This window comes from Chenopodium quinoa, unplaced genomic scaffold (genome assembly GCF_001683475.1).
Source record: "Chenopodium quinoa cultivar QQ74 unplaced genomic scaffold, ASM168347v1, whole genome shotgun sequence".
NCBI lineage: Eukaryota > Viridiplantae > Streptophyta > Magnoliopsida > Caryophyllales > Amaranthaceae > Chenopodium > Chenopodium quinoa.
The window spans coordinates 5,734,127-5,806,215 of NW_018744502.1; the positions used below are offsets into that span (position 1 = coordinate 5,734,127).

Below are 72,089 nucleotides of genomic sequence, written 5' to 3' on the forward strand. Positions count from 1 at the left end.
TGACAGGACGTATGGGCAAATGGAGCATTTCACTGAGTATACTCGACATCAAGTATCAGCCCCGGAGAGCAATCAAGTCACAACCTCTGGCTGATTTTGTGGCTGACTTCAGTCCTGATCTGCAGGCCGTAGCTGACAAAGAAGTGGAAGAAATAAACAGCGTCGGCAAAGAAAGCAAATGGATTCTGTTCGTCGACGGATCGTCCAATCAATGAGGAGTTGGCCTGGGAATGGTGCTAAAGTCGCCATAAGGGGACATGATAGTGCGATTCATATCCTGTGATTTCAAAGCAACAAATAACAAAGTAGAATATGAAGCACTAATTGCAGGAATGATCGTCGCCAAAGACTTAGGGGCAACAACCCTAGATGTATACAGTGACTCCCTCCTCATCGTCAGCCAGATGACAGGAGACATTACAGCAAAAGACTCCAAAATGACAACCTACCTCAAAGTAGCCAAGGAAAAAGCCAAACACTTTAACCCTTTCGCAATCCAACATATTCCAAGAAACCAAAACTCCCAAGCTGACTCACTTGCAAACTTAGCCTCCGCACTAAAAAAGACTACCTTTACGTCGATTCCCTCAGTCCACCTACAAAAACCTTCCGTACTCCATAAAAGCAATCCTCCCCGTCGACGACGACTGGACCAAGCCACTTATACATTACCTCACCAACAACACCCTTCCCGACGACAAAATAGAAGCCTGAAAACTGAGACACAAAGACTCCATATACCATGTCATTAATGGAGTCTTGTTCCATAAATCAGCGTCGGGATTATCGCAAAGATGTATCCAAAGTCATGAGCAATAATCTATCCTCAGCCACTTGCACGACGGCATATACAGCAGTCACGTCGGGGGCAGAGGACTAGCCACACTGGCGAAAAGACAAGGGTACTTCTGGCCAACACTCCATGAAGACGCCATCCAGTACATCGCTAAGTGTGATAGCTGTCAACGATTCGCCAGCACAGTCCACAAACCTTCGAAATCTAAGCATCAAATCTTGTCTCCATGGCCTTTCATGAGATGGGGGATGGACATCGTCGGAAAGCTACCTGCTGCGCTAGGACAAAGAGTTTACATGCTAGCACTAACAAATAATTTCTCTAAAGGGATTTAGGCAATTGCCTTGAAGCAGATGAGGGACAAAGAAGTCATTTCGTTCTTATGGACTAACATAATTTGAAGGTTTGGCTTTCCGTCGGTGATAGTTTGTGACAACGGGTCGTAGTTTATTAGCGACAAGACTCGTTCATTTTGTAGGAAATTCCGGATAGAACTAAGAACATCAACACCAAGATATCCTCAAGCTAATGGACAGGCAAAATCCAACAACAAAGCTGTCATGAACGCGATCAAAAATAGGCTTAAAGCAGCGAAAGGCAGATGGGCCGACGAGCTCCCAGCCGTCCTATGGGCCAACCGGACGACGCCAAGGTTTGTAACAGGACAGACGCCTTTCTCCTTTGTCTATGGATACGAAGCCGTCCTCCTAGTAGAAGTCGACTTTCCGACATCCCGATTCGGTCTGATGACGGAAAACAAAAACCAAGAGGAAATGGAGAACAACCTAGACGCGGTCGAAGAGCTGCGAGAAACGGCCCTAATTAGGATGGCAGTGCAGCAACAAATAGTCGCAAGAAGCTTCAACAAAAATTTCAAGGCAAAGACGTTCCAGCTAGGTGACTGGGTACTAAGAAAAACATTCCAAAACACTAAAGATCCGGCCGACGGCAAGCTAGCCCCCCTATGGGAAGGCTCGTATGAGATCACCCAAGTCATCGGCAACGACGCTTATCGACTGTGCGACCAGCAAGGTAAACCCGTTCTAAGAAGTTGGAAAACAACCATCTCAGAAATTACTACTTCTAAAGTGTCAAAAGAGTATTCATCGACGATAAGGTAACATCCCCGATCTTACATTTGATTTATTTACATTTGATTACTTATTTTTACTACGAATTTTGACTTAAGCATCGGAGGGTCGTTGGCACAACGGTACTCTAACCATGTTGGTTTTGTAGAACATCGATCGACGAAACATACATCGACGAAATAGAGAACTCAGGTCATGACCAGAAATCACAGAAAATGACATAATGGCAATCGACGTTGGCTACACTGACATCCTTCAAAAGGATGAAGAAAGTCTTCGTTCAAACGAAAACACAGAAACAAAACGAAGCTTGGGCAAATCCGACCTAAGCGTCTGACGCAAAACACCCGACACCTAAATTATGAACTTAGTCTTCAGTGTTCAGCGTCGACGCTGGGACGCAAGGAGCATTGGCAAACAACGAAGGCCTAAACTCGAGTATATATAGCCTTCGACGAATACATTGTACGTTGACAAATCAATAAAATATGTTTTTTTACCAAGTTTAACATTTTTTGTCTATTACATTGTCTAATTTATTTCAAACAGCCTAATAAATACTTTACTAAATGGCTCTTTCCTGTATTTTAATATTTGCTTAACTCCTTTCGTCCAACTAAAAATCCTCTTTGTTTTTTGTCTAACTTATAAAGTTTTTTTTGCCTTACACTAAAAGACAACAGACGAAACAAAGGAAAAGTACCATAACAGCGTTCAAAAGAACCACTTGCCACCAAGTGGAGCACAAAGCAATGAAATCCGAAACAAGAAAATTCAAAACCACAACGGGAAAATATCCGACCAAAAAGATAAAATGTCAGAGTACGAAACAGAAATACATAGCAAAAGGAAGAGAAACCATCACAAGCAATAGCTTCAAACATCAGCATCTTCAGCAGCATTATCACCAGTGTTCAGCTCCTTGACTACATCCTCGACAACATCCTCAACAACATCCTTGACGATCTCGTCGGCATGAGTATTATCTCCAACGCCTTCACCAACTGTCGGTTGCGCTTCAGCATCGTCGGTGGACGGAGGAACAATGTTTGACGGATGGGGTCTCGAATCCGCAGTCGAAACCATGGCAGCATCTTCTCCCAGCTCGGCAAAAGTCCCTCCTCCGTTGGCCAAAAAGTGATTGTTGTCTTCCTGGGGACGTCATTCCGTAGCCTTTCCATCCAGGTACTCCTTCATCAGCTGAGCCCTTAGCTTGATTTCTAATTAAGCACTCTCATCCAAAGCGTCGTCCAGTTCCTTCTTGGCTGACGACAACTCTCCATTCACCTTCGACAATGCCTCATCTCAATCCTGGATAGTCACAGCCTTGTCATCCAATTGCTGGGCTTGCTCTTTCCATTGCTTGGCTTAGTCCTTCAGCCGTTGGGCTTGCTCTTCCATCTTTTTTGACTGCTCCTCTAGACGGCTCTCTAGTTCGTTCACCTTCTTAGACGCTTCGTCAAACTCTTTCTTCACAGTCAAGAATTGCCTCGTTGTAGTCTTCATCTTAGCCTCATTATTCTTCGCAACATTATCTAACCTCTTCATCTCTTTAGCCAACCCGATCACCCTATCCCTCAAAACTTGAGAATTTTGCAAACACTGTCTAAAACCAACAAGTCTCAAATTACAAACTGAATATACATTGCCAACAAAAAACAACCAAAAGAAAGAAACTCACATAGAGATGAAAGGAAGCAGCCTCTGATGTAATGTCCAAAGTAGAAGTCCCGGCCTAGTGATCTCAGGAACCTGGAAACAATAATTGGTTTAGTTGTGGGAAAAGAGGCTGATGGGTCTCCTTGGTAAGACTAAGAAAATCAGCAGGAAAACGCATCTCTATGTCTTGAGACACTGGATCATCGTGTATCTTCTGTTGTTTATGCGGGGAAGACGACGCCACGTGAATCGCAACAACTGTACCACCAACTTTCTACGGCGACATAGTACGAAGTTGCTCCGTCCGATCCACTGCCAACGACGGCAACGCCTCCTGAGGCACCAACCCACGTTTCCTCCTCATCCTAGCGTCCTTCTCGGCCTGGGATGTGTTTCTTCCTCGATGACCACCCTGCGCTGCAAACCCTGACGGAAATGAACACACCGAACAAATGCATGAATGCGTGAACAAAAGGACAATGATATCAACAATCGAAACGACGAAAATGATAAATGAATTACCATCAGACATTGTTTCCTCAGAATCCCCGACTCTCTGAGAGGTGCTTAGTAATTCCTTGTGTGTCTGACCCGACGATTCACCTAGAGTGTGTCTCGTCCTTTCGAAAGTCCTTTTCGCGTGCCCCGCCTCAAAAATCCGCTTTATCTTCGACGACGATCTCTCCGTCGGCTCGAGAAAATCGAGATTAAGATCTATGAAAAACAGAAACAAGATCAAACATTCAAAAAACCTTAGTCCTAAATATTAAACACGAAGAAAAATACTTACCCTTATCTAGCCTACCCTCCGTCAACCACGTTCCGTCAGTACCAAGTGACGTCTTCTTGACGAAAACGAAGTACTGAGCCCAACCCCTATCATTGCAATTAGTGTTCAAAACCAACGGTTTACCCCTCTTGTGTAAACTCACAAAACAATCCTTCCTCATCTTAATATCATAAGCTTCAACCAGATCTTCCAAAGTAAAGGACTCCTCCCAATCCTTGGTAATTTCCGCTAAAACCGACAAAATCCTTCAACTAGACGGCATCAACTGCCCAGGGCTTAACCCAAGCACATCGAAAAAAGATTTGGTTAAAGGCTTAAACGGAAACACCGCCCCTGTCTCCAAGAATGGATATCTAAGGAAAACGACAAACCCTTTTGGGCAGTTCTCCACTTTCATACCCTTGCCTGGAACGTGGGAAAAAGCGGTTTCAGGAAATCCTGCCATTTTTATGAAGCCCTCCATCATGTCTGGCGTCATCAGAGACTCCGACCTAGTCATCGTTCTCCTCTGTGAAACAATTGTTCCCCTCTTCTCAACAACTTGAAGTGAAAACCTAGACCTAGCTTTAGGAATACTACTTGACATTCGCCGAAATTAATTAAGTAAATAGAGAATTGAAGAAATTACCTGTCAATTGAAGTTGCTGGGATCTAGAATCGAAGGACCGCTGCTGTTCACTGCCTAAGAATTCGCTCAAAAACTTTTGTGTAAAGGAAAGAAGAAAAGAGAGAAAGAAGAGAGAGAAAGAGTGCAGTAATTTTGGGGAAGTGGGAAAACGTGCAGCAATAATAAAGGATTGAAATGACGGTTAATTGAAGAAGTAGGAAGTTGAAGTAACTTCTCGAGTTAGTGCGCCAGGCAGAAGGACGCTTATGCCCTTGAGTAATCAATATTTTAAATCTGTTAGTTTTGATTTTTTGATTTTTGTTTCTGAATTATCTTGTTTTTATAGTTTTAATTGCTATACATGTACATAGCTGCCCACATTAAGCAATTAGGGGCAAATTGTTATGGACAAATTTGAGTGAGTCAAAGTCAACGCAAGTCAGTAGGGGTCAATGACGAAGAGTAAGCATCGATGTTTAAAACACAAGACTCGACGGAGGAAGCACGGATAACAACCCCCCCCCCCCCCCCCCTATTTTCTAGGAAGTGATAAGCACCAAGACTCAGTCTACCCTCCAGCAGAATTAACCTGTTACTGGATAAGCTCAACACCATGAATCAAGAGGTAGTTGCCGCAAAACAAGGAGCTCACCTTATCACCTTGCAACAACTACTATCAACCCTAAAAATCGTCTATATGAAGGGAAGGCACCATCGACATTAGACACATTGCAACCTAGCTACTAAAATACATTGATCATACATTGTAATCCTTTTTCGTTCAATATTTTACATAGTGAAAGTTTGGTGGATCCTCATTCTACCCGCGGTTTTTACCTTCTTTGGGTTTTTCGCATCACCAATTCCTTGTGTCGTTTCTTTATTTTCTTATTGCTTTCGTTTAAAGTTTTATCTAGTTGATTCGTAACCTAGATTTTGTTATTCAATCCCACTTGACGAAATTTAGCATAAATAATGTCTATCCTCGTGATGTATCTTCTGTGTGTTGTTCGTAATTTGAAATTATTAACGTCATTAATAATCTGGAAAATCACTCAATTATATTTGAATTTTGTAGTCTAAGTTATCAATGCTTTCTGGAATTGATTAAAGGAGGTAGAAATTTTGGATGAAATGAAGTGAAATTCCTGCAAAAAAATTAGAAGTATGAAGAGATTAGATTATTAATAATATTTTCGCTTTTTTCTAGTTGCATTTTCAATCGTATCATACGAATTTTCCATTTGTGAATTCTGAGATGAATTTGCGTTTATATCTTACGATTTCTGCAAAATTAGGTTAAGAATTGAACAGATTATTACTGATAATAAAAGACGTGTGATTATCTGATATAATTCGTTTTAATTTCCAGCGAATTCTTGAATTTTAAGTAAATTATGATAAATTATGTCATTTATATATAGCAAATAGTTTCACATTTGAAGAATTTGAAATGCATTTGGTTTGATTCAATTTAGTTTTATATTAGCGAAATTTTATTTGATAAATTCTGATTTATCCTGTTTAAGGTTATTGAAGATTGAATACCAGAAATAGAGATTGATTTAAGCAAGAATTTATAAGCAATTCTGAGTGAAGACAAAAAATCAGACGGCTGTAAAGTAGCGTGGGATGAAGTTGAAGAAATCAGTGCCGCTAAATCAGACGGCTGTAAATCAGTGATCCGCTTCAGAGTTTTTGTCAGATCAGCAACTTCTTGAAACTGAGGAATGCCGCATACCAGGATTAGTTAATTAATCAATTAGTTTCAAGAGTGCTGTGGCGTCGGAGTACGGGGAGGCTCAAAAGAAAGCGTCAGTGCCGTCTTTCTCTAGTCTAGCAGCTTCTTGTTCAAGCTGAAGAACATGCTTGTTGCGATTTATCAAATTTTGGTTTGCCATTTACTGTTAGTTTGAAGTAGTTGGTTAATTGTCTAGATGATAAGATTAATTGGCTAGATGATTATTCATGGTTTGGATGATATGATTAATTGTTCGGACGATATCTTTTGATACGATTAATTGTTTGGATGCTATCTTTTAGATTTAGGTTAGATGATATGATTGATTGGTTAGATGACATGGTTAATTGTTTGGATGACGTCTTTTGATATTAATCATTATTTAGATGATACGATTAATTATTTGGATGCTATCTTTTTGTGTGAAAATTTTATCATACACCCGGTCAAAATATAAGAGTTATAAAAACGCGGAATGAACATTGTATACAACTACAATACACGAGCAAAAAAACAAAAAAAAAAAAAATCAAAATCAAAATTATTCTCTCCTTGATTTAAAGGATTGATTTGTTATTTATATTCCTTGATTCATATAATTGATTTATTATTTACATTTTATATTACTTTTGATAAACAAAATTTCATTTTTTGTTAAGAGAGAGAAATTGAGTTTATATAAAAGAGAAATCATGGTAAAATTTGAATTTTGAAGTGATTTAATGTTATAACGAAGTTGATTATATTGTTTCGATGAATCTTTTAATTGAAAGATGTAATTGACAAATTCGTCGTTGAGAGAAAAGGTATTTTTCAATTTTTTTTAGCTACTTTTCTATTTTGGTGATATTTAATTTCTAAGGTTGAAGATGATTTTTTTTATATTTTGATAAAAGTTCTTTTATCACTTTTTAATTGGAATGAAATAAGTTTTTGGAGTTTGATCAATATGTTCTTTGAGTCTAAACTATATGTTATTTACGTTACAAAAAATGTTCTCTAAGGTATATAAATTGGTCATGTTCTTTGGGTATCAATAATACAAATTATGTTCTTTTTACTTGAATAATATGTTATTATATTTTGAATTTTGAATTTTTGAAATTTAATAATGAAAATTTTGAATTATATTTGTGTGAAAATAATTGTAAATAGATGAATTATTGATATCTGAATATTTTGAAATGATTTAACATCAAATTTTTGGTAAAAATCAATTAATAATTACCTTTTACCTTTTAAAAAAAACTGTTCTCAGGAAAAAGTACTGTGTTCTTTATATTTTAGTGATATGTTCCTTTACAAATTCATGATGTTCTTTATAACTATTTACTATGTTCTTTCCGCTTTAATTCAAGTGTACCATGCGCATGGTACATCCGGGTGTACGGACCAACAATTGCTTTTAGTGTTTAGGTTAGATGATATGATTGATTGGTTAAATGACATGGTTAATTGTTTGGATGACATCTTTAATTTCTAGGTTGAATGATACTATTTATTGTTTGGATGAATGATTAATTGTTTGGATGATATCATTTATAAGTTGGATGATATCATTCATTGATGTTATCTATAAGTTCGATGATATTCTCTATAGCTGGATGTGATATTATGTATATTAGCCAACAAAATACAAATATCAGCCAACAAAAGGAACATATCAGCGAACAATTCATGGAAAGTGTTGGGTGGTGGTGAACAATAAGTCTTGTATAAGACGGGTTTACATTAATTTTATTGTAAGACTATCAATTTGATGGTAACTTTAATCCCTTTAATGATAACTTTTAATTTGTAGAAAAAATTGAAATGAATAATCCCACCTTTATCACTTCTGATCAAAATAATCTCACCTTTGAATAATCTGGATATAATCCATATCTTTATATCCTATATGCTGAAAATAGTCCTTTAACTAGTTTGTTGACTTGGTAACCTGTTAAAGAAGGTGATTTCCATGTGTCACCTTCTTATTAGTCTTTTTTTTTTAAAAAAAAAAAATATAAAAACCAAAAGCAAAAATTAAATATAATTAAAACAAAAAAAAAACAAAACTCAGCACCCTCCTTCCCCTTCCCTCTTCCCGATCCCCCACCCGAACGGAGCCCAACCACCGTCCCACCCATGCCGGAGCAGCCTCACCTTCTTCCCACTCCCTAATAACCATCCCACCTGCCGTCCCACTCCCCGCCACCGTTAAAATTTCGTAGTAGGTGTGTCAGTGTGTGAGGGCATTATGATATGGAGCTATGGCCATGAATCAAAATTTAAGAATAAGCTACCAATTATTTTAACTTTTCCATTTAGCAATTTGCAAGTATAATATTATTGAAGTTTTCCTAAAGTCTACTTAATTGATTTTGTTGTGCACGCTTGATTTAGATTAAAATAACCAAGAACAATTGGTATTGTAGGTGGGGCGGTGAAGAGGGCGGTGGCCGGCTGTGGAGAGGTGGATTGAAGGGGTTTCAGGGTTGGGTTGGGAGGGAGGTATGCCGGTCCAAGTGGGGAGGGGTCAGGTGTCGGGTGGGGTTGGATGTTCGAAGGTGGGGTCCAGTGGTGGTGTGGTTAGAGATGGTGGTTATGGAGTGTTGTTGGATATGAAGGAGGAGGTGGTGGTCATGGTTGCTGCCATGAAAGAGGGTAGGGAGGAGAGAGATAAATTAAAAAAAAAAAACCCTGATAAACAAGTTGTAGGTAAACAGGATTGTTTTGAGTAGATTGGGGATAGAGGTGAGATTATTTTCAGATTATTCAAAGGTGTGATTATTTTGAATATAATTGATAAAGGTGAGATTATTCTTTTCTATTTTTCCTAATTTGTAATGAATTTAATTGTATTTTAATATATAATTTCCAATGGATACATGCTATGAAGGAGAGTAAAATCGGTGTGAGGAAAATGGTAACTTTGTAGTATATAAGTGTAACTTTAAATATTTTTAAGGTAACTTTGACCCATCTTACAATAACTTAATGGAAGCCCTAAGGGTTTTTTTTTTTTTTTTTTTTTTTTTTTTTTTTTTTTTTTTTTTTTAATTGAAATTATTTGGTGGTGGTAAATATAATTTATTTTATTTTATTTTATTTATTTATTTATTTATTTTGGGCGTATGTTAATAAAAAAAATTTACAATGGGTGATTAGTTCAAAAAGTAGGTTATTTTGGGGGTAAAATCCAAAAAAATCCTATTTAAAACTAATTTTATTTTTTAATAGTATAATAAATTCATTAATAAAAATTTATACGATATCTACAAAACATATTCTAATTTAACAAATAAATAACATATTGAATCAAATAAAAGAAATCCTTCGTATAACTAACGCTCGTCGAATTGATTTTGCAGGGTAGAACATCTCCCACTTACATCACAATTTAACGATTTGTTATAGCCATGAGGATTATTTTCATCTTATTGAATTCAAGAACTCTAGTAGAAAAATATAAAAGGACACTGGTTCAAAACCCCCATATAGCACCGGTTTTGAACCGGTGTAGATTTGAGGGATGCCATAAAAAAAAAAAAAAACTTTAGCACTGGGTTGAACCGGTGCTAATAACGTGTTATTTGCACCAGTTTTGTTCCAAAATCGGTGCAAATAATGGCCCAGAAAAATTTTAAAAAAACTTTTGGCACCGGTTCAAAACCAAAACCGGCACCCTTAATGCCCCAAATATATAAAAATAATTTTATTTTTTTTTTTTGCATTTTTTTCACTTAAATTAATATAGAAACACTAACATATATATAACACTAGTTAGCTCCTTATATACTTAACATTCCATGTGAAATTTCAAGAATAATGAATCTTTAAAAGGGAAGGGTAGAGAAGATTAAACAGTGGACTCTACAACAGTACATATGACTACAATGAATAGCATGCTTTCATCTCTTTAGTAATGTTGCTGTTTCAGCCCGTATCATTCCTTTTTTTTCCTTAAAGAAAGTTGTTACACCTACTAAAAAATTAAAATGCTTAAGAACTAGCACATTCTGTTCAAAGTATGGGTCTTGGAAATACAAGAAGAGAACAACAAATTTAAACTGAAGTGCAATTTGCAAAAGGCATTTTCCTATAAAATAGTACAAAAGTACATACATATTAATGAAAAATGTATGAATTATGTAGCTATGTAATGAAAACGAAGGAGAAGTTTGCAATAACGTAGCCCAGTTTAAGTGCTTAAGTGCCTAGAAGGTAAAAGAACAACCACTTCTCTCATTCCTGATTCTCAATAATCATAAAACAAAAATTAATTAATCTTAACAGCTTCAAACATATAAGTTTCATAAGCAAGACCACATAAAGGATGTTAAAAATAAGATATCATGGTCCGACTGAATTAATTACAGAGTAAGCTTGTTTCACTATTCGAATATTTCAAATTAATATTCAATTTTTAGAAAATTCAGAGTACGACTTTCAAGTGATTGTGGTCATTACCAAAGTCGCAAGGCTTTCAAATTCCTTTTCCACTTGACCATTTGAAGCTCTTCCCAGCACAACCATCTGTCCGCCCTATAAATAAGATATGAATTTCAATCAACATTCAAATTTAATATTGTAAAGGCGTTTTATGAGTTAATGAGGTAGCCAAGAGTTCAAATATAAGAGAAAATAGAAACCGAACAAAACATTCATGTAAGGAAATACTTCCAGATAAAATGTCATTTAAATACGAAGGTCATAAGAAACAAGGTTCAAAAAGCAGAACAAATGAAGATGTTTTGGTTCACACACCTGACACCCCTCCACAATTTCAACTACACCCCATTCCTCCCTCCCAACACCCCTAGCTAAAAAAAAAAAGAATCCATATAGAACAACAACTATAAGATCTCTGGAGAGCAGACACCATACAACTTGACACTACATTAAAAATTCAGAATAGCAAATACGCAGATGTTTTGGAAGACCTTTACATCAAATACAAAAATTATGAGGATATACAGCTTTACCTTTGCAACAAGAATGTGCAGGTTGATTAAAAGGACTAGCACCAAATATGAATTCAATTCATAATGTACAGTTGTCCATAATTTGGGTTGAACAATTAATAGGTCAAATACACAAAATCTAAGTCATACTGTCATAATGAGCAATAAAAATAGGGTTTTGTTTTGGTAACTCATAGCAAGAAAAGCCTTTGAGCTGTGCTACAAACTGTTTTACAAGCTCAAAGTCTTTGTACATCTTTGCACAAAGGTCAACAAGACAAATAGAGAAGAGAGGTCTCATTGGACAGATGAAAAGCAACAATGCAACAACCAATAAATGCATTATAAAGAAACAATAGTGAGGTAGACTTACTAGTTCTTCAACATGTTTAATAGCATGGCGGATCAAATGAAGACCTTTCTAAGCAACCAAACGTGTGACACAGACAACCAATGGTACCTTTCCTTTCACATGAGTACCAGATCCAACAGATTTAACGGGCAACCAAGTCCTCTTTGGACGTACTCTATGCATATGGTCTTCCCAGCAAGACTTTGTGCTGCCAAATAAATCAAACAAATGCATCAGAGAAGAGTATAAGGAGAAAGGTTACAGTTCTCCAATTCATTTTACCCAGCAAAGTCTTAAAAGCTACGCCTTCTTCTCGATGAATTTTAAGCAATTAGTACATGATTTCATATATGTAATGAGCTGTCGTGCCCCCTTGATAGTGAACTAGTGCCAACATGTAAAAAACATAAGATAACTGCAAGTAGGACTTCTATATCAAAGTAGCAACAAGGAAGTGACAAGTGTCAGCATCTATATTACAGTCAGGTGTCTTTACTTTTTTTTCACTTTCTACAGGATGGAATTTTTTTTCACTAATTCAATAAAGAAATATGATTATGAATGGACCAAAGTCCAAAAATGAGTCCAATGATCGTATTCTTTTTCTCCTATACAACCCAATTAAGAAAACGATGGACAAACAAGTTTTTAATAAGTACTCTAAGAAGGCTCAACCTCAATGAGCTGCTGCAAATGGAGACAATTAGAGGCGAAAAAATAACAAGTAGTAGACATAGATGACAATTGGAGAAAACAATTAACCAATACCCGTTGTAAAACAGAGTAATACTTGCAAGAGCAAGAGCAAACCAAAGAAGTATACCAACAATATTAATACAACTTGATTAAAATTTCTCAACAAACGAAAAAACAGGGAGTATACCAACAATATTAATAAAATTCTCAACAAAAGAACATGCCGGAAGAAATTCATTAAAAGAGCAAATTAATAAGGCAACATAGTAGCAATTACAAGAAATCCACCAATAGATCCCATCAAGTACGGACCAAATTAAGTCATTGATATCAAATAAAGCCAAATTCTTGCTGTAAAAAAGCACCTCATAGTACCAAAATAGAATGAGCAATTACCATGAGCAAAAGTAATCCATAATGAACAATTAAAGGTGGGAAAAGAACTTACCTGGAGTAAGCAACGAACCACCATAGTCGCAACCACCACACCCACGAAACCACCACCACTAGCACCGACCACCGTCACCATAATTACAAAAAAATAAATAAAATCAGAAATCCTATCATCTCACATTCTCACCATTAAATTCAATCAAAATTTCAATTGTTCATATAATCAATGTTAATAAAAAAAAAAATCATAAAACCTAGATTTCAAATCCAAGAAACCCTAACCTCGGATTTGTGATTTTTGAATATAATTGATTTAAGTTTTTTGTTGTTGTTGTATTTGGTTCAAATTGACGGCGGCGGCGAAGGTGGTTGTGCTTGGTTCTAATGACGCCGATTTTGGACTGAGAAGGAGAAGGAGAGCGGCGTTGCTTGCGGCGCAGTTATGGAGAAGGAGAGAGAAAAGGAAAGGGAAAGCGGCGGTTATGGAGAAGGAGAGAGAAGGAGTTTGAGGCTCCATTGTTGTAGATGAGAGAGAGGCAGATGAGAGAGGAGGAGAGATCGAGGAAAGGGAAAGAAAGAAGACAGAAAGAGAAAGAAAGAAGATAAAGGCCGATTTTTTATTTTTTATTTTTACAATAGCATTTGCACCGGTTCAAACTGAACCGGTGCGATTAACTCATTTTCGCACCGGTTTGGTTTAGAACCGGTGCGATTACTCTTTCCCTCAATTCCGCCTATTTTTTTCGCACCGGTTTTTGAAAACCGGTGCGCATTTTACGATGCTCATTTAAGTTTTTCTACTAGTGAAATTAGAAAATCTGCGATCTTGCATAATTATTCTTCACCAATGACACAATTTTATGGTAATAAATCAGAGCAAAAAAAATCTTCCTAGAAGAAGAGAAGAAAAATCATGTCTTTCGTAGGATAAAAGATTCTCCTAGAGACTATTTTTCGAGGAAGAAAGTTCTTCCTAGAATAGGAAGAATTATTATAAACCTAAAAATAAACAAAGTAAAGAGAAAATTACAGAAGAAATAAACAAAAAATGGGGTTTTTTTACCGGTAAAAACGATGAAAGCCCCTCTTAAATTCAACAATAGAAGTTAGAGTTTTAGAGAGAGGAAAAGAAGGTTAGGGTTTTTCTTGCCCTTTGAAATTATCTGAAGTTAAATTATCTTATTACCTTTGCTTCATATTATATTTGCAACTTTAAGGTATTATTTGTGAGATATAAAATATTCTAAAATTGCAAATAATATGAAATGAAGGTAGTATCTAAATTTATTTAAACTTATTAATGCTTAAATTGTCAATAAGATTGAACCCCTTTATTTTATGTTTTTTAGAACCCAATACTTATTTGTTTACAAGTCATTAATTTTTTGCGTCTTGAGTCTTTGACATAGGTTTTTTATTTTTATTTTTATTTTTAGGGAAATTCTACATGGTGGCCTCTAGGTTTCACTTTTTTTACATGGAAGACAAACTATTTTTCCAACTTTCTCAAGTGGCACTCTGATTTTGCAAAATTAAGTGCGGTATCCTTTTTTTGGTTTTATGGATAACTTTTATAATTAAAATGGTTAACCTAAGGTTTTTTAGTTTAAAAATTAATTAAATTATATTTTAAAATAATAAAAAAAAAAACAAAAAAAAGTACAAAAAAATTCCCAGCCACCCCGCAAACCCTAATCTTGCTAGAATTCGACCAGCCACCAACTCCCGACCACCAAACCTCCTCCCAGCCAACTCCTGACCACTGAAACTACCTCCCAGCCAACTCCCGACCTCCAAAACCACCTCCCATCCAACCCCCGACCACCGAAACCACCTCCCAGCCCAACCCCCGACCACCGAAACCATCAAAACTTGCCGGCCGACCTTCCACAACCCCACCTGACCTAGCCCCGACCCCCAAAACCGCAACCCCGATCCCCAAAACAACTACAAATTTAGGGTTTTGCGGTGGCGGTGGTTTCGTAGTTGTTTTGGGGATCAGGGTGGCGGTTTTGGAGGTCGGGGCAAGGTCAGGTGGAGTTATGGATGGCCGACCGGCCAGTTTTGGTGGTTTCGGTGGTCGGGGGTTGGGCTGAGTGGTGGTTTTGGTGGTCGGGAGTTGGTGGCTGGCCGAATTCCGGCAAGGTTAGGGTTTACGGGGTGGCTGAGAATTTTTGGGAATTTTTATGTTTTTTTTGTACTTTTTTTTAATTTATTATTTTAAAATATAATTTAATTAATTTAAACTAAAAAACCTTAAGTTAACTATTTTAATTATGAAAGTTAGCTATAAAACCAAAAAAAGGACACTACACTTAATTTTGCAAAAAAGAGTGCCACTTGAGAGAGTTGGAAACAAGTTAACCTTCCACGTAGAAAAAGTGAAACCTGGAGGTCACCTTGTAGAGTTTCCCTTATTTTTATAACTTGAAGCAAATCCAAAGACAAAGATGTAGAGTATGCCACAACATAATCTTATACTAAACTCTCGATATGGGTGATTTTGATATGGTTCCAACATATTTTAGTGTACTCTTAACTCAAAACAATCGTCCATTGCTTATAGCAAAGTAATCTCGATTCATACAAGAGAATTTTTACGACGAAGTGTGTATATTGTGCAAAAAAACCCAAAGTACAATATTTGTTGCAATTTAAAAATAGCATCATAATTCATAAGGTCTCTTTATAATCACAATAACTATGCATACCATTTAATTTTGGCTAGCAGCTTCTGCTTTGAACTTAGCTTTTATCAATCTTCCAAACTCCATAAGCTTGTCAGTCTCAGGCATATAATCCTTGACAGCATCATCTGCACAAAACCTCTCAGACCAAGTGAAGAGGTTAGGTGTCTCCTCATTTAGAAACTCGACGATGTTGCACATCTTTGCAACCGCGCGCAACCACCCTATAAAGCTCCCCAAGGCAATGTCAAGGTATCCAATTTTGTCACCACTGAAGAAGGGCTTCCCTTTGCTGCATTTCACAAAGGCATCTTCAAACAATGCCAACCCTTCTTTCACTTTCTCTATAGTTGCTACGTTTACTTCCTCATCACTTTGTGAGTAGAGTAGTTCACGAAATGTTGGGAACCACTGCATATTTTTGTAACACCATTAACATTAACATTTAATTTGCAACGCACACATTAGTTGTACTCCCTCCACCCACAATTATGTGCAACAAACCTACTTTTTGCGGACTCTTAGACAAAAAATTTTAAACAAGATTATTGAAAAGTAAGAGGAGAGAGAACGGATAATTGATCCAAATTAGAAAAAAAAAAAACACAATTAAGCAGAGGAGAATTACCACCACTCACGACGGCGCAGAACCACCACTCCACCCCACGAACCACCAACACCCACGCCCACCTACGCAATCCCCATGAAGCTCACCATCCCACAAACCCAAACAACCGAAACCCACCAACCCACAAACCCAGACCACTGAAACCCAACAACCCACAAACCCAGACCACCGAAACCCACCACGGCCACCAGCCCGCGAACCCTGACCACCAAAACCCACCAGCCCACGACCCCACGAACCCAGACCACGCACTAAACGTCGAAACCCACGACCACAAGAACCTAGACCACCCACGAACCTAGATCGCGCACGAACCCAGACCACGTACGACCCAGACAACCTACGAACTCAGATCTGGAATCGAAACACTAAGGATGGTCTCTTCTTCTTCTTCTTCTTCAATTCATGAGAATGGGTTGAAGGAGGAGAGTGAAAGGTAATAGGATGATGAAGAAAGGTGAAGAAATTTGAAGATGGAGGAGGAGAGAGAGTCATTGGGGGAGATATGTAGATGATGAGTTGAAAATTCGATGATTTTTGAATTTTTTTTGTGATTAGTTACATTGGATTAGTTTTTAACTGATTTTGTTATAAGTATGTAATTGTGTTATAAATTTTTAGGTAAGGGCATTGTAGCAATTTGTTGGAAAAAAGTTACTAAAAATGAAAAGAAAAACATTTGTTGCACGTAATAAAGAATACCCAAACTTATGAATGGTGCATGGACATTTATATCCCTAGAATGTTTTTTTACATAATTGTCCCCATTTGATTTCAAAAGTCTTAATATTGTCTCTTGAATTCCCTGAATTTTTTTAATAAGTTAGGTTTATTTCAATATTTAAAGTTATTTTTTACTCTTTTTATTTCTTTTTGTTTTAATTTTCCTGTTTAGAATTATTAGATATTTATATTTCTAGATCAAACTCAATATCTTTTTACCATTTAACCACTAAATAAATCAAAGTAGCTCAACTAAAGTTTTGAGCATTGCAGAACTACATAACATCCAAATCAAATAGTTTAAATAAAATATTACGCAAACAAGCATAGGACATCATAGCCATTGGTAATAATCCTTCTCAAAAAGGCTAGCCATATCGCGCGCATTGGAATCCCTAGTTACTATAGAATTGTCATGTAAATTTGTGAATAATTAGCCAGGTTGTTTTCTAAAAAATCACTTTAATTTGTGAACTTATTGTGACAAAATGCAGACCCACCCTATTAGTGAACTATCTCAACCAAAAGTTTAAGCTGATGGTTGAGGTCTAGGAATATGTTTTATATACTCTATCACACGACCCACCCTACCTCTTATCTTAACCACAATTTCCCCTTAAACATCAATACTTACATGTTCCTTTTTTTATGTTCTTATTTGAAGTCTTCCAACTATATACAATTTGAGAAAATCTTTTAAATTATTAATTCCTATATATTAGAAAATCCATAATAATGAGAGGTCTTATTTGATGCTTTAAGAATATCAATAACTTACTATGCAAGATTAGAGATATTAATGGTAAAAAAAATGTGTATGAACACGTGTGTACAATCAAAACAAGAAGATGAAAAAGAAATGGAGGGTATATATATGATATATCTTCTAACTTCCACCCCTACTCATCTTTTATCCAACTCATTCGGTCTCAGATTAGTATTGCATCCTAATTTCCAACCCTTCTTCCATTTTAATTTGATAAAATTTGACAGTTTTCTAATTATTTTTGTGAAATAAGTTCAAAAAGGTATTTTCTAATCATAAAAAAAAAAAAAAAAATCTAATGAGTAAGAAATTCCCACCGATGCTAATAATTTCAAAACATAAGGCTACCATATAAAACTTTCCAATAAGATATAATACCTTATCATCGATGTAAGCGGCCCAAAAGCGTTGGATGGCACGATCATAAGGGTCGGAAGGGAGGATGGATGGACCGGATGGAAAGGCCTCATCAATGTACTCAACAATGATGAGAGACTCACAAATTGGCTTATCATTGTGAAGAAGAACAGGGATTTGACTTAAGCAAAAGCTCACTTTTTGGTTGCAAAGTATCTTCAATATATTCGGATTCTACTGATTTCATGTGGAGGGCAATCCTTGGCCTCATAACAAATGGGCTTGGCCAAAATCCTATCACCTTCACCTCTGCCATTTTTTCTTTGCTCTTACACAACAAAACAAATACAACTATACAAGTGTTTCTCTCTTCATTGATAAATGATAAGGCCAGATATGTAGTAGATAATAGATATCATACGAAACATATATGACAAACTTTTTAGAAAATCGGGTATATAATAAATACATCCGTTGTAAAGTTTCCCTAAAATGATCAAAAGGTACCATAAAATAAATAAAAGTTACCCTAATATATAAAAGTTACATAGGTTTAAAGTTATACATAACTTAAAATCAAATCATAGCGAATGAAAATTAAATAAAGATTATACAGCCCGTCTTGTGTGTGGCTGGCCACACCGTGTAAGTGTGTGACCACTTATAAAAGAACAAAGTAACCCTTGTAACATTGACCGTGCGAGCAACCCCTGTTAAGGCTGACCGAGTAACCCTATAACACTGACGAAGTAACCCCTGTAACAATGACCAAGTAACCACTATTACACTAACGAAATAACCCCAATGATGGCTGGCTACACTGTGTGGCCAACCACATATAAGAATTTGTGATAATTATATTACCTTTATAAAACTTATCCTTGTGCTTAATTATGTTAAAACCACATAGATTTTAAAGTACCCCAAAAAGGCTAAAAGTTACCCTAAATTTGTTAAAAGTTACCCTAAATTCGCTAAAAGTTTCCCGGACACTACTCGATGTACATTAAATTTATTGTAAACCAGGTTTATACAAAAAGTTTTTTGATATATATAGAGGAAAATATGTGTATATATGTGAAGGAGAATTCCAACCATATACTTTCTCCGTTTTTTAATTATTGCACCACTTGGCTTTTAAGAAAATTTCACAAATATTGCACCATATCCATTTTAAGAAAAAAAAAATTGTGTTCACACTACAAATACCTAATGTACCCTTACTTTTACCACTTGATTATTTAGTTTATGTTTACATCATATGGATAATTTTGTACTTTTACCTTTCTCTCTCTTCCTTCTTCCCACTACCAAAAAATGTGTGCCCAACTTATATAGTGTAATAATAAAAGAACGGAGGAAGTATGTTTTTTTTTACCATCATTTTCCACTATTCATAGCTTGAGTGAGGCACTAGTCTAGGAGTGCTAATTGAGTTGAGCAGCTCGTGCGCAACTTGAACTCGACTCGGTCAACGCTCGGTCAAAACTCGACTCGACCCGAGATGTTAACGAGCACGAGTTGAACAAGCTCTAACTCGACTCGATAAGCTTGTGAGCAACTTGATAATATATTTTATTAATATAAAATTTACAAACAAAATAAAGTTACCATGTTTAAACAAATTTGACACTTAAATAAGTGTTAATTTATATTATCAAAAAAGAAAGAGTAAATCTTTAATAATAAATACACTACTATAAAAAAAGAAAACAATATAAAGTGAACAAAAAAAATACAGGCATATAATTATAGAAGGGTCAAAACTTTAACGAGCAGATCGTGAGTTACTCGACTTGACTTGAAACTTTAACGAGCACAAGGCGAGCACGTTTTATTGGCTCGAAATTTCAGCGAGCACGAGTTAAGCACATGTAAAAAGTTTTCGAGTCGAGTCGAGCACCCTCAGCTCGTGATCAACTCGCTCGATAAGTACCCCTACAGTAGTCCGTGCACAATTTTAACTATGGAATATTATATCATTAATTGTCTAATTTCAAAAACAATATTATAAAATTATACATTGTGTTTAAGCCAACAACACATAGTTATCAACGAGGTATTGGCTTAGTAGTTAAGACTAAGAATCTAGAGATAATAGATTAATAGGTCATAAGTTCATATACTCATCCCCATGTATATGGTTGTACAGAGTGCAGCATAGACTGCACCAAACCGCAAAACTATTTGCGGTTTGAAATTTGCAATGTGATTTTTGAAAATGACCAACCTGTGGATTATGGTTTGGTGTGGTTTTCAAAACAATTTAGACCAAATCGCATCGCGAACCAAAATTTGATGCGATTTACGGTTTAGACCGTTAAAACGCAAATTAATTGTTAAACCATTTTATACTGGCTCCGCTTGTGATATGAAGTCTTACGAAAATCTTTGTCGCATAAAAACATCCAAATTTTGTGGAGTTAAGCATACAATCGGGACCTAAGTTTCATAATTTTTATCGTTTGGGACCTATCTTTTAATTTTGCATTGTTTGGGACCTCTATCCAAACTTCTGTTACTTTAATCAAAGGTAAACCCAAGGGATAATTAACTATTCATAAAAGGAGAAATAATTCAACATCCTTGCCAAAAAAATAATAAAAAAAAAAACCAAAAGAAAATAAATAAATTGTTTTTTACATTAAACAAAAACAATACTGCCACAAATCCACAATACTAGCCAATAATATACTCCTGTATTTTCCTGCCTAAACCCATCAACTTGTTGTTAATACCAAAAACTCATGTTCAACAGCTCAAAATCCCTACAAAAATTAAATTAATAATTAAAATCTGTTGATGAGGTTCACAAGTATCGTTACTATAAGTACAATTATTATACCCAACAATATATATGTACACCAAGCAATGCAAATAGATGTAATATTTAACAAGATTCCAAGATGATTTCCCCCATTTTGCTGCAAATAATGTAACCCAAAGATCTATCACTAATACCTAGATGCATGTAATAAAAAAAATAAATAAATAAAATAAAGGGAAATAATTTGGTTAGGTACATACCTGACTATGGTGAAACATCTTCACCCTTTCTTGAAATTGATTCCCTATTTTGCTTGATGATACTGAGTTGTCATGCTTGATGGAGTGCTTGCTTGCATATCAATTGTGTATTTAGACTGTTAATAATATTGAGAAATTAACATCAGGGTATTCGATCATGTAATGATTAATATAATATAATAACATGGCTTATACAAGAAAACTAAATCAACATCTTACTAGTTACTAGAGCTTGTCTTTGAAATCCATCTGGATAGTAGTTATAAAGACCATGTCCCTTATGATGCCTTGATACCGGAGCTTGTGACTCTTGAGTTGGAAGATCTCGTGCCGTCTTATTTTGCTCTTGCTTCTTTTTTTGCTCCCGCTGCCTTTGTTGTAAAGATTGAAATGGATCGTTAAAGGGATGTGCTGATGGACCTTCTTTGTTAGCAACAGAAGGTTTTTTACACCTTCTTTTGTTATGACCTTCTTGTCTACAATTACTACACCGAAAAGGGTAATTTCTTGTTTCTCCTATTGATTAACAAACTTGTTTCTCTTGGGGGCAAAAAAGTCATTTTAGGGTGTAATGCTGTCATGTGATGTGTACTAGAGATTGCCAACTGTTTTCACGTGGGGTGATTTGTGGACGGACCTTGACGGAGTTATTAACGATTACAGCATAAGATTACAGAAAATCGAAAAAAAAAAAAACGAAATCTGAGTTTTGCAGATAAACGAATTCGAAGAGATAGAGAGGACTCGAACATTTTGCAGGTTGGAGATCGGAGATTGTAAAGCGGAGGAATTTCAACAATTGAAACAAAAATTGAATTTCAGCAATTTAATTTCAATTTTCGCAAACATACCAACCAATTTTCACAAAGCAGTAATTGCAATATTTTACGCAAGAATCAATACGAACTGAAGATTCACCTAAATCACAAGAAACAACTTAAACCACATGAGTATATCATAAATTTAAGTTCAATTACTAAAAAAAATAAACTCCTTTCGCAACTCACACATGATTACAACCCACAAAAAAGAACCTTAGACCAGATAAACGAGGGTAATGAAACAAATTGACTAACCTCTACTTCAATTCACCTATAATTAAATCTGAAAATCTCCTCAAACCAGAAGCAAAGCCAGATCTGGAATCACCTTGGATAGAGAGTAGGAATTGTGTATTTCCTGGGTTTACTCCCAGAAGCAATCATTTGTTTAACTTTTAACGCCATCACAAATACTTAGCAAAAATTGCCAACTAAGCATCCAAAATGCCACTAAAGCATATCCCCACGTTTGTCCACTCAGCAGCCAAAGATGCAAATAATCTCCAAAATGCCACTAGAGAAACAAAGAACGTTACTCGTGAAGAGTAGCTGGGGTGGCTCCACCGAAAAATACTCCCTTTCTTGCTCAATCTCATGCTTCCATCAACCTCACCCTATGACGGTTATCTTTTGACGATGGGTCGGTGATTAATTTTCTTAACCAATGGATCGGAGCCTGTATAGGATCATATTGGGATGCAGGCCATTGTTGGGGACCGTTCAAGGGTTCTAAAGAAAACTCATACGCCTTCAAATAGGTTCCCTTCGTGAAGCAAGAGGCAACTTAATGTTCTGGATGCTCACCGGCCTTCCAAATAGCTGCGATAGCATGGTTACAAGGGACTCCACTTATTTGCCACGCATTGCAACTACACTTTCTTTCCAAGACTTACTGCATACCTAACTTGGGTTGCCCCTTCCCGAACCCCACTACATCTCTTTGCTCATCATAATGCTCAACTTCATTGATATCATCACACAATTCATCAATTAGAGGATCGTTTTCGGTGCTTACAAAATCACACAACGTTTCTTTATTAACATAATGATCAATCACCTCAACACAATTTGTATCATCATCAATACTTTCATGTTCAATGAATAAATGTACTATGTATTCTACGAAAAAGTTCAAGAAAGTATCAAATGTATTACCACCGTAACCCAAAAACCGAACCCCTTCATTTATTCCTATTTCTTTACTAGGATCACAGTAATGTAACTTGATGAAATTATCATACCCCAAACCTCTGATCATACCTTTTAAATAATAAGCATCAAAATTATCTGGCAAATGCTCTTGAATACTCACCCTTCCTCCAACATACTTTAATGGTGGCAGATTTTTCCATTGTCCACCATGGTGAATTACAATGCATGGTTTGAGATCCATACAACACCTACAACACACACACACACATATATATATATATATACGGGGAGGTTCCGCTAAAAACAGAGCTTATGGTGAAAACTAAAAACAAGCAATCTTAGCCATTGAATGTTCACTAGATAATCTGATGGTGTGAAACAACCCAGAGATCACTATATACAAAAATAAGGTAATTATATCAAGTTATATTAATTTTGATGACATTTACACCAAGGTCACTATATATAAAAATAAGGTAACTATATCAATTTTTACAATATTTACTTAGAGGTCACTATATACAAAAATAGGGTAATTATATCAATTTTGACCACATTTACATAAAGGTCACTATATACAAAAATAAGGTAACTATATCAATTTTGACCACATTTATTCAGAGGGCACTATATATAAAAATAACGAAGGTCACTATATATAAAAATAAGGTAATTATATCAATTTTGACAACATTGACCACATTTATATAGAAGTCACTATTTACAAAAATAAGGTAACTATCATCAAATAACTTTTCCTTCTTCTCCTTGTCATCAGATAACTTCTCCTGCTCCTGCTTGTCATCAGATAATTTTGTAATAGCCAAATTGTGATTCTTCCAAGAACCATAAGCTATCCGATTCCAACGAATCAACTTTCAGCTTCGAACAGTCTGTCAAAGCAAGCTTTTGAATCAGATATTATAAATTGTAGACAATTAAGAAATTATTGAAATAAGCAAATAATTACCGTGTTTTACATTTAAAAGCAAAAAACAAAAGCAAGGCAGAGATAATAACAAAATTTAGGATATCTAGTAATCTAGCATGCACTTATAGAATTAACGTATTATCCAAATCATTAAAATTGATTCGCATATGATATAGCATGAAACATAACAATTAAGTCTGCAGTTGCTCCAGTATATATAAAATACCAATTGACTTGGAAGTTAGGAGTGCTATAAAACAACAATAAACAGGCAGTTAGCAGCTAGGCCAAAAAATTCTAACACAGTACTAGACTTGGAACCTTTAAATATAACATGGTTGATGTTTTTGTTGATTTAGAGTGAGCAGATATGTACGGGAACTTCGGGCAAAACTTAAAAGGATCCAGGGGAACAAGAGCACTCGAGTCAGTAAGTGTTTGTATCACCCATAACTATTAGTCAGATCAAAGCTAAGCAATTTAACTATACAAGAGAAGAAATGTAGCTGGTTTTGTACTTCTGAATAGAAACTCAGTGGAAGATAAAATCAAACTCAAAATAAAACTCAGAGCTACCAACTGTCTAAACTTAATTTTCACTTCAAATGCATATATTCAGCAAAGAGTACATGCCATACATAATTTCAAGTACTACATAGCAACCAACAATTAGATTTGACAAATAATCATTATAGTTTAACTAATATAAAATAGCATTCAGTAGAATAAAAATCATGCGTGTCATCAATTCCATATTAGCTAGACAAGATCACAGATGCTATTAAACAGATATTCAAGAGCTAATGCTAGCAATAAAATAATCTGACCACACAAAAAGGTGTCAAAACTAAGTGTAAGAGCATAAGGTAAAGATTTAAACTAGATTGCTCTAAACTTAAATAATCTGATCATCTGATGACATGAGTAGATAATAAGATATCCTAAAACATAAGTAGTCTGCATAAAAATAATGATTAGCTAATACATTTTCTATACATAAATAGCAACTTGCATGCTCATGAATTCTAGGAACTTCATACAGAGCTTAGACAGAATAATTATTAATCCAAATTATGTTAGCAGATAGTCATAGTAAATAAAACAAGAAGATACATGTGGTGGAACCTCAAAATGTAGTTCTTCATTCATTTATGACTCCAAAATTTAGATAGAAAACACATATTAGATTGAGCTCAGCTCGTATTCTCTTATAGTACAAGGCAATTGGAAAATGTCTAGATTTGATCTGTATATTATATTTGAATTCTGCTCATATTTAAGTAATACAATATTCTATTTGAATTCTGCCCATAATTATTCATGATGTTTGAGCTAAGGTATCCAAATCCTCGAATTCTGGCTACCTTGATTCAAGTTCAAAACAGGCTTAATTCAGAAATTTTGAAGCAAAATCCAGTACAAAGTCAAATTAGCCATGCACATATGTCAGACTAGAAGTACACGTTTCAACAGTCAAGAAAGTCATGTAGATGTCGATTTAGCATGATCAGAAGCAATCTATCAAGCAGTTAGCTCCAAGTTTCAGAAAAAAGAAACAAATAGAAGAAAAAGAAACTCAGAACCAACCTCTATAGTGGGGGCAATAGCATTTGAGCCACTATTTCCTCCCTTCCCAACATCAAGTTGAACTGAGATGTTAGCCTGTGACAAATCCACCCCAGATGTCTGTAGCTCCTGGGTTAGTCGCTTAAGCAGTCTGCTCAACACCAAAAGTCAGACATATAGAATCAAATTCAGTATCTTAAACCAGGAAGCATTCTTCATACTTTATGTAAAATCAGCTAAAATCAAACACTAATTTGAACACTAAATCTCTGAAATTCGAAATCTATAATAGAACTATAGATCCGCAAAAATAAGCAAAAATCGAAGCCTGTATTTGCAAAAATCGAACTAAAAAAAAATCAAACTCCATGCGAAACTCTTAAAATCAAATCAGAAAAAATCGAACTCATGCAAAATTCATGAAAATCAAACAGAAAAAACGCAAATATCAAATCACAAAAATCGCTGAAAATTCGTGAAAAGACAAACAAATTGTCGAATATAATCATACCTGATTGTGATATCTAGAGATTTTTCGCCATAATTTGATGCAACATAGTAGAGAGAGTAACAGAGAAGCTGGTTGAAGAGAGAGAAAGTACGAAAGAGGAGAGAGAAAATAATGTGAAATTTAGACAGAGAAATTCATGTCTGAATATAAGAGGAAAGAAATCTCAGCCATACAATTTGATGAACGGCTGAGATTAAAAGTTTTCAGTTTTTATTTAAACACTTGTTTTTACATGATCCTATTCCTATATATATATATATATATATATATATATATATATATATATATATATATATATATATATATATATATATATAGATAAGAACCCTCCTCTATATAAAATCCCATTATATATAAGAACTAATCTGGACCGTGAGATTTGAATAGATCTTACCGCCCAAAATGAATAGATTAGTAATGGCACTTTGGTAATTTCAGCTGCACCCTTACCCCTCTAGATCTTTCTCCTCCTTCACTCATAATACGTTACAGGTCTCTCTCTCTTCACTCTTCTCATAATTCTTGCTGCAAATCCTCTCAATCAACGCAAGTTCATGAAATTCTTCAAGAAATTAAGGTTTGTCATTCAACTTTTATAATTTCTATTCTTACTTTTATTGAATTAATGTGTTCGTTTTTAATATTTTCGATTTAGTTTCCTTGTATTTTGTTCGATTTTTTTTGGTTTTTTTCCAGTCAATTTCGAACAGATCTTAGCAGAATTTCGCAATTTTTGATTTTTTTTTTCTTCTAATTCAAACAATTGATTATAGATTCGTCAATTTCGAATTGATCTTTCCAGAGTTTTTGATTTTTGATATTGTGTTTGATTATATGCTAATTTTTTTTGCTTCATTTATAATTTTTTTTGCCAATTTTTTGAATCAATTTTTGATGATTTACTGTTTTTTTGTACAAAATGTGATGTGTCTGTTATTTTTTGCAACTAATTATGTAATTTCTAAACGAATGAAATGACTTCTGTGATTTGTAAATAAGCTTAGCGTGTTCCAAACTACTTTTCAGCATGTTCTAAATTAGTTATACGCTCTTGTTGTGTTCTTAATTGTTAGTGATAGCATTTTCATGATCTATTGGGTGGTTGGTTGGCGCTACTCTTGATTATACACAAGATTTTCCCAATAAGAGGGTCCTTGCTTTATAGGTGATGGAAGTTTCCAGTTATTCTTATAAATGAAGTTTTTTCCTTTTGTGTTATCCTAGCTAATTTTGGTGGTGAAGCAGAATATATATTTTTGGAATAATTGATCATGTTCTGAATAATTTGTGCATATGTTCTTATGTTCTAAAGTCTAAACTATAAAGTAAATATCCTAAACTTTATATTGTACATGTTATGTTGCACTTGGTGTTGGCTATATTAGTTGCCTATATTCTTTCAAGTGACTTGTATCAAGAATGAAAAAAGTGTGAAGTACTAAGTGCTGGAACCACTTTCAAGTAAATTTTTTCTTCTGGTGTTGTGTTATATTGTGCCTGCTACTGTTTTAAGCAGAATGTCCCTTACCAGGCTGCCACAACTCATCACATGTCTCTATTTTATACTTGTATTTATGAAAATGAGAATGGCTGATATATGATCAATTTGCATGCTGCAGCCTGTCATTCAAGATAACTTGATTTCGTCATTGAACTTGGGTTATCTGATGTATACATACAGAGTCGTCAGTCGTGTCTTGCTTATGATATTTATATGTCGTTTTTAAAGTGTGGAAATTATTGATTACTATGTAAATATAAGCTCTACGATATAAAGTGATTTCATAGGAATTGATGAAAGAATGTGCGAATTAAAAATAGTACTCTAATAATGTGGATTACAAAATTTGTAGTGTTAGAAAGTGGTAACTGATGAATGCTCATTACTTGAGACTTTGACAAGTCAGTATCCTATTGATTACTTGAGAGTTGCCTGGTTGGTTTCTTGTTCCAAATTTTATTCTTGTATATGGGTTCTACTTGGGGGAATTTTGATGATGGAGATGTAGACATGTGGATGCTTGGGGTAATTATTATAATAAGTGCATAGTTTTTTTTTTGACAAGATAATAAGTGCATAATTTAGAACACAAAGTAGAATATGACTTTGATTGGCCTATACTCATTCTCTCTATAAAATTTATTGGCCTGTAGTGTACCATTTGTAAATAGGCTTGAAAATAGAATATGACTTTGATTACTTGCACACTTTGGCATACTATATCATCACTATGCATATCATGTGAGTACTACAGGTATACTCTTCTCAAACAACCTCACATGATATGCATATCGATTATGAGTATACTTTCTAATTTAAGCATTACCCTTTATTGTTAGTCATATTTTTGTCAAAACTTGCTTGGTTAGCATTAGTCTTAACATGGGATAGTCTTTGTCCTCCCAAAATGTGTACTAAAGGATTGCTAATGACAGTATAAGCTAACCTAATGTCTATCTTTTTAGTAATTTTTTTAGTTTAAATGCTTTATATACATTAGCCTACTAGCTCAACGGGTAGAGTATCGTGCAAATGCACAAAAGATGTGGGTTCAAATCCCACGTAGGTTCATTTTCATAGTGTGGAGACAAGAGTTTGTATGTGAGTTAAGTTGTAACAAAGTTTCCATAGTCGTTAATCATATCAACCAATTTATTCTTGTACAAAATATAACTTAGAGCTAATTTAATTTTCCTTTTAAAGTTATTTTTAGAATTAACCTATGTAGGAATCGAACCTACATCTTCTATGCATTTGCATAGTGCTCTGCCAATTGAGCTAAAAGGTTTTAACATATATTCTAAATTTTACTGAATTTGTTCTAAAATTTATTGCAAATGTTCTAAAATTAGAACATAGGAATTGTTGAACAGAATATTGCTATGGAACGAGTTGACGCACACCAGCAACCACCTATTCGGGTATACGAGAGGAGGCACAAACAAAAGAGCAAGGGACAAGATCAACAGCAACAGTAAAGTGTAATGAGGAAAAGACAACGAATTTTAATGATCCACTCACTGGCAGTACAGGACAAAATATTAATGTTAGAGTACTTTGTGAGAGAAAGTTTGATATATATATAGTCTACTTTTGTTTTAATTTTTTTTTCAATGTTCTAAATTTAGTCTACTTATGTTCTAATTTTTTTTTTCTTATGCTCTAAATTTAGTCTACTTATGTTCTAAAGTTTTTTATTCCTATGTTCTAAATTTTTTCTACCTATGTTCTAAAGTTTTTTTTCCTATGTTCTAAATTCTTTTGCCTATGTTCTAAATTTAGTCTACTTATGTTGTAAAGTTTTTTTTTTCCTATGTTATAAATTTTTACTACCTATGTTCTAAAGTTTTTTGTTTTTTTTTTATTTTTTTTTATGTTTTAAATATTCTTTTATCTACGTTCTAATTTTTTTTTCCTATGTTCTAAATTTAGTTTACTTATGTTCTAAAGTTTTAATTTTTTTTCCTATATTCTAAATTTTTTTAATCTATATTCTAATTTTTTCCTATGTTCAAAATATTCTTTTACCTATGTTCTAAATTCTTTTGCCTATGTTTTAAATTTAGTCTATTTATGTTGTAAAGTTTTTTTTTCCTATGTTCTAAATTTTTACTACCTATGTTCTAAAGTTTATTTTATTTTATTTTATTTTATTTTTTTTATGTTCTAAATATTCTCTTACCTATGTTCTTATTTTTTTTTTCCTATGTTCTAAATTAGTCTACTTATGTTCTAGAGTTTTTTTTTCCTATGTTCTAAATTTTTTCAACCTATGTTCAAAATTTTTTATACCTATGTTCTGAAGTTTTTTTTTTTTATATTCTAAATATTATTTTACCTATGTTCTAAATTCTTTTGCCTATATTCTAAATTCAGTCTACTTATGTTCTAAATTTTTTTTTTCCTATGTTCTAAATTTTTACTATCTATGTTCTAAAGTTTTTTTATTTTTTATTTTTTTTATTTTTTTTATATATATATATGTTCTAAATATTCTTTTACCTATGTTCTAATTTTTTTTTTCTATGTTCTAAATTTAGTCTACTTATGTTCTAAGTTTTTTTTTTTTTTTTTTTTTTTCCTATGTTCTAAATTTTTTCAACCTATGTTCTAATTTTTTCCCATGTTCTAAATTTTTTCTACCTATGTTCTAAAGTTTTTTTTTTCCTATGTTTAAAATATTCTTTTACCTATGTGCTAAATTTTTTTTCCTATGTTCTAAATTTAGTCTACTTATGTTCTAAAGTTTCTTTTTTCCTATGTTTAAAATTTTTTACATCGTTCCACGATCGTTGCCAGGCTCCTGAGGTTGGAAGTAAGCCATATCATGTGTTACATTATTTCCACGTTTTTTCACAAAAGACCAATCTAAGCATCAGAATTCAGAACATAAAATTTTAATATTTCATCCGATTTTTAATTACTTAATCTATTTTAATACTCTAATACGGCCGAAAATGAAAAGTGGAGGAACAAAGGAGTATCATCTAAAACCAAATGCAAGGAACTCAACACCTCTGAGTCTCTGACTTGTTGCGTAGTGCCTCGATAACACTTAGACAATCACTCTCCACCACCAAACGCCTCATTTCAGTCTCCTTCCCCATATGCAGCCCCTAGAAAACAGCCTTGGCTTCCCCCACCCTCGATTCCCACTTTTCTAAGCTTTGGAACACATCACACCAAAGGATCTCCCCTGAACTTCCTCTGCATACCGCACCCAGCCCATAACATCTTTACAACATACAACACCTAAATTTAGAACATACGACGCTTAAATTTAGAACATGATCATGAACATAATCGAACATGTAATTTAGAACATTGATACGAAGTATAATAATGCTAATCAATTAAACTAAGTGACGACAGGAAATACATTGTACTTGTATTTCAAATCCTCTGCATAAAATATACAATCTTCAAATTTTGTAAGATAACACACATGAACTTGCAGCTGAAGCTGTTTTAAATATTCGATAGCTTCATCCAACATTGAAGCCTTATATATCCGTCTGCCATAAAATAAAATATTGTAGTAAAAAACATTGATAAAATGGAAAAATAATTAATAATTATAAGTAGTTTTAGTAGCACCTTATTGGAGTTGGGAATCAATTTTTGCAGTGCTTTCATTTTCTCGTTGATACTCTGCCGCCTTCTCTGTCCACAATGAAATTATCAAAAAAATCTAACGAAATTGCAAAAAAAATATACTGAAATTGAAGAACAAAATAACATGTCCAAAACAATGTATAGACGAAAACAATGTTTTCGAACATATAATGCACATAAGCAATAAATATCTAACGAAATCGAAGGAATATGTACCTGAATTTGAAAATTGCGAAATCTAAGACTTTATCGCCAAAATTTGTACTTTTATTGAACAATTTGACTTATTTTATGATCCTTGATGTTGAATTTATGCAAAAAAATGAAGGAAAAATGTTGAAAATCCTTCAAATTGCAGCTTCTATGGAGATTTTTGGGAGTTTGAGGAGAGAGAAAGTCATGAACTACTACGATAATTGAAGAGAGAGAAAGTTAGGGTCGTGTTTTTTTTAGGAAAGATGGTTTTTATTTTGTTTTAATCCTGACCGCTCATCCCAATCTAATCCTACGGTTGAGATTGGTTCTTATATAAGTAGGCTTCTTATATAAGATTAATATAGTGGAATGCTAATACATTAATTTTTCCGCATCCCTCCCCTAGATAGATAGATATATATATATATATATATATATATATATATATATATATATATATATATATATATATATATATATATATATATATATATATATATATATATATATATATATCAATTTGGAAATACTTTGACAAGATTAATATAGTGGAATGCTAATACATTAATTTTTCCTCCGTAAATCAATTCATTTAGATTAATTCAATTACGTAAGTATATGAAGGCCTTAACATTGAACCGTACTCCATTATCAAACATAATTTGTAGATTACAAACATTAACATTGCGATTTACCAAGCAAAATGATAGTGAAAATGCAAATAATTTATTTTTTACACCCTTAATTTCGTTTTCTGTAATTCAATATCAAAACCCTAAAATTAATCCCTTTAAGTCAAAACCCACTAAAAAGGAAATCAATTCATATGCTTTTTTGAAATAAAAACACAAGGAGAAGTAGTATACCTATAGAATTCTTTGCTTATTGCTAGTAAGAGATCAATATTTTTAACAGAGGATGAATATTGAACAACTTTAGAAGAAGTTCAACAGATGCTCAAATCCCACGAAAGAATTGCAAATACAGTAAAAGTACTCCGTATTATTTTTGGGTTTTTAACTCATGTGAGCCCACTTTTTTTTTAAAAAAAGTGGGTTATTTTAACCAAACTTGGACGGAAGTTTGGATAGAGGTCCCAAACAATGCAAAATTAAAAGATAGGTCCCAAACGATAAAAATTGTGAAACTTAGGTCCCAATAGTATGCTTAACTCAAATTTTGTGAATGATTTTCCAATAGGATGTTCTCTCATAGTCGAAGAATATTGTTTGTTTGTGTCAAAAAAGAATATCTTTTGTAATTGTGTATATTCTCTATTACAAACACTCTAAGAGCATGTTTAGTAAGGATTTTTAAGTTAGAAATAGATTAAATTAAACCATATTATTATCAAGTATTTAGTTAGAAGGTTTCAGTAATAATTACCACTATCTAATAACAGTAATCCATGATTTTCACTAATTTGTTACCTCTCTTAAACATAAGGTAACAATTATACTTACCCACCTCAAACAAAAATGTAAGAAAGTGGGTTTAGTTTAGACCTGGCATTCCTGACCCAGACCCGATCACCCGACCTGAATGACTCGACCCATGACCTGAAATTGGCCCGACCCGACCCATACCCAACCCGAAAATGGAGTTGACCCGATCCTGACCTGACCCCTAAACTGACCCGACCCGAATGTTGACCCGACTCGAAATTGACTAGAAATATTTGACCCGAACAAACCTGATGCTCAAAATTGACCCGAGTAGACCCGAAATGTCCCGAACTAAAATTATCTTATAATTGAAATAAAAATGTCTAGTGTCAAAAATAACTCAAATTGTTCATCTTCAACCATAGCAATCTCATAAACCGAATTGATAGTTTTTATTATAACAATAACAAAATATAAAATTATTGAATTGAGCTTGATCCACAAATGGAACAACCCGAACATGACCAAACCTGTTTTTGACCCGACCCGAATATGACCCGAACATACTTGACCTGAAAATGGTCTAACCCGAACATACCCGACCCGAAATTGACACGCACCGAACTTAACCTGTTACCTGACCCAAGTCATACTCGAAACCTGAAATGACCCGACCCGTACCCGACCCGAATGTTAACTGATCCGAAATGACCCAATCTGAAATTGACTCGACCCGTACCCGACCCGAACAACCCATTTGTCAGGTTTAGTTTAGTTTAAATTATCCATTTTCATGGTTAAACCAAACAAATGAAAGGTCAAATGAAAAACCGATGATTATTATAAATAAACTCGTGCATGTTTAGTTTAGGAGAAATTTATGGAAATAGAATAATTTAAACTAGCATATATCATGCATGTATCATCATCAACCAGCTGAAATACTATTCTTATAATAGCCATCTAGCTTTAGTTAGAAGCAGCTGCTTTGAACCTAGGCATAATAATCTTGGCAAACTCCATAAGCTTGTCAACCTCAGGGATGTAATCTTTGACAGCATCAGCAGCAGAAAACCTCTCAGCCCAGGTGAGGAGGCTAGGCGTCTCTTCCTTGTTGAGCGCGTTAATGTTGCTTAGTTTTTCATAGACGTATAACCACCCTAAGTAGCTCCCCAGGGCAATGTCAAGGTACCCGATATTGTCGCCGCTGAAAAAAGGCTTCCCTTTGCTGCATTTGACAAAGGCATCCTCAAGCAATGACAGCCCTTCTTTCACTTTCTCTATTGCTGCTGCTCTTACTTCCTCACTTTGTGCGAGGGCTACTTCACGAAATGTTGGGAACCACTACATGTTTGGTAACAAATGTACATAAATATTTAACTTGCAATACAGACGTTAGTTGTCTATATTGATCAACACTACGGGTGTTCAAAAAAAACCCGACCCGGTTGTCCCGTCCCGAATTCTCGATGACCCGTAAAATACCCGACGGGAAATTTTCAAAATTTTCTGTTTTTTTTGTGTCGGGTTCCCGTCCCGGTAAAATAATAATTTCGTGGGCCGGGACATGGGACAAGCTTTGCTAAACTCGGGTACCTGGATACCCGTTAAAAAAAATTACAGATTTTTTTTTTTTGAAATTACAGCAGGCTTTTTTAAAAAAAAATTACAGCAGGTTTTTTTTTTTATAATTACAGAACTTTATTTTTTTAATTACAGCAGGCTTTTTTAAAAAAAATTACAGCAGGCTTTTTTTTTTAAAAAAAAAAAAAATACAGCAGTTTTTACAGCAGTTTTTTATAAAAAAAATTACAGAACTTTTTTTTTTTTAAATTACAACAGGCTTTTTTTTTTTTAAATTACAGCAGTTTTTTAAAAAAAAAATTACAGCAGGTTTTTTTTTTTAAAAATTACAGCAGTTTTTTTTTTAATTACAGCAGTTTTTTTTTCTTAAAAAAAATACAGCATGCTTTTTATTAGATATATAGCAGATTTTCCCATAAAGAATACAACATATTTTAGGTATAAATTTTTTTAAAAAAAATAAATAAATAGAATCCGGGTACCCGTGTCCCGTCCTGGATAATTCGGGTACGGGACACGGGCCGATTTATCAACTACCCGGATATGAACACCCCTAATCAACACTAACCAAACAATCAAATCATACAAAAAACTTTACTCCTTTTGAGCTCCGTTGAGTCACTTGATTAATGCTCAAATGATGCGTTTCTTGATTCGTTTGGTCTTAGGTTTAAACAAGCTTCACTCGTTTGTTTTCGCCTAAGGGTTCTAAATCTGATTTCAAGGCTTCACTCACCTTAATCTCGTGATTTAGGGGTTTTTTTTGAGGATAGTTTGAATTAGCTTCACTCACTAATTAATCTAACCTCTCTTAAATCAGGTTTCACTCGCCTAATCTAAGGGTTTTTATGTTTAACTTCACTCGTCAAACACAAAGAAAACTTGGAAAGAAACGTTCCAAATTAACAAGCAATAAAGCTTTAATCAACAAAACAAACTTGTATAATTCGAAGTTTACAACCTTTATTTATAGACTCAAAACTAATCCTAAACCTAATCAAATTAGAAAACTAATCCTAATTAAATTAGAATCCCATTTGACCTAGAAAACCTAAGAAAACCGAAACTTGATCCCCAAGTTCCTAATTCGGATATGACTAAACTAACTAAGTTTAATTCAACTTAGATTAGGTTATTCAATCCTCCTAAAACACCTAGACACGCCTAAAAACCAAAGTCAAGTCCTAATCCACTTAGGAATTTACTTTGCTAAAAACAAGTCCTAATTCAAATAGGAACTCACTAGACCAAAACAATTCCTAATCAAAATAAAAATCCTAATGCTTAAAACAAGAAAAACCCTTTCAAGTGAAAGGTAAAAACTTGTAAGCCAAAATCTAATCTAAGAAACATTAAAGAAACGGACCAAGAAAGGAAACGTTGAATGCATCCGCATCATACTCCCCCTCTTGAAAACGAACTTGTCCTCAAGTTACATCATAACAAGGAACGAGATCTTTTGCACTAAGAGAAGCACAAACGCCTTCACCAAGTAGCACTTGAGATGTATCATAATGATCCCCTTCAAGACCTTTCATATGATTCATAAAAGTAATGTTTTGTTCCATCAAAGAAGCCATCTTTTCAAGCAAGTGAGTTTCCGTTGATTTGCTCACCATATTTGCGCACAATCAATAATCTTCCCTCGAATGTTTGTTGCTGTAGATTTTGCGTCACTTATCCAATGACCACGAAATTTTACAGTCTATAATTTTAGTCCAATAGGAATCCAACCAAAAAAGAATCACCGAAAAATACCAAGTATATAGTTCGCAGTAACCTAAAACTTCCAACTGGTCCAGATCTGCGCCGAGAAGAACAAGAACCAAGAAACTAGCACGAATTGATTCTTGATTGCTCAAGAATAAGGATATAACGACTCAATAATCACACCAAAAGCTCTGATACCATTTGATGCGTTTCTTGATTCGTTTGGTCTTAGGTTTAAACAAGCTTCACTCGTTTGTTTTCGCCTAAGGGTTCTAAATCTGATTTCAAGGCTTCACTCACCTTAATCTCGTGATTTAGGGGTTTTTTTTGAGGATAGTTTGAATTAGCTTCACTCACTAATTAATCTAACCTCTCTTAAATCAGGTTTCACTCGCCTAATCTAAGGGTTTTTATGTTTAACTTCACTCGTCAAACACAAAGAAAACTTGGAAAGAAACGTTCCAAATTAACAAGCAATAAAGCTTTAATCAACAAAACAAACTTGTATAATTCGAAGTTTACAACCTTTATTTATAGACTCAAAACTAATCCTAAACCTAATCAAATTAGAAAACTAATCCTAATTAAATTAGAATCCCATTTGACCTAGAAAACCTAAGAAAACCGAAACTTGATCCCCAAGTTCCTAATTCGGATATGACTAAACTAACTAAGTTTAATTCAACTTAGATTAGGTTATTCAATCCTCCTAAAACACCTAGACACGCCTAAAAACCAAAGTCAAGTCCTAATCCACTTAGGAATTTACTTTGCTAAAAACAAGTCCTAATTCAAATAGGAACTCACTAGACCAAAACAATTCCTAATCAAAATAAAAATCCTAATGCTTAAAACAAGAAAAACCCTTTCAAGTGAAAGGTAAAAACTTGTAAGCCAAAATCTAATCTAAGAAACATTAAAGAAACGGACCAAGAAAGGAAACGTTGAATGCATCCGCATCATCAAAATGTATCAAGATTTTGCAAAGTCATTTAAGAGTTACGATCATAAACATATACGGAGTACTTTTTTTTTTAGTAGTAAAATCAATCCATTAATAGAAAATCATGCATCTACAAAAGATATTCGAACCATTAAAATGTAGTAGATCACAAAATTAAGAAATAATACCTCATCGATGTAAGCAGCCCAAAAGCGTTGGATGGCTCGATCATAAGGCTCAGCCGGGAGAATGGATGGAGTAGATGGAAAGGCCTCATCAATGTACTCATCTATGTTGAGAGACTCACAAATAGGCTTATTATGATGAAGAAGAACAGGGATTTTTTTGTAAACAGGGTTTGTTTTAAGTAAAAGATCACTTTTAGATTGCAGTGTTTCTTCAATATATTCATAATCTACTGATTTCAAGTGAAGTGCAATTTTTGGTTTTATTGCAAATGGACTTGGCCAAAATCCCAGCAATTTCACCTCTTTTGCCATTTCCAATTTTTTTTCTTTATCTTAAGATTTTAATCAAAATGAAGATTATCTCTCTTCAAAATTATTGTTATTGTGTGGTATAGGAGGAGTAATTCCCTATTCCTCACTATGAGGAACAAGTTTTGTTCCTCATAGAGTATGTGTTAAGAGTAGAGAGGTCCACCCAAAATTGATAGGCGATCCCCACTAGTGAAAAACATCACATTATTTTTCAAAATGTCATTGTGAGAAACAAAAGTGTTCCTCATGATGAAGAACTGAGGCTCCCTTGGATAGGAGCTTCATGGAAACTTCAAACCATTTTTAATTCATCACTTAGTCAAAAAGTGTATGATTAAATTTGTTCAAGTCAAAATTGATTGCTTAATCTATCAGACTTAGTCAAAAAGTGTATGATTAAATTTGTTCAAGTCAAAATTGATTGCTTAATCTATCAGAAATTATTTTGATAACCACTTTTGATTCTTAAAAAAAATTGATTGCTCAAGTCAAAATTTGATTACTTGACTCCACATATTCTGCATAGTAGATCTAGGCTTTGTTTTGTTCCACTTATTTTATCTTTAAATATCGGAAATTATTTATAAATTTTTTTTTTTTTTTTTTTTTTTTTTTTTTTTTTTTTTTTGAACAAATTTATAAGTGATTTTGTTTGAAATTATTTGACAAAACTTTTGGCCTGAGTTTATTTCAGGATTTTTTTTTATCTTAAATATGTCGAAATTGTCAATAAAGTCATAACCTAAGCGTCCATATAGTAGCCATTAGCCAATAATAGATAGATTTGGGGATGAATTTGAGAGTAACTTAGCTAGTCAAATAACATGAATACTTATTACAGAAATACAGAGTAAATTTCATCAACTTCGTAAGACGCTTTGAATCCTCAATTTACCTACATGTAGTAATAAAAAATGAACGGTTGAAATGTCCAGACTAAGAGACAAGAGGATACAAGAACAAAGAAGATATGCAAGAATCAATGGAAACAGAAAAGAATCAGTAAAAGATGCATATATATCAAGGAAGGATCAGCTATTAGGAAAATAATCAAAGGGACGTGAAGAATCACTGTCCTTAAAATATTATTATTTGCCCCCACTAGATTTGCACTTGGGAGATGGCAAAGATACTTCCAGGGATTTCCCTAATATACTAGTGTTTTATGACTGCAAAAATCAATATACACTCAATGAACGTTTTTATGAAAAAATAAAAGAGAAGAGAAGAAAAGAATGTAGTTTGGGAAAAGCAATCACGTTTATATATATAGAAAAACTGATTAGATAAGAAGATATAGTTATTTAAATCTTATCTTCTTAATCCTCCAACAGACACCATTATCATAATTAACTTATTAATTACAAATTTATTTAAAAATTAATTAAATAAATATGTAATTAAAATTTACCTGTTAATTACAATCTGCGGCGCGCACGTGCAAAGTGCTAAACTGCTAAGTGCTGTTGATATAAATAATACATATACCAACACTAAGCTCATGCATAATCTTTGCCCTATTTTCAAACATGTAGAATAATGCAAGCATTATATACACAGTTTTTTCAACATATACCCCTGAGTTTTTTGTTTATTCATCATATACCCTTAAAAAATTTCAAATTCACCATATACTCTTGAGTTATTGCAAAAATTCATCATATACCCCTTATGACAACAAGAACAGTGAAATTTTGTTAATTATGCATCGAAACCACCTTAGATCTCTCCCCCCATCTCCGAAACTTCTCCAAATCTCCATAACCATATCCGTATGATTGATTTTAAGGATGAGAAAAGGAAATTTGGGGTAGTTTGGGGGTGAGAAAAAAGAATGTGGGTGGTTTCGGGGGCAGGGGAATGTATTTAGGGTAGTTTCGGGTCATAATTAACCCTAATGACCGACAAATTTGTGAAAACTCGAGGGTGTATGATGAATTTAAAAAAGTTCAAGGATATATGGTGAATAAACAAAAAACTTAAGGGTACTTGGTGAAAAAACCATTATATACATTTAATGCCTAAACTAAACTATCCATATGGGACTCAAATAAAATGATCCAGGTAATATAAATATTACAAGCCCATTTTATTTTGTCGTGGGAAACAAACAAATGAGTATAATGTAAACATCACCAAAAGTACACTTACATTATAAATCACCACAAACTTCTCTAATCTTTCTATGTGGGATTGCTCCTACATATATTGTTAGAAGACTACATAGTGAAATATTATAACATCATCTTGTATAAGGATAATTTTATAATAAAAGAGACTATGAAATTTAAAGAACGATTGATGAAACAGAATACTCTGGTTTCATAAAAGAGACTACAAAGTTTAAAGAACAATTGATGAAATAGAACACTTTGGTTTCCGAAGAACATAGAGCACGTTTATTTTAAGAGTGATTTAAACTAGCATAAACTTCAAGTACAAAAGGTTTAAGTTACACCATATATCATCATCAACCAGCTGAAATACTAGTCTCTTAGAAGCCATCATACAACAACCATGCCTATAATTTTTAGTTAGAAGCAGCTGCTTTGAACCTAGCCATAATAATCTTGGCAAACTCCATAAGCTTGTCAGTCTCAGGCATGAAATCCTTGACAGCATCAGCAGCAGAAAACCTTTCAGACCAGGCAAGGAGGTTAGGAGTCTTCTCCTCATTGAGCAGCTTAATGTTGTTCATCTTTTCAGAGACGCGCAACCACCCCAAGTAGCACCCTAGGGCAATGTCAAGGTATCCAATGCTGCCGCCGCTGAAAAAGGGCTCCCCTTTGCTGCACTTGACAAAGGCATCCTCAAGCAATGACAACCCTTCACTAGTTTGCTCTAATGCTGCTGCTCTTGCTTCATCAGTTTGTGCCTTGGCTACTCCTTGTAAATTTGGGAACCACTGCATTTTTTTTATAACGTAATTAGCAAAAACATTTAATCTGCAATACACACATACATATTCAACACTAACCAAATAAACGTTTCAGGGAGACGTATCTTGTTCAATTCACCACTAATGTCTTATATACAGATATATTATATACAAAGTACATAGTAATCCGTATAATGGTATTTGGAGCTCAACATGTTTTGTTGGTTACTGATAGAGTATATAAACTGATTTTGGACTTCAACCATCATCTTAAGTTTTAGATTAAATTGGTTACAAATTAGTTTGAAGGAAAAGGAGGACCTTAATGTTACAAAACTTTCTATTCAACCAAATTCCACCAATTTTGGGAAGAAAAAATTGTGTAAATGGAAAAAACAAATGCTTGCGGTCTATGCTTTCATAAAGACACTGTTATAGACAAATTTTGATCTTAAGGATTTTTCTAACGACTGCCCCCGAGTAGTTAGATAACATTATAAAATATTTCTTAAAATGATACGAAGTATTAATTTAAGAATGCACGTAATAATCATGCGTTGATCAAAGAATAATTAATATTTTTTTCAATTTAATTTTTCTACTTTTAGTTATGGACGTTTGTCAACTTTTGACGTACTCCGTAAAATAGTACTGATTAGGGGATTTTGCTCCCACCAATCGGAATGCGCCACGTGGGCCAATCAGGTCCTGCCAAGTGTCCCCCAGTTGGACCTCTCAGGGCTTGCCACGTGGCACACGCTTATTCGTCCACCCTGGACTTATTATGTCATGACATGTGGCATACTCCATGCCTAATGGAGAAGCCGGTCACCTAGGCCCAACTTTCGAGGGAAGCCCAATCAGCCCAAGGTTAACCTAAATCTAGATTGGCACGTTTCCCGAGGTTATAAATACCTCCCTTAATCCTCATTAAGGGAAAAAACGCAGATTACACACAAAAAACACTCTCACCTAGAGAGACCCAATCACTTTAATTTCCGCATTAATTACTCCTTAATCAAGTACTAACTTGACCGTCGGAGGCGAATCTCCAATCATCCGGAGCATCCGTTTGTTTTGCAGGTACAGGCGTCCGGTTCCAGTTTCGGAATTGTAACTTTCCCGCAGGACATCAGAAAACCCCGAAACATTTTGGCGCCGTCTGTGGGGAGAGTACTTCTGAGATGGCACCCACGTTTGTACCGGCTCCTGAAGAGAGACGTCCCCTGGACGATCCTCTAGTTCAGTCGGACCACGATACTGAGAATGAATTTGAAGTTGAAGCTCACACAGCTTCAGACGGGACCCTAAGGGCCCGACGTACCCGTCATACCGAAAGGAGGGAACGAGAACATCTTCAAACTGGAAGCGAGCCAGCAGGCGCACCGCCTGTTCGGCAGCAGCCGACTGATGGGTCTGCTCCCATCACAAGGAACGAACTCATGACCTTCATGAGGGACTTCAAGGGAGAAATTCAAGAGTTGATCAACAAGAAGCCGCCTGCTCTGGACAAGGAGCAGTCGGCTAAGAAACCCTCCACTTCACGGAAGAGGAAGCCAGTTCAAGGGCGAGAGGCGACCCCTCATCCTAAATCTAGGAAGTGGGAGCCACCTGCCCTTGATTTCACAAAATACCGTTTTCCTACTCCAGGAAATAGGAAACCTGTTCGTCATATTCAGGCGGACGGGTCGAGGAAAACATACACAGACGTTCGGCTACTGCTAGAGCAGAAGAAGAGTGACCGATTTTCAGAGTCGGCCTCTACTTCAAACTTCCAAGACAGTCTGCGAAATACCTCGATGAGGCATACTCAGTCGTATCATGAGGGTCAGTCAGGCGGCACCTCCCGTCAGTCCGGCTTTCATAGCGACCAGGCGGTACCAAACTTACCGTTTGTACCGCAACAACAGTATTTTTTACAGCCACCTCCGTTTGGTGGACATGCAGCAAAAAATGTCCAACTTATGGACTGGCAGCTACGGTTGCTTAGACTTGGTGAACAGCCGTCGGCCTTCTCCAAGGAAATTACTGAAGCCGCTCAGCCGACCAAAGTGAAAAATGTATTAGTAGGCGCCTATGACGGCACTACTAACCCAGAAGACCATCTGATGGCATTCACCAACCTGATGTACCTTCAAGGGTTGGATGATCCCACTTGGTGCAAGTGTTTCCCAGCGACTCTCAAAGGAATCGCACAACAATGGTTCGGCAACCTGCCGACTGGTTGTGTAAATAACTTCAAGACGCTTGCTTACTTATTCACCTCCAACTTCGCCATGAACATCCCTGCGAAGAAGACGACCCTTGATTTAGGAACAATTCAGCAGGGCGAGAAGGAGGGGCTTCGTTCTTACATCAGGCGATTTAACCTGATGAGAATACAGATTCAAGGGTTACCGGATGAAGTAGCCTATACTGACTTTTTCAGAGGTCTCAAAGACGGGTCGACCTTCAAATTTGATTTGGTCCAAAAGAGGGTGGCGACTCTTCAAGAGGCCTTGATTGAAGCGGAAGCCTATATACAGGCGACTGATCTTTGTAGTACGGTAAAACAGTCAGACGGGAAAAGGTCCGACAAAAGAGAAGGACGACAGAAGCAGTCGTCAAACAAAGACGAGAAGAGAAAAGAGGTCTGGGCAACTGATTCCTCTAAACAGCCGTCCCAGAAGAAGAAAAAAGAATTCAAACCATACTCCCCAAAGTATGTGTTTAACAAGGATAGCCAATTTATCCTAAAGGAAATCAAGGGACGGATCTCAATTGAGAAGCCGGTCCCCATGAAGGGTTCTGCAAACAATCGGAACCAAGAAAAATTCTGTGATTATCATGAAGATGTTGGTCATCACACCAATGAATGCATCACTCTCATGCGGTATCTGGACCGCCTGGCTGAGCAAGGTGACCTTGACACTTATGTCAAGAAATCTACGGGGAACACTTCCTCGAAAAAGCAGTCGACCAAAAAGAATCAACAGGCCGACAGCTCCGATACAGATGATGCAGTCGTCTACACCATTGCAGGCGGCTTCTCAGGAGGCGGCCCCACTATTAGGGGCAACAAAGACAATATCAGACGGTTAGATGTAAATTCCGTTCACCAAGAACGACCCTCCAAATATTCATTTCCTGAGATTGTCATCACTGAAGAAGATCTAGGAAGGGTAAGAGGGTCGCATGACGACCCTATCGTTATTGAATGTAAAGTGGTCAACCAGAGAGTTGGCCGAATCCTCATAGATACCGGAAGCTCGTCAGATCTCATCAGTAGCAAATGTCTGTCGAAACTAAAATATCAGACTGATTGCATACATCCGGCATCCCACCCTTTAGTAGGGTTTGGAGGAGGAGTCGTCCACCCAGTGGGACGAGTGGATTTACCCATCCGCCTGGGCGAAAAAGGGGAAGGACGACACATGGTAGTCCGGTTCCTGGTAGTAGAAGAACTCTCGGCCTACAACATGATTCTGGGACGACCAACCCTGAATAATTCCAAGGCTGTTATAATCCCATCTCTTATGTTGCTCAAGTTTGAGAGGGATAATGGAACATTCGGGTCCCTAAGGGGAGATCAGAGGATGGCCCGAGAGTGCTATCTCTCGGATGTCAAGCCCACTGTTATGGCCACTATGTCGAGCGGTGGAAAAATAGACCTTGACAATGTCAAGGAGAGTGCGCCTGTTCAAGAAGCAGGCGGCAAGAAGAGAAAGGCATCCCAGACAGGGGCCGCAAGAAAAGACAGAAAATAGCAATCATTGGCAGAGGAGCGGTCGGATGAATTCCGCCCTCAGCCAGCTGGTGAGCATACGGACCTGATCTTAGATGACTCGCGTCCTGACAGAACAATCAAGGTTGGGACGACTGCTCTAAGGGACCTGGGTGACGATTTTCACAAACTATTGAAAGAATACAAGGACATCTTTGCATTCGAAGTCCATGAAATGCCAGGCATTAGTCCTGATCTGGCGGTACATAAACTGGCCGTGGATCCGAAAAAGAAGCCGGTACGGTAGAAGAAGCGGAACCATGGCGAAGAAAGAAGTCAGGCGGCAGCCGCCGAAGTTAAAAAATTACTTGAAGCTGGGTTCATTCGGCAATGTTACTTCCCAGACTCGGTTGCAAATGTGGTGCTTGTTAAAAAGCCGAATGGCACCTGGCGAATGTGTGTAGACTACACAGACTTAAACAAGGCGTGCCCCAAAGATAGTTACCCTCTGCCTAAAATTGATAACCTGGTCGACCCCAACAGTCGGCCATGCTTTGATGAGCTTTATGGACGCCTACTCTGGTTTCCATCAAATTCCTTTATGGAAGAAAGATCAGGAGAAGACGGCCTTCGTCACTGATCAGGGGTTATACTGTTACACGGTCATGCCGTTTGGTCTTAAGAATGCCCCGGCCACTTTCCAGCGAATGATAAACACTGTGTTCTTTGATCAGATTGGGAGAAATGTCGAGGCATATATTGATGATATGATTGTCAAGTCTAAACTTCAGAAAGATCATTTGTCGGACCTCCGAGAAACTTTCGCCACACTCAGGCGGCACCATGTCATGTTCAATCCCAGGAAATGTTTCTTTAGAGTTGAGTCTGGGAATTTTCTCGGATTCCTTATCAATCAGAGAGGAATAAAGGCGAACCCTGAGAAAGTGCAGGCGGTCATCGACATGCAGTCGCCTCGTACCATCCGAGAGGTTCAGAAGTTAACAGGTTGTCTGGCGGCCTTGGGAAGATTTCTAAGCCAATCAGGCGACAAATGCCTATACTTTTTCCAGGCAATTAAGAAAAAGGCAAGGTTTGAATGGGGGCCGGATGCTGAGGCGGCCTTCCAGAAATTGAAAGTTCACGTGCATTCCTTGCCGAGGCTGGTCAGCCCTTTGCCCAAAGAAGTACTCTACATGTACCTGGCCGTCTCTGATCATGCGTTAAGCGCTGTTCTCGTTGCTGAAAGAGACGGTTGTCAGCTCCCGGTCTACTTTGTCAGTCACGTACTGAAAAATGCCGAGTTGAGGTATCCCTTAGTGGAGAAATTTGGTCTTGCACTCTTCATGACTGTTAAAAAATTGAAGCCCTACTTTTTGGCACATGCAGTCGTCGTGTATACAGACCAACCTATCAAGCGGCCACTGACCATCATGGAGTCGTCAGGCCGAATGATCAAATGAGCCATAGAAATACAGAGCCTCGAAGTTACCTTCGAGCCTAGAAAAGCAGTGAAGGGGCAAGCCTTTGCTGACTTTATTGTTGAGATGACTCGTCCTCCTGACTCTCAAGTTCCAGACCAAGTCTGGAAGGTATATGTGGATGGAAGCTCTACTTCAAATGGTTGTGGAGCAGGCGTCATATGTCAGTCGCCAGAGGGCGACAGGTACGAGTATGCTCTACGCTTCAGTTTTCAGGCCTCAAACAATGAGGCAGAATATGAAGCTTTACTAGCCGGAATCCGCATGTGCAAGGCGGCAGGGGCAAGAAAAATAGACGCCTGTTCCGATTTACAATTGATAGTGAGTCAGTACAATGGCGAATACGAAGCAACCCATCCGGCCATGATCAAGTATTTACAGGCGGTCCGACAAGCAGTCGGCTCCCTTGAGGATTTCCATCAGACCTAAGTGCCGAGATCAGAAAACAACCAGGCGGATGCACTTTCAAAATTAGCATCATCCGCCTCCTGTGATACTCCTCGAACTGTTTTTTGGGAAGTAATGGAGAAGAGAAGCATTGAGGAAGACCCTATTGGAATCTTAGACAGAAGCTCAACCTGGATGGATCCAATCAGGGCATATCTGACAAATGGTACCCTGCCGGATGATCATCAACAGGCGGCAGCACTGAAAAAACGAGCAACCAGTTTTGAAATAATAAAGGGAGAACTTCACAAAAGGGGGTACCTTCAACCCTTCTTAAAGTGTGTTACTCCAGAAAAGGGGCGAGAGATACTAGATGATCTTCACTCTGGTTACTGTGCTTCCCATATAGGCGGTAGGACGCTTTCTCAACGGGCAAGGCGGCAGGGCTACTTTTGGCCTACTTTAGAAGCAGATGCGATGGAGATGGTGAAAAAATGTGACAAGTGCCAAAGGTTTGACAAACTAATTCACCGTCCGGCTACTGACCTCACTACCATTCATAGCCCACTACCGTTTGCTAAGTGGGGCATGGATATTCTGGGTCCATATACGCCTGCTACAGGCGGAAGGAGGTACATACTTGTTGCCGTCGACTACTTCACTAAATGGGTAGAGGCGGAGGCTGTAAAGGGAATCAAGACGAAGGATGTAATTTCATTCATTTGGAAAAATGTCATCACTCGGTTCGGGGTTCCCATGTCTATGGTTTTTGATAATGGTCCCCAATTTGAGACGCCTGTTCTCAAAAGCTGGTTGGGTGACCAAGGAATTGCACACTACTTTGCATCTGTCGGCCGTCCACAAGCAAACGGCCAGGTAGAAGCCTTTAATTAAATCATCTCAGACGGTCTCAAGAAAAAGATTGAACGAGCAGGCGGCCTATGGGCGGATGAATTACCACATGTTCTCTGGGCCATTAGGACGACTGAAAAAGGGGCGACTGGAGAAACTCCATTCCTCCTAACTTATGGTGCGGAAGCTGTTCTTCCAATAGAACACTACGAGCCGACTCTTCGAGTAATGCTATATGACGAAGAGGCAAAATGGGAAGCCATGCGCCTGGCATTAGACTCACTTCCTGAAAGGAGGGGCAATGCTGTCTTGCGCCATGAAATTTACCGCCTGAGAATGACTAGATCATACAACAAAAAAGTACACAGGCGTCCACTCAAAGTGGGGGACTTTGTACTTAGAAAAATGGAAGCAGTTGGAAGGGCTAATGAGTCTGGCAAACTAACTCCCAACTGGGAAGGACCCTACCGAATCTGTGAAGAGGTCAGGAAACACCAGACGGCCAACTTGGAATGTAGATAATCTTAAGAAATATTTCTTTTGAATGATATAAATAGTCAAGGGCTACTTAATAAAAGTTTACATACTTAATATTCAATTTTGTACTAAGAGGGGCACGCCTACTAACAAACAGTCGGCTACTCTCCATACTCAGTTTTCATTTTTACTTAAGAGGGGCATGCCTACTGACAAACAGTCGGCTACTCTCCATGTTTAATTTTAATTCTTACTTAAGAGGGGCAGGCCGCCTATACATTTACAGTCGCCTATTCTCCATTGAGTATTTCACTTTATCATCAGAGGGGCATGTCGTCTGTACCTTTACAGTCGGCTACTCTCCATTGAGTATTTTACTCTATCTTCAGAGGGGCATGCCGTCTGTACCTTTACAGTCGGCTACTCTCCATTGAGTATTTTACTCTATCTTCAGAGGGGCATGCCGCCTGTACCTTTACAGTCGGCTACTCTCCATTGAATATTTTACTCTATCACCATAGGGGCATGCCGTCTGGACATACAGTCGATTTCAAGACAGACGACCACCCTCCTATACTTAGCTAAAAAATGATGGTGGCCTGGCCGACCCTGTGCCTAAATAGGCAGCTGCCCTCCTCTTACTTAGCATCTGCGTCCACCAAAGGACTAACCAAGGCCACAGGCCGAATGATCAGACCAGGCGCCAAGCCAACTGATCCAATCTTCAAAACTAATACGACCTGTCCCAACATCATAGCAGGCGTCCGGCGGCATCCCTCCGGATGAAATTCGTCGCAGAGAGCAGCTCCCTTTTGGGTGGAACATTGCTCTATAAACTAATTACACGACACCTATACGACTGTCCCCAAGGGCAACCACGTAGCCGTTTTTTAGACAAGGATAACTCTATCACTAACCAAACCAGTGGTAGCAGTTGACATCTGAGTCAGATGACCGCCTGTATTACTTGGGATAAATGTAGGGGGTACCTCTTGAGTTAATAGCCAACAAACATTGGCGAATCAAAAGGTTCAGCCGGCCTCCGCCGCCTGGTACCTTTACTACTCAAGCAGGAGTGACGGCGACTGAGTAACACCAAAGTTAACTCATAGTCACTCTCTCAAACTTAGTATGGAGCCTAAAAGGTATGAGTCGTCCGCCTGTTTTTAGCAAACAGGGGCTCTCAACCACTACTCCTGCTAGGTTAACAACCTATGAGTTAAAAGCCAACAAACATTGGCGAATAAAGGGGAACAACCGGTACCCACCGCTTGATACCTCTATTACTCAGTTACTTGGCGACTAGGTAACAATCATGTTTACTTGGTCACTCCTTAAAAATTTAGTATGAAACTAAAAAGGTGTTCATACAGCACCTGTTCACACTAGATTAAATATGGCGGGGAACAGTCGGCCTAGACGGCCTAAAGTCTCTAACCTAAAAACATGACAAGTAGGAAACCACTTTCCTACTTGGTTAATTTTACAAATGACAGAACCGCCTGCCTAAAGGGGATCCAGTCTTTAAAATGGTTCGAATACCGATTGGGTAAATGGCCGACTGATCGTCTAGCCTGGAAACAGACAACCAGTCGTCCAGGGGCATAGGCGGCGTGACTAACTATCCGTACCTGTCTGCAACTATCGGCCATGTAAAACAGTCGGTATAGTGTACAATTGGATATCTGAATATTCAATACTTGAACAAATTTGAAGCAAAACAAAAATATTCATTAAAAGGAAGCCGATCATTAAAGACCGGCAAAATATTCAGAGCCCCGGCCCCCTGGACGGGTAAATACAAACAAACGGCACGCAGGCCGGGGAAAGAAGACATAAAGCTTATGAAGGGGGCAGATCTTCAATATTAGCAGCTGCCGCCTGGTCAGCACTCTTTTTGCTGGACTCGGCTTCAGCTACATCCTTCTTCGATGTATTACCCCCAAGCGGCACAAGCGCCACTACCGGCTGCTCCTCCTCCTCCAGCGCCTCTTCCTCAGCAGCCGCCAGGATCTCTTGATTATATCTATCAGAACACTGGCGGTACGTTTTTTCCCAGGAGGCAAAGTCGGCATTGGGGAAGAGGCGGCCCCAAGTCATGCGCTGGATTTGAGCAGAGTCTTCCATCATCTCCCGGACCAGCTCTTTCTTTTCTTGTTCGGCCTTTTCCGAGAGCTCTTGAGTAAGACTCTTCTCCTGGGTCACCAGGCGTTCCTTTACGCTCGCCAAGGACTTCTCCAAGGTTTCGTATGAGGACATCTTTTGGCGAAGAGGTCTCAGCTCGGTCTTGAGGTTGTTGATGGTCGCCTCCAGCTTGCTATTCCTCTTCTGGGCCGCCTCTAACTGAGCCCGGATAGCGGCGGTAGCCTGCGCTTGATAATAAAGAATATCAATTGTCAGAACTTCATTTTGGGCAATTGGAAACATTGCCTTATCACAGTCAGAGGCGGCCATAGCTTTTGCAGCCTTTACCTCTTTGTTCTTCCGGTCAAGCGGCTTGCGAAGGCCGTTCACTCGGAGCAGGGCCTAAGTAAAAAGGGGAACAAGCGTCAGTTTCCAAACAAAAAAGAAAACAGGCGTCCTGGAATTCAAATACTAAAAAATGTGCTAAGTATACCTCAGCAAGGACCCCTGCAATCCCGTCTAGGTCAAGGGTGCCGACACCCCTGACCGCCTCCCTTTTAGCTGGAGGTACGGCCTTGATCATAGACTTGGCCACTTCGACCAAGTCAGGCTCCTGAGGGTCGGCTGCATCAAGCATAAACAAACGGATTAGACCTAGTAAAGGAGGGAGCAAGTCTAAAATTTACAAGGACAATTTCATACTTCTAGGTGGCCCAGCTGGAGTTTTAGAAGAAGTGGCCGGCTGTTTCTCAGCCGCCGCATGTTTCCTGGCAGAACCAGGATAGCTCGCAACAATCGTCCTCCGGGCCTTGGGGTCCGGCTGTTGGGAAGAAGAAGCTCTTGGAGCGCCCGTCTAAAAAAGAAGAAAAGAGTCAGTATATGCATAAACACAACTCCAAAAAGAGGGTGAAAGATTCGAAGTCCACCAAGGGTGCCCCCTTGTTGGGGGAGTCGGTTGAAGACTGTTGCATGATGGAGGCCCGCAACATGGCCGCCGCAGTCTTGGAGGCGGTAATTTTGCTCATGGCGTCCGCTGCAATAACAAATAGCAAAGTTAATAAAAGTCATAACAAGAAATGCACGGAACAACAGAGTATTCGACAGGCCGGCTACCTCTTGAGCACCGACTGCTGAGGCCACAGGCGACCAAAAAGTACTCGTCGTAGAGCCATTTGAAGCTCGGGACGCAGTGCAGGGGTACTTGCTCTCGTACCCCTGAAGTAGAGTTCACCTTCGACTCTACTTTGAAGAGTCCTTTATCTAGGATCTCTTTCTTAGCCTTGGAGGGAACAGGCGGCATGCTGCGGCCGCCTGCAAGAAGGGGCGGATTCCTGTTCCACCTGTTGAAGCGCTTGTTCAGCTCTATGTCTGAACTCTCAATGATAAGGAAGGTGCTCCGCCAGTCCTTCCATTTGTTTGCTTTACCTCTCGTCATGAGGTAGCCCCTGTGGCTCGTCAATTGATACCAGCCGGTACCGCCTGCCTTAGGGGTCCGACTGAGGTAGTTTATGTGGGCGAAAGCCTCGAAGTTCGGCTCCACCCCGTGCAGTTCGCACCCGGCCACATAGCCGAGTATGTTGACCCAGGAGTTCGGGGCTAACTGCCATAACCCCAACTCATACCCATCCAAGATCCGCTGAACAGCCGGATGTAGTGGGAAGCGCAGCCCAGCCTTGATGGCCGTCTCGTAGCAGCCAAAGCAGGCGCCATCATAACTGGTACCAGCCGGCCAGACGACTGTGTCCTCTGGATCCGGCACGAACACTAAAAGCCGGGGCCCATTGTGTGGTTTGCGATAAAGCTCCCCACTTTCTCTTGCATGGCCGTGATCCGGCCCCGAGGTACCGTGCAGTAGTAGGGGGTATTTTGCTCTCGGTGAGAGGCGGATGGCTCCGTCCAATCGTCCCCCTTCTCAACTGCGTGAGAAAGCCTCGCCTCTTGTAGGCGACTGTTTTTCTCTTCTGTGTCCAGAGAAGCATGGCCAGAAGAGCTAGACTCGGATTCGTCCTCTGACGAGTCCGAAGAGGACGACTCCTCTCCTCTCCCGGAGGGGCCCGCCTCCTCTCCTTTCAAAGGAGCAGGAGAGAATGTAGAATTGTCAACTGTAAAATGGGAAGGGGTCACTTTGACTCCTCCCTCAGAACTGCCGGCTTTCAAGCCGCTTTGTTTCACTTCCACATCTGGCGCCTGGTCAGATGTTTCACTAATCGGCACCCTGTGGGAGGAGCCGTCTGAGCTTGAGATCCTGGCAATCTTTTTTGTTCTGGCCATCATGCTCTGCATAGACACAGATACAATCGAACTTTGTATAAAGGGCAAAGATGGGTCCAGAAAAGGGCAGGCGGCACTCCTAGTCCTAGATTCAGCCGTCCCCGGTGACCGGCTGATCACTAACCTAGGTCGTGTCGTGTGTTTCTGTGGTGCCATTTCAAAAAAGAATAAAGTAAAGAGAAAATTAAGAGTAAGAGAACCGACGGTTACTTGAACGAGTGACGATTGATGAAGTTCTGAAAATCCTTTGCAGTTGGCTTGTCAGAGCAAGCGGTAGGCAGAAAGGGTCCAAAATGTCAGAGCAAGTTCAGGGGTCCGAATGTTCTCTCACAAAGTTTTCAAGTGTGAAATTGACCGAAGTCAACACTCCTTTATATAGGCGAAGTGAGAAGGCGAAGGGTCACTTCCAGAATTCAAAATTTTGGCGGGAGAATCTCTCGGCCTCTCGCCGAGTGACACCTGTAGCAGGTCGTCGCCTGTTACAGGGCGACACCTGTCACAGGTAACACGTGACCAGTCACGTGCCACCTGTGAGGGGCAAATGATTAGGGGATTTTGCTCCCACCAATCGGAATGCGCCACGTGGGCCAATCAGGTCCTGCCAAGTGTCCCGCAGTTGGACCTCTCAGGGCTTGCCACGTGGCACACGCTTATTCGTCCACCCTGGACTTATTATGTCATGACATGTGGCATACTCCATGCCTAATGGAGAAGCCGGTCACCTAGGCCCAACTTCCGAGGGAAGCCCAATCAGCCCAAGGTTAACCTAAATCTAGATTGGCACGTTTCCCGAGGTTATAAATACCTCCCTTAATCCTCATTAAGGGAAAAAACGCAGATTACACACAAAAAACACTCTCACCTAGAGAGACCCAATCACTTTAATTTCCGCATTAATTACTCCTTAATCAAGTACTAACTTGACCGTCGGAGGCGGATCTCCAATCATCTGGAGCATCCGTTTGTTTTGCAGGTACAGGCGTCCGGTTCCAGTCTCGGAATTGTAACTCTCCCGCAGGACATCAGAAAACCCCGAAACAAGTACTATAGGTTCCAATATAATATTCAAACTCTAAATACTTGTCTCAAATTCTTGAAATTGGCAATTTGGCATGGACTATGACTACAATTTGACGAATAGTACACAAGCATTTAGGTGTTGTTTGTTTGATATGGGAATTTACTTTTCATGAATTGCCTAAAGTTGTTTGGTTGGCATGAAGAAAGTTGCAAAATATGAGAATTTTGACTTCCCTAGGTGGGTTGGGTAATTAACTTCCTATGGTTTGTGGGAAGTCACAATTCCCATAAATTTGCAATTCCCACGTTTACACTTTTTATTGTCAACCAAACAACTCATCCATTTTTTATTTCCCATAATTTTCCACTTCCCTCATTTTCTTTTTGTAACCAAACAAGCCCTTAATGTAAACTAGATCTGAAAAACGGGTCGTTCGGATCGAGTTTGGGTCAGGTCATTTTGAGTCGGGTCAATTTCGGGTCAACATATGTTCGGGTCGGGTCGTATCAATTTGGGTTTCGGGTCTAGTTCGGGTCGTGTCAGTTCGGGTCGGGTCGATTTGGGTTGGGTCAATTCAGGTCAAATTATAACTAATTAGTCCTAAATTAGTTAGATAATTTTAGGTACCGATTATTTTTAGTTCGAGTCATTTTGGCCTTTTGGGTATAAGGTAATTATAGTTCGAGTTACTTTGGGTTTCGGGTCTGTTAAGGTCAATCACTTCGGGTTTCAGGTCAGTTCGGTCTGGTCAGTTCGGGTCGGGTCACTTCGGGTTTCGGGTTAGTTCGAGTCAATCAATTCGGGCTAAAATCAGATTGGGTCACTTCGGGTTTCTGGTCAATTCGGATCGGGTCATTTCAGGCATCGGGTCAAGTTTGGGTCAACTCCATTTCGGATCGAGTCGGGTTAGTTTGGGTACGGGTCAACTTTCGAGTCGCGGGTCGGATCAGGATTGTCAGGTCTAATGTAAACGACAAGATAGTAGTTGGTTATTAAAGCGAAACTTAATCTTGACTTGTATTAGCTTAAAATGTGGATCACTTATCATTTATCACATAAAATGCTGGATCTAGCACAAATAATCAAAGCCCATATATTTTCATTTTTTTTTAATTACCTGTTCCAGAAATTCAAACAATTTTATAAGCATTTCCACTTTCCCAACAACTAGTATAATACAAGTAATTGAAAACAAAGAGAGAGAATTAATTCTTATCACAGCCATATTTCATTTAAGAAAAATTGTGCAAATTTTAATATTGGCTATACTCAATTACTCATACATACTCTGTATAATACAAGTGATGTTAATTTTGAATATCACGGAAACTAACATTATAAATTAAAGCTCCTAAACGTCAATAAGTAAAACTCAAAACGATAACAAACAAACCCTAAAAGCTATCAAAGTACCAATAGATCTGACTATATAATTATAAACAACACTATATGAGACAATAATTTAATGTTGTGGGATTAAAAAGGTGATTACCTTGTCATCGATGTAAGCAGCCCAGAAGCGTTGGATGGCACGATCGTAAGGATCAGAAGGTAGAATGGACGGACCAGATGAAAAGGCCTCATCAATGTATTGAACAATAATGAGGGACTCACAAACCGGCTTATCATTGTGAAGAAGAACCGGGATTTTCTTGTGAACCGGGTTTGATTTAAGCAAAAGCTCACTTTTTGGTTGCATTGTTTCTTCGATGAAATCATATTCAATTGATTTCAAATGGAGTGCGATTCTTGGTCTCATCACAAATGGGCTTGGCCATGCTCCCAACACCTTCACTTCTTTCCCCATTTTTCTCTCTCTTTCTTTCAAATATGAGGATGTTTGTAATGAAATGTATGTGTAATATTTTGTGGTACTAGTGATATATATAGAAAATAAATATGTAGGCCCCTTGATAAACGGAGTCGTACTTCTCTATCTTTTTTTTTTAAGCTTTTTATAAAAAAATTTAAAATCACGTACTCCGTAATTCGTATTAAAATTGGTTTTTTTTTTATTTTTTATTATTATTTTTTTGTTTTTTAGATTTATAAGAAAGAGAATGTTTGAAAGCATAGAGAGAATGAGAAAAAGGTTGATTATATTGATGAAAGGGTACAATTGTTTATAATGTTACAAAAGATTAATCCTAATACAACCTCTATTATTCACAAGAATCAAATGATATCATGAGTGATTACAAAATATAATATCAAAGATATTTACTTAGCATAATATCCAATTATACCAAATTTAATCTAATATCTAATATAATCTAATATATATAAATAAAGTAGGCATTTTTGAAGAGCATTTGGAGCGTCACGTAAGAAATATTCTTATTTCGACCAATAAGAAGAAAGATTTGTATTTTATTTTTGAAGTAAAAAATTATGTCGCCACCTAGATAAAAGTAACGGATTAGATTTGATATATTTAAAATTTTAATGTCGCATAGATTATAATCCACGAATTAAATTATTTTAATGAAAAAAAATTAAAAATATAGGAAAATATAAATTTATTAATTCAATACTACGAGTATAAGAAATCCAAAAAAAAAATATACTAATAAATATAAACGCTTATAATAAAGTTTGATACCTATCATTATATGATAAATTTTGATAGTATTTATGATAAGAAATGCAAATTATTCGTTAATTATAATTAAATTAAAATTTGTGATATCTACCATTATATATTGACACATCATACGACACAAATAAAATTTCGTATCAATAAAAAACCCCATCAAGTGAATTTTGTGTTAGTAATTTTGTGTTAATTTTTGGTCATCAATAGTCAGGTAATATTTAGCTTAATTTTTAAAATCCTATGTTTAAATTAGTATTTCTAATTATTACTTACATTGTATTAATTTGGGATACTCAACGATTATATGTTTATGTTTATTTACTAAATGTTTTTTTCCATGCAGATCTAACACATCATACGACACAAATAAAATTTCATATCAATACAAAACCCCATCAAGCGAATTTTGTGTTAGTAATTTTGTGTTAGTTTTAGGTCATCAATGTACGGGTAATTTTTAAAATCTTATGTTTAAATTTATATTTGTAATTATTAGTTACATTGTATTTATTTAGGATACTTAACGATTATTTGTTTATGTAATGGCATACGATATATGTTTTTTACTTAATATATGGATGGCTTTGGTTATTTTTGGAGATGATGAAAAAATTCCAATGCATAGATTTGACTTTATATCGCAACAATTTTTCGTATATTGGTTAATATATTGATTTATTTATATAAATGTAAAGATTTAATTTATATCAATTTCAGTTTGGCTAACATTTCACGGTTTAATTTATCCATTGATGTAGTAGGTTGGTTGTGGACGAGGTTGGTGATTATATCAAAATAAAAGATATGGTAAAACAATGAATAATGATTTAGGATTTAAATTATTAAAAATTTACCATTTCACATTAAAGATTTTATATAACGGAAAAAATATCATATTTACAATTTATTTATATTTTATAAATTTTTTATAAATTATAGTAAAAAAAAATACGTATTAAACTTTTGTAATTTTGCCTGAAATTATTAAATACAATAAATTAAATAATTAAAAATCTTAGATGAAAAAACCGTGCATCGCACGGGCTTCCATCTAGTATAAAAGATTTGATGATAATATTGATATCAATTAAGAAATATTCTCTTGATATCTCTAATAGGGCTGAGTAAAATAATTCGAAAAATCGAAAACTTGATCCATATCCGATCTGAATATAGGGGTACCCGGTCCAATAACCAAAACGATTTGGGTACCTAATCCAATAATAATTTACTATCGGATATGGTTATCAGAACATTTTAAATAACGGTTACCTGACAACGATCCAATAAGCATAATTTTTTTTTCCTACTTAAATGTATTTATAAAAAATTTAAATTCCTACATTACGTCATAATTGCTTTTATAATTTAAATGATTAGTAATATTATTAGTAATGTAGTTGAGTTCATGTGGTATTGTTGTCAATTGTTATTGAATGATATCATATAACTAAATAATAAAGTCGAACTTTTCATTATATTATTGGATATCATATCGAGTATCTGATCCGAAATTTAGGTACTCGAACTTATCGATTCGGTTCATCATGGATGTCAATTTAGTGGTCTTAGTTATCGATTATCCGATAAGATATATATAGTGGCTCGGCTACCTGACCCACGCTCACCCCTAATATGCCTCTGGAAGATGTACGACCGAAGGGAAATTACAATCTTGAAAAATGAGTTGAATAGTCGGTTGGTCGCTTGATTGATTGACTTAGTCTCTAAGAAGGCGAGTGTACGTTAATTTATTGCAAGACAGGTTAAACTTATCTTAAAAGTATTTAAGTTATCTTTTATATTACAAAAGTTATTATTTTTGTAATAATAAATTTTATCTTACCAAAAACTTATAATTTATTAGACTAATCATATTAGCCTTTATAATATGCAATCATGAATTTATAAGAATTACACATTAAAATAAAATTCAAACCAACGAAAGTTAAAAGTTACCCTTAAAGGGTTAAAATTACTATAAAAATACTTTAAGTTTACTCAAATTAATCGTGTTACAATAAAATTAATGTACACCCGTCTTACATAAGATTTAAACTGATTGATATTGGTGATGACGACAGACTAACGAGGGTACAGGATGCCGTAAGATTGAGGAGATATGCATGGAGTGGAAGTTTTTTTTTTTTTTTTTTTTTTTTTTTTTTTTTTTTAAGAATTAATATGTATGTGAGGATAAAGAATTGATTTTGTTTTTCTTTTTTTAGTTCTGTTGAAATAAAATAAGGAAAGGAAATGATATAAATTTGACTTGGCAATACAGTGGTTTAAAACAATTGTTACAAAGTGAACCGCTAATGGCCAAGAATAAGAAAAAAAAATACTCTTAATTAAAATTAAGTTTTTTTTTTTTTTTTTCTTATAAATTTATAGAAGGGTTTTTCTTATAAACTTTTTTTTTTGTTTTTTTTTTACAAGAGGATCTAAAAACGAAATACTAAACAACAACACACACAAGACAACCACTACATTAAGTGACAAAAACTCAGACAGGACCAATGCGAGCAAACTTCACCCGATCCAAGTTGCTATACTCCGGAACAAGAGGCGAAATCGTACGTCATTTTGAACCCGCACGATCTGCCCTGCAACCTGTAAACATCTTATCAGAGCACATCTTACCAGATGTCCGAAGACGAGAATGAGAAATAGTCCGTTGTTGGCGATTCAAGCGAGACGAAACCCTAAGCCTAGACGGCAAAGTTGGATGTCGAAATGCATAATCCTGAAGACTGCCTACATACTCAGGAGAAGTAGCCCCTATGTGCGGGCAATCTTGAAATTCCAAGGCCTTGATCAACTCTTCAGAAACATGATTTGCAGTTGTGTCAACTGTGGGCGATTGAGAAGAAGCACGCAAGACCTTTTGAGGGGGAACCGCTTGGTGCTTCAAGCCACACACTGGAGGAACCAAAGGAATAGAGGTCTCTGCTTCCCTGGATTTTTCACCTAAAGGGACCTCTGTCAAGATTTGAGTTTTACCCGGGACAACCCGAACTGTTATTACTGATACAGACTTTGAATGATAAAAACTAAACACATTGAATCACTATGCATAAGACGCTGCAAATTAGAAGATGTAATCTGAAAAGATGAACCAGAACTTCCACGGGATCGGAACCTGTGTTGGTGTAAACCATTATCCAGCTGAATTAACCCCGAATGAGACTCACTTCCCAAAACATTAGGGACCTAAGCACTTGACTCTAGCGAAGAATCCCCACTCACAGGACTTACAACATCACACTCCATATCATCCCCATTGGGAAACACCTCTGCAATGACCTCCATATCACAAACTCCTTGCATGTCCGAAGTAGAGGTAGCTTCAAGGATTGTCTTAGACCTTGAACTCCCCAAATAGTGATCTACGAAAGAGGCACAACCTAAAAGTCTTTCAACCTTTTGTAATTCTTTTAACGCTTCCAAATTCCTCGGATCACAGTTAACTGCCTTGCAAAGGTCGGATTTGGCGGATTTACGATCGCCTAACCCCTTAAAAGCCAAGACTCTCCTACAAAAACCTTTGGTATGATAGGAGTCAAACCTCAACACAAACGAACATAACTTAATTACTCTATCAAATTCCTGTAATTTTAGGGCACACACAGCCAGATTAATATGTAAAGCAAATGCTAATGAGCGAAACATAGAAAAAGCCTCCTAAGTTGATGGCAAACTAAAATAAAACAATTTATTCGCTAAATCATATTTAGACAAAGCAAGTTTAAATTTTCTTTCTTTGAACAAGGAATTACCTTCCTCCTTAAAAACTTTAGAACGGACTAATACATCATCCAGACAGGCCAATGAATCAAGAATACGGACAACATGCTTGTCATTAAATTCATTGGAAAAATGGAACTCAGCAAAAGTAGGACACAATTCCAACTCCATCTCAAAAGGAGCTCCAAACTAAGAACAAAATAACACTCAAGGCTAAATGAACATAACACGCCATTAATTGACAACGGATAGTCGACAGAGCAATAACCAAACAAAGAACAACTCTGAACACGGCAACAAAATGAAACCCCAAGCCCACGAAATTAAACCAAAACCAACAACTTGAAACTCTGACACAACTAGATTAAACTCAGGCACTAACAATAAAATCAACCATAATCACAAGAAAATCTTAATTAAAGTCCAAGCCAACACACAACAAACTAGGTAGAAACGAGTAAGCTTAGCTTGGGAGATGATAAAACAGAGCCCAGAAGAAGTATAATTGAAGTAGATAAAATACTCTTCTCCCTCAAAGAAATGGAGTAGGGGAGAAATAACAACTTCTCACTGAAACGCTGCTACTTGGGCAGTTGTTTTCGTCCTCGAATTGCCTGGTGTTTCGGGGTTTTTTGTGTCCCTCGGGAGAGTTACGTCACTAAGTTTGGATTCCGGGCGCCTGTACATGAAAAATAACAGAGACTCCGGTTGGGTGGAGTTCCGCCTCCGACGATCAAGTTAGAACGTGTATGGAGAATGTAAAAAGGTATGGAAAGTAAAGTGAGATCTTCTCAGATTCCGAGATCAATTGTTTTCTCTGAGGTGAGAGAATTCAGTTTTTTCAATAATTGAATATGTTTTTCAAAGTGAGATAAATCTCCCTATATATAGGGTCATTGGAATTTGTGCCCCCGTCTTAGGTTACAGAAATCTAGGACTGATGAGCTACGTCGTTTTTTGGCAGTCTAGGGAATTGGGCCCCGAAGGCCGTCTTTTTCCCTTGCTATTTTGGAGTGCCACGTGTCAACTGGTGAGTGGCCTTTATTATATTAGACTTGTCTTGGGGTTACACGTGTCCCATTCTGATTTGGCCACGTGATATGGGTATTTTTACCCAAATCATTTGCCCCTCACAGGGGTGACGTGGCGTACCGCAAGGCGTTTGTGACACATGTCACTCTGGACTAGGTGAATGGTTTTTAACTGTTCACCTCCTCGGAAAATTACGGGGATGCCCCTATTTTTTACCCCTCTATAAATAGGGTCTTACCCCCCCTCCCCCTCTCATCTTTGACCCTTCTGAAAAACTCTAGAGAGAGAAAGAGAGAAGATTTTAGAGAGGGAGACTCTAATAACCGTTTGCATTTGCCTTCACAAAATTTCCTTCTGCTTATTTCGTTTGACACAACCGGTCATCGCTTGAGACTTCTTTGTTCCAGCAATCAACAAGGTAACCGTCTCTCCTTTTCCGAGCTCTTTCAAGCTTTTTACCATTTGTATATATTGCATTGGATGATGGATTCACCCACAACACACACGGCACAGTGTAGGACAGTAGTCAGCCGGTCTCCTGGTACGGCTGAGTCTAGGATTGGGGGTGTCGTCTATGGGTCTTTGGACCACCCTTGTTCTTCCCAAAATCCGACCGTCTCTGTGCGGACGATATGGCTCGAACGATGCGGACGACGCTTGACCTAGTTTATAGGTCAGACGGCTCAGCTGAGGCTCTGGCTGATAGAGAATATGACTTTCCTCCGGGTGTACCCAGCACTCCGAGTGACGACATTTTGGAAGATTCTGATCAAGGACACGACGATGAGGCTGTCCAACGATCCGACTTAGAGGAGTCGAGCTCACTGCAGGCGGATTCTGACAGTGAGGAGGGTGAGGCGTCCCAATGGCCGTCTATGAACAACCCAACGGAGGCGCAAATGTCCGCTAGGGATAGATTCACCCTAGAAGCAAGCTTTCCCGCCTTTGCAGATAAATGCCCAATAAGGAATAAGTGGGAAATAATTGTGCTGCTTGTTGAGGCGACAGTCGTCTGGGAGGACGATATTGAACATGCCGACAATTATTTCGGCTGCTATGAGGCGGCATTCAAAGCCGGCCTCCGCTTCCCCCTTCATGACGCAATCAAAGCCATCTTAAGGGGCTATAAGATTGGCGTATGGCAACTCACACCCAATTCCTGGGTGAACATCCTTTGCTATATCGCCACCTGCAAGATGCAGAACTTAACGCCCAGCTGGGAGGCATTTGCACACATGCACTACTTAAGCCGTGCCCCAGGCGACTGGAGGGTGTGAAACAATTTGACCAGGCATTCGGAGTACATGATGACGCTTGATAAACCGTCTAAGTGGAGATATTGGAAGAGCAAGTTATACTTGGTTTCCTCCCCATCCAGATGTCAAAACCATCTCCTCCGCCGGTATAATAGAAACCGACTCTCTTGGGAAAAAAGTGCACCCTTCCGCATATCCCTGAGGAGGCTTAGTCACAGATAATAGAGCCGGAGTTTTTCAAGACAACCACCATGCCTCTGGAAGACGGCACCGAAATAATTGTACCCAAGAATTGGGTACCCCATCCGGATTGGCTCAAAGATGAGGCTTTCCTCTCCGCCTGTGGTCTTAGTACCATGTATGAGAGACGTACGTTGACCATCTAATCGACACTTTAATGCCACCTCTAGGGTTTTGTTATTTGTTTTGTATTTAACCAACCGGTTCCCTTTTGTAGAAAAAGCTCTAAAAATGGTGGACTCTGCAAGGACGCCTGCCAGGTCAGCATCTCAGATCCGGAAGGATCAACTTGAGAAGAAAAGGGCCCAGCTGGCGGCCAAGAATGATGGGGTAAGCTTCGGTTGTATCCTTTAACTTGTAAATGTTTATCGTCATCAGACGGCTTTTAACTGGCTGTAACCCTTGTGTTCCACTTTCAGAGTGGAAGCAAAAACATTCCACAATCCATCTCTAAGATGCTCAAACAGAAGGCTGATGAACCTGCCAAGACTCGCTCCAAAGTGAGGAAAGCCCCGCCTACCCAAACGACATCATCTCTGCCACTTGTAAAGGGTCGACCAACTTCTGCAGGTAAAAGCTTGAAGGATCTTGTTCTAAGCACTGAGTCGGTTGGCAATGAGCCGGGCGTCCCAAAGACGCCGAAGGGTGGCATGCCACCAGATGCTACATCCGATTTTGCAGCGGCTGGGGTGGGGAGACCCCTCAGTCGGAACCTCAAGGTATGACTAACCGCTTTGATCTCCCATGGCCGCTTGGGCACACGCGAGTCAAATCTCAGGTTACCCAATAGGGGAATTCATCTAGTAGCCGGCACAATATAGATGCCGCTTATGCTTCTATCTCACCACATCCTTCTATTGGTGCAGATGCCTCTCCAAGGTGGCCGGACCTCCAACAGTACTCTAGGCGGATGCTAAGGTGCCTCACCCGGTCAGAGAAGGACTTAATTCCTGGGGTGCATCAGGTCAACATGGATCGCATCTCCGCGTTGCTAGCTGAGGTAACTTAGCTTTTTTCAAATGCTTTTTTTTTTTGTATGTCAACTAAATTATCTTTTCGCCGGCTGATTTTTGTAGGCAATGTTGAGGGTGGACGGGCTCAAAGCCCCGTTTAAAAGGAAGCAAGAGGAGGTAAGAGACTTCAATGAACGGGCGACTGATGCCATTAACTCTGCTCAATACAGAACTACTTTGAATGATATTAAGACTAAAACCAAAGATATGAAACAGGAGGAGCTGGTTAAAGAGCTCACGGTTGCTATGAAGACGGCCAACAATAGGGCGTCTGACCTTAAGCTTGAGCTTAAAAATGCCCAGTCAGATCTCAAGGCACTGGAGGGGGCCGACAAAGAAAATGCTTAGCTTCGGGCAGACGTTGGCTGGCTCACGGATGAGATGGTCCAGATGCTGATTGATCACAAGGCTGAGCTGGCGGCTGAATAAGAGCGGCTTGTGGATGAGAATGAACGAGATTGCGAGGAACGCGTGAAAATAGCGTGGAATCTCATCCATCCGGACTATGACTGGGAGTTCTTCAACCTAAGGTACAAGTATGCCACTGAGGTATATGATGCCCAGTCCCTTAGTCTGAAGGCGCCGACTCCATTTAATGAATTGGCCGGCATCGAGCCGTCTGATGAGGAGCAGGAGGATGAGGAGCTCATTGAGCATGAGGAATACTAGTGTCAGTTGACGTTGAGCAAGTTCAACCAAGGCAACCTGAAGGCGAGATCCCCTTCGGCCAGGACCAGTCGGTGCCTCCACCTCAGAAAAAGCGAAATTAAGCTTCTTTTCGGCCATGAGCCGTCTAAGTTTCCGACCTGTGAGCCGAGTATTTGAATGTATTTTGCAACAATCTTTTTATCATTTTTCCGGATGTGGATCCAATATGACAGTCCTTTTCTCCAGGCCTTTTTATGCCGGGAGCTTTTAATGAGATAGCCGATAGGGTCGGTTTTGACCAAGTCTTTTCATTTTTTTTTGGCTATATGTATATGCTTGCAAGTTTAGTCAACTTATCAATTGCACACGACACTTAACGAACCGGCTAACTCTTGCCCCTGAACGGCTGTGTGGTTGGTTTCAAGGTAGATTGATTGACTGGGGGACCCTAGATACTTCAGAGAGTATGAAGGGTTCCTTGGTCAATCAATCACTACCGTGATTGTCTCAAACCAAGTACGTAGTCGTTCATCATACAGTCGGGTTAAAATTGAACACCTAGACGTTTCCATTTGGGACTGTTTTCCATAAATATACTCAAGCGTCCCTTTCCCCCATTGGGAGGACTTCTTGAGTTACGCAATTTGCGTGGGATATCAATCTAAGTGGGAATAACGGCCGGTTAACGGTTGATCTCAACGCGACATGCGGTTTTATTTATGCCGTTTAGGTTCCATTTTATATTATTCAAGTCAAACGGCTGTAAATTAGCCCTTATTAGGTTAATCAGTCTTTGTCGCTTGTGTTTGAGTTTATAGGGCAATGTACCACCCAGATGGGAGATGTTGTCTGCGACGAATTCACCCGGAAGGGCGTGGTCGGATGTCTTGTTCCTGTTGGAGAAGACGGGTAAACGTTTATTAGCAGACGGTCGTTGGCCATATCAAGTCGTTTTAAACGAGCAATGTTTAGCTGCTAAGTTTTGGACTTAGCTTATCTTTTCAAATTTAGCTGTCTGTATTTCCCTTGAGCAATAACATGCGTTAGAAGTGAGTTCTTTTATCTAAATGAAATAATAGCCGGCTACCGTTTGTTATAGAAAAGGCGGTAATCTATGGCTATCTAAGTCTCATTAGATAGTTCAATTCAAACACATGCGAGCTTATCTTAATCCAGACAATCGGTAGGGACGTTTGTTTTATAAGTTTATAGAGCAATGTACCACCCGGATGGGAGATGCTCTCTAAGACGAATTCACCTAGATAGGCGTCCCGGATGTCTACTCATGTTGGAGCAGACGATGGGTTTTAATAAGGCCGTCTGCACATTGTACAGACGGTATTCCCATTGGGAGATGTATATAGTTAAAGCAATAAATATCGTTGAAAATAAAAAGCAGCTTTTCATTGATGGGCTTTTTTTATTTACAAAAGATTTACAAGTCTTAGAAGTAGTACTTTTTTAACTTATCTACATTCCAAGTTCGGGCTAGCTGCCTACCGTCTGGAGCTTCCAAACAGTAGGTGCCGCCTCTCACTTCTTCATAGAACCGGTAGGGGCCTTCCCAATTGGTAGTCAACTTTCCTTGCTCATTGGCCCTACTAGCTGCCTCCATTTTTCGTAACACAAAATCCCCTACTTTCAAGGGCCGCTTGTGTACTCTTCTATTGTAGGCTTTTGTCATTCTCAGATGGTAAATCTAATGACGCAAGGCGGCATTGCTTCTGCGCTTCAGGAGTGAGTCCAATGTCAGCTGCATGGCCTCCCAGTTAGCCTTTCGTCATACAGCATGACTCGAATAGTCGACTCATAGTGTTCAGTGGGCAAGACGGCTTTTGCGCCGTATGCCATGAGAAATGGGGTTTCACCGGTTGCCCTTTTTGCTGTTGTTCTGATGGGCCATAGGACATGAGTTAACTCTTCTGCCCAAAGACCGCCAACCCTTTCAATTTTCTTTTTCATGTCGTTTGAGATAAGCTTGTTGAAGGCTTCAACCTGGCCATTTGCTTGGGGACGGTCGACTGATGCAAAACAGTGAAAGATCCCTTGGTCTCCCAACCAGTTCTCGAGGGTAGGCGTCTCAAACTGAGGGCCATTGTCAATAACCATAGACATAGGTACCCCAAACCGGGTGATGATGTTCTTCCAGATGAAGGAAATGCCATCCTTTGTCTTGATGCATTTGACCGCCTCTGCCTCTGCCTCTACCCACTTGGTGAAGTAGTCAACGGAAACTAGAACATACCTCTGTCTGCCTAACGCAGGCGTATACGAGCCCAGAATGTCCATGCCCCATTTGGCGAATGGTATAGGGCTATGAATGGCTGTTATGAGTTTGCCGAATCTTTGACACTTATCACACTTCTTCACCATTTCCATGGCGTCTGCCTCAAGAGTGAGCCAAAAGTAGCCTTGTCGCCTAGCCCTACCCGCTAGTGCCCTGCCGCCTATGTGAGAGGCGTAGTAGCCCGAATGCAATTCCTCCAGAATTTCTTGCCCTTTTTCAGGGGTGATGCAATTCAAAAGAGGTCGTAGAAAACATTATGAATCTCAAAGTTGGCCGCACGTCTTTTCATTGCCGCCATTTTTGGATATGTATCCGGAAAAGTGTCGTCTAGCAGATATGCTGGCTGCCATCCGTTCAGGTTGAACTCCGGTCTAGTATTCCAATGGGATCTTCTTCAATACTTCGCTTTTCCATTACTTCCTAGAAGACTGATCGAGGCGTATCACATGAAGTGGATGAAGCGAATTTGGACAGAGCAACCGCCTGATTGTTCTCAGATCTGGGCACCTGACTTAAGTGAAATTCATCAAGTGTCCCAGCTTCAGCTTTGACCGCCTGCAAATATTTTAGCATGGCCGGATGGGTGGCCTCATAATCACCATGGTACTGGCTAACGACCAATTGTGAATCAAAGCAGGCGTCAATTTTTCTTGCCCCTGCCGCCTTGCACATGCGGATACCGGATAGTAGGGCTTCATATTCCACCTCGTTATTTGAGGCTTGAAACTTGAACTGCAGTGCATGTTCATACTTGTCCCCTTCATGGGACTAACATATAACTTGTGCACCACAGCCGTTCATAGTAGAGCTCCCGTTTACATACACTTTCCAAACCTGGTCAAGATTCTCCAGCTCAGCCGGCCTTATCATTTCGACAATGAAGTTGGCAAACGCCTGACCCTTCACCGCCTTCCTTGGTTTAAAAGAGATTTTTAGACTTTTCATTTCAATAGCCCATTTGAGCATCCTACCAGATGACTCCAAGGTTGTCATTGGCCGCTTGAGGGGTTGGTCTGTGTAGACCACAACCGGATGTGCCAGGAAGTAAGGCTTCAACTTCTTGACTGCCATGAAAAGAGTCAGGCCAAAATTTTCAACCATTGGATACCGTAGTTTAGCATTTCGAAGAACATGGATGATGAAATAGACTGGGATCTGGGTTCCATCTCTCTCAACAAGGAGAACATCACTGAGAGCATGGTCTGAGACGGCTAAGTACATGTAAAGCGCCTCCTTTGGCAGAGGGCTAACAAGCCTCGACAAAGAGTGCAAGTGTTCTTTCAATGTCTAAAAGGCCGCCTTAATATCATCCCCTCCATTCAAACCTAGTCTTCCTTTTGTTAGCTTGGAAAAAATAGAGGCACTTATCACCTGACCGGCTAAGGAATCTCCCCAATGCCGCCAGACAACCTGTTAGCTTCTGAACTTCTTTGACAGTGCGTGGTGACTCCATGTCAATGACCACCTGTATCTTCTCTGGGTTGGCCTCTTTTCCCTTTTGATCAATTAAAAATCCGAGAAACTTCCCAAACTCAACACTGAAGATACACTTCTTGGGATTGAGTATGACCTTGTGCTGCGTGAGTGTGGTGAAGGTTTCTCGGAGGTCAGCAAGATGATCCGTCTGTAGTTTGAATTTGACTATTCTGTCATCAATGTACGCCTCTACATTCCTCCCAATTTGATTAATGAAGACTTTATTAATCATTGTTGGAAAGTAGCAGGTGCATTTTTTAAGCCAAACGACATCACAATATAGAGAAGAACCCTTGATCAGTGACGAATGCCGTCTTCTCTTGATATTTTTTCCACAGGGGTATCTGGTGAAAGCCTGAATAGGCGTCCATAAAGCTCATCAAAGCATGTCCGGCTGTAGAGTAGACCAGATTGTCGATTTTTGGTAGGGGATAACTATCCCTTGGACATGCCTTGTTCAAATCAGTATAATCAACATACATGCGCCAGGTACCATTCGGCTTCTTTACAAGCACAACATCTGCAACCCAATATGGGAAGTGACACTGCCGAATGAACCTGGTGTCTAACAACTTTTTCACTCTGGCGGCTACTACTTGACTTCTCTCCTCGCTGTGGTTTCTTTTCTTTTGCCTAACCGGTTTCTTTTTGGGATCCACAGCGAGCTTGTGGACAGCTAGATCCGGGCTGATGCCTGACATCTCTTCCACTTCAAAGGCAAAGACATCTTTGAATTACTTCAACAAATTGTGCAAGTTTGCACCCAATTTCGCAAAAGCAACTGTCCCCACCTTAACAGTACGCTCCGGATGTGTGTTGTCCAAAGCAATATCAATGTGCTCACCAGCCGGCTGGGGATGGAGTTCATCTGACCGTTCCCCAGTCACTGATTGCTATTGCTTTTCCTTCTTCAAGGCCACCAGGTTGTCGGCCTTTCTCTTCTTGTTGGTTGCTATTAAAGTAGGCTCAGCTTCCTTGATATCATCAAGGTCTATTGGCTCCTCACCCTGGTCGGCTGTGACCACCGTGGGCTTGACGTCTGAGAGGTAGCACTCTCTAATTGTCTTCTGATCCCCGTTTAAGGAGCCAACAGACCCATAATCCTTCTCAAATTTCAACAACATGAGGGATGGAATAATGACGACCTTGGATTTATTCAGAGTCGGACGACCCAATATCAGATTATAGGCAGTCAGCTCTTCTACGACGAAGAACCGGACTACCATGTGGGGTCCTCTCCTTTTTCCCCCAACCGGATGGATAGGTCAATCCGTCCGACTGGGTGCACAACCCCACCCCTAAAACCAACCAAGGAGTGAGAAACCTTGTGCATGCTGCCGGGCTTGTACTACAGGTTTGATTAGCACTTGTAGCTGATAATGTTAGACGAGCTTCTGGTGTCAATGAGGATCCGACCGACCTTCTAGTTGGCCACTTTGCACTCAATGACAATGAGGTCATCATGCGGTCGGCGGACCTTGCCCTTGTCCTTTTTAGTGATGATGACCTCATGGAAGGTGTCAGTATACGCTTGGCCCTCATCAATTGAACTGACGTCCAGCCGTCTGACATGGTCCTTAGTGCCCCTGATGGTTGGGCCCCCTCCAGTAAAGCCGCCTACTATTATGTAGATCAGCTCTTTGTCTGTGTTCGAACTACTAGCAGGTTGGGCATCCTTTTTGAACGACTGCCCGGGTTTGTCTTCAGGGTTACCTTAGACCTCAAGATGTATGACTTGAACACCCCCTTATCAGTTAGACAGTCCAACAACCACTTGAGACTATAGCAGTCGTTGGTGTCGTGGCCAATATCCTCATGGAAATGGCAGTACTTGTTTTTGTTCCGGCATTTGGCGGAACCTTTCATAGCAGCGGGCTTCTCTATGGTCACATGGTCCTTTATCTCTATGAGGATGGAGTAGCAGTCTTTGTTAAACTCGTACTTTGGGACGTACAGTTTAAACTTTTTCTTTTTCTTCTGGGACGACTGATTAGAGTCTTCAACCGCCCATATCTCTTTTCTCTTCTTACTCTCTTCAGCTTTCTTAGCCGGCTAACCTTGCCGACTCTCTTTTTTGTCAGACTTCTTGGAGTCCGACTACTTGCTGATGGAGCAGAGCTCGGTCGCCTGTATATAGGCTTCTGCCTCCATCAGAGCTTCATAGAGGGTGGCAACCCTCTTTCTGACGAGGTCAAACTTAAAAGTCGACCGCCCTTCAGACCTTTGAAGAACTCTGTATAAGCCACATCGCCAGACAGCCCTTGAATCTAGATTCTCACCAAATTGAACCGCCTGACGTATGACCGAAGCCCTTCTCTATCCCCCTGCTACACTGCACCCAAGTCAAAACTTGTTTTCTTGGCAGCGATATTCATAGAGAAGTTAGAAGCAAACAAGAACGCAAGCGTCTTGAAGCTATTGATGCAACCGGCTGGAAAATTGCCAAACCGTTGTTGGGCGATGCCCTTCAATGTAGTTGGGAAGCATCGGCACCAGGTGGCGTCATCCAACCCCTGCAAATATATGAGGTTGGTGTAGGCTATGAGGTGGTCTTTAGGGTTGGTGGTACCATCATAAATACCCACCAAAACATTTTTAACTTTGGTCGGCTGTGCCGCCTCGGTTATTTCCCTAGAGAACGCAAAAGGTTGTTCGCTAAGTTTTAGCAGAAGGAGTTGCCAGTCCAGGGGTTGGACGTTTTGTGCCGTCTGACCACCAAAGAAGGTTGGTTGCAAGCAAGGTTGTTCATACAACATTTATGGCTGCTGAGGCACGTACGGGGCCGAATGAATCATCTGAGGTCTAGTGTGGACGGACGGCCGCCTGACTGACTCTCTCATAAAGATTGAGAATACCTCATTGAGGTATTCTGGAAGCTGTCTGGGTAGCTCGATGTTGAAGCTGACTCAGACAGTTGCTGGTTTCTCTTCTGCTCGAGTAGGAACCGAGCATCTGAGTATGTCTTCTTTGAGCCACCCGGCTGGACATGCCGGATGACCTTCCTCTTCCTTGTCTTAGGTAATCGGATCTTGGAAAGATCAATCAAGGGCTGCTTCCCCTCCTTTGATTTAGGATGCGGAGTGGGTTCTCAGTTCCTGACTGGCTTTTTCTTCTTAGAGAGAGAAGGCTTCTTGGCCAACTGACCCTTTTTGGAGCCTGCCGTCCTCTTGTTGATCAGGTCCGTTATCTCCCCCTTGAAACTTGTCATGAATTTCATGAGTTTGTCTCGAGTGACTGGGGTTGTGCCTTCCGCTGCTTGGTGTTTTCCAGACGGCTGTCCGGATGACTTACTTAAACAAGCTTGATCATCGCCCCGTTCCCTTCTTTCCTTGGGACAGGTGCGTCGGTTCTGAGTGACCCATCAGCGACCACACACATTTCGACCTCTCTGAATAGATCACAGCTTCGGCCGTAGGCCGTGTCTCATTAGGACGCGGTACAAACTGTTATGAAGCCATCTTAGAGGTACTCTCCCCACAGATGGCCCCAAATTTTTCGGGGTTTTCTGTGTCCCTCGGGAGTGTTGCGTCACTAAGTCTGGATTTCGGGCGCCTGTATCTGCAAAACACCCTCTGGTTGGGTGGAGTTCCGCCTTCGTCGATCAAGTTAGAACGTACGGAAAATGTAAAAAGGTGCAGAAAGTAAAGTGAGATCTTCTCGGATTCCGAGATAAAGTGTTTTCTTTGAGGTGAGAGAATTCAATGTTTTCAAAAATTGAATCTGTTTTTCAAAGTGAGGTAAATCTCCCTATTTATAGGGTCATTGGAATTTGTGCCCCCGTCCTAGGTTACCTGAAACCTAGGACTGATGGGTTGCGCCGTTTTTTGGCAGTCTAAGGAATTGGGCCCTAAAGGCCACCTTTTTCCTTGCTGATTTGGAGTGCCATATGTCAACTGGTGAATGACCTTTATTGGACCTGTCATGGGGTGACACGTGTCCCATTTTTATTAGGCCATGTGACATGGGTATTTTTACCCAAATCACCTGGCCTTCTTTATTTGAAAGAAACTAAGAGTTGGATGAAGCAAACAAAGGGTTACAGGGCTCGCCGGCGACTGCAAGGAGAAGAGAAGCCAGATGCCGGCGAGAAAGGGAGCGATGGGGAAGGCGGTGCTATAAGCGGTGGGATAAGAACAAAGTTCTTTCTCTCTCTAACTTTTTGGGATTTTTCGCATTTTTTCTTATAAATTATATATTAAAAACGTATAAATTATCGTTTATTAGTTAAAAGTGATGAATCTTATAAATTACTTTCAATAGGTAAAAGTAAAACATAACAATAATATGCATAGTCATGTTGGCTTAATTCTTATTTAATTCGTCTCGATCAATGAGTAATTTATTACTCCTTCTGTACTAATCGCAACGCCTTTTTTTTTATGTCCGTTTCATAATAATTCCAACATTTAATTAGAAAGAACCCACTATTATTTTATTATTTCTCTCTCCCACTGATCCTACTTTTACAAATGTTTTATTATTTCTCTCTCCTACCAACTACACTTACATAGTTACACTACTACGGTCTCCAAGACATATGTTAAAACGTTCATATCTCCATTTTTCATGCGTGTAAAAATTATAAGAAAGTTGATATTAATAAAAGATATATTGAGACGAATCAAACAAAATCTCACTTAACGACTATATTAGCTCTTGTTGAATTACGAGAATTAATGATCAAAGTTTTTAAAGTTTGACCCACATTTTGGCAATAGGGCAAAATGGGGATAGAGGTAGTGTACTTATATTATAAAAAATTCTCCTCTAAACCCTACCTTATAATTTTTCTAAACTTTATACGTATTTAGTGTTGCAATTATTATGAAACAGAAGGAGTAATATTTAACTGTCATATTTTTTTTTAGTAATGTGCAACTAAAGATAATTATGGTGAAAGCAATATATTGACAAACAGGAGAGTATTAAA

The 72,089-nt window shown here is 38.3% G+C and overlaps 3 protein-coding genes, 2 long non-coding RNA genes and 1 pseudogene across 9 annotated transcripts; all 6 read right to left on the bottom strand.

Moving 5' to 3' along the window:
* Positions 1-2,640: 2,640 nt before the first annotated feature.
* On the bottom strand, positions 2,641-5,386 carry LOC110698048. Of its 4 annotated transcripts, none has more exons than XR_002506644.1 (4): positions 4,965-5,386; positions 4,069-4,260; positions 3,569-3,972; positions 2,641-3,493 (listed from the first exon to the last, which is right to left on the bottom strand). XR_002506644.1 is itself a non-coding variant. In XM_021875453.1 (4 exons), exons 1-3 carry the CDS (start codon positions 4,494-4,496, stop codon positions 3,821-3,823), a joined length of 504 nt encoding a protein of 167 aa, XP_021731145.1. In that variant the 5' UTR covers positions 4,497-5,386; the 3' UTR covers positions 2,641-3,489; positions 3,569-3,820. The 4 variants fall into 4 exon arrangements, 2 of the variants coding, with proteins under 2 accessions (XP_021731145.1, XP_021731144.1); XR_002506643.1 differs by having other exon boundaries at positions 4,069-4,844; XM_021875453.1 differs by having other exon boundaries at positions 2,641-3,489; positions 4,337-5,386.
* A 5,412-nt stretch (positions 5,387-10,798) lies between these two features.
* Positions 10,799-13,544, bottom strand: LOC110698049. Its single transcript, XR_002506645.1, has 3 exons — positions 13,127-13,544; positions 12,004-12,190; positions 10,799-11,211 (listed from the first exon to the last, which is right to left on the bottom strand). It is a non-coding gene; the product is annotated as an uncharacterized LOC110698049 (long non-coding RNA).
* A 2,025-nt stretch (positions 13,545-15,569) lies between these two features.
* Positions 15,570-18,632, bottom strand: LOC110698050 (annotated as a pseudogene).
* A 2,134-nt stretch (positions 18,633-20,766) lies between these two features.
* On the bottom strand, positions 20,767-22,682 carry LOC110698051. Of its 2 annotated transcripts, XR_002506647.1 has the most exons (4): positions 22,336-22,682; positions 21,479-22,177; positions 21,260-21,375; positions 20,767-21,000 (listed from the first exon to the last, which is right to left on the bottom strand). It is a non-coding gene; the product is annotated as an uncharacterized LOC110698051 (long non-coding RNA). The 2 variants fall into 2 exon arrangements; XR_002506646.1 differs by having other exon boundaries at positions 21,479-22,531.
* Positions 22,683-32,895: 10,213 nt separating this feature from the next.
* Positions 32,896-38,907, bottom strand: LOC110698052 (glutathione S-transferase U16-like). Its single transcript, XM_021875455.1, has 2 exons — positions 37,362-38,907; positions 32,896-34,280 (listed from the first exon to the last, which is right to left on the bottom strand). Exons 1-2 carry the CDS (start codon positions 37,671-37,673, stop codon positions 33,906-33,908), a joined length of 687 nt encoding a protein of 228 aa, XP_021731147.1. The 5' UTR covers positions 37,674-38,907; the 3' UTR covers positions 32,896-33,905.
* A 1,064-nt stretch (positions 38,908-39,971) lies between these two features.
* Positions 39,972-54,727, bottom strand: LOC110698056 (glutathione S-transferase U17-like). The gene is made up of 2 exons (XM_021875459.1): positions 54,357-54,727; positions 39,972-40,578 (listed from the first exon to the last, which is right to left on the bottom strand). The coding sequence occupies exons 1-2, from the start codon at positions 54,669-54,671 to the stop codon at positions 40,204-40,206; spliced, it is 690 nt and encodes a 229-aa protein (XP_021731151.1). The 5' UTR covers positions 54,672-54,727; the 3' UTR covers positions 39,972-40,203.
* Between the last annotated feature and the right edge of the window lie 17,362 nt (positions 54,728-72,089).

Coding starts and splice junctions, on each gene's coding strand:
- LOC110698048 (XM_021875453.1), bottom strand. CDS start 4,496: ATGAGGAAGGATTGTTTTGTGAGTTTACACAAGAGGGGTAAACCGTTG. Junction 4,261..4,336: donor GGAGGGTAGGCTAGATAAGG/GTAAGTATTTTT, acceptor TGTTTTTCATAG/ATCTTAATCTCGATTTTCTC. Junction 3,973..4,068: donor TGAGGAAACAATGTCTGATG/GTAATTCATTTA, acceptor CATTTCCGTCAG/GGTTTGCAGCGCAGGGTGGT.
- LOC110698052 (XM_021875455.1), bottom strand. CDS start 37,673: ATGGCAAAAGAGGTGAAATTGCTGGGATTTTGGCCAAGTCCATTTGCA. Junction 34,281..37,361: donor GGGCTGCTTACATCGATGAG/GTATTATTTCTT, acceptor CCAAACATGTAG/TGGTTCCCAACATTTCGTGA.
- LOC110698056 (XM_021875459.1), bottom strand. CDS start 54,671: ATGGGGAAAGAAGTGAAGGTGTTGGGAGCATGGCCAAGCCCATTTGTG. Junction 40,579..54,356: donor CTGCTTACATCGATGACAAG/GTAATCACCTTT, acceptor AAAAAAATGCAG/TGGTTCCCAAATTTACAAGG.